Source organism: Cynocephalus volans, chromosome 5, assembly GCF_027409185.1.
Source record: "Cynocephalus volans isolate mCynVol1 chromosome 5, mCynVol1.pri, whole genome shotgun sequence".
NCBI lineage: Eukaryota > Metazoa > Chordata > Mammalia > Dermoptera > Cynocephalidae > Cynocephalus > Cynocephalus volans.
This window is the reverse complement of record NC_084464.1, coordinates 36489434-36550040: the sequence shown is the minus strand read 5'-3', so window position 1 is coordinate 36550040 and position 60607 is coordinate 36489434. Positions and strand designations below refer to the sequence as shown.

Genomic DNA, 60607 nt, shown 5'->3' with positions numbered 1-60607 from the left:
TCTGAGTCCTAATCACCCAGTTAATCTGTTCTTGAATTCCTGAACCATAAGCATTATAAGATAATAAGTGTTTGTTGTTTTAAGCCACTAAATTTTAGGACAGTTTATTCTGCAGAAACAGATAACTAACACAATGTTTAAATGAAAAAGTGTACTGGCACTTATATATGTATGTATTTGCACATTGGATTATATATATATATAAACAAACACGTATTATTACTGGACAAAGAATTTATGGACTTCCATAAGTAAAGTATATTTATGTGAATATAGATAAGTGGAATTATCCTACCTGTGAGAGAAATTATTATACATGTATATATCTTTCCCATTTCCTTTTCAACACTTAATCTTTGTGGCATAGAGGATGGAATGTGTTCTGGAAAGGAAGGAAAAAGTCCTAAAATATTTAAATTTTCATCGACATGTTAACTGCTCAAATTTGCCTTAAGTTCTTTGAATGTCAGAATAGGGTAGAATAAATGGGGCAAAAATTTTATAATATTTTAACATTTTATTTATAATGGTGATGATGTATTTCTAACAAAAGTATCAGAAGCTCAATTTTCCAATTCATCTACTATAACCTTCCTAGAAACATTAAATGGAATAGTAAGAACATTTTGAGTGGTGGGAGTGGCATTTGGACTCAAGAAAGATCTTTGAAATGAAATTAGGAAATAGTCAATGTATTAGTCTGTTTCTGTTGCTTATAACAAAATACCTGGAACTAGGTAATTTGTAAAGAAAATGAATTTTATTGCTTACAATTTCAGAGGCTCAGAAGTCCAAAGTCCAAGGAACACAGCCGTTGAAGTCTTTGGTGGTGGCAACAGTGAACCAGGGGTTTCACATGACAGAAAATGGTGGAGCAGAGAGAGGAACTAACCTCCTCATTCGCTCTCCTTTTAAAGCCCTCCAAATCATGCCCATGACCACCCTTTTTAATCCATTTACTATGGTATGGTCCTACAATCTAATCACCTCTTCACGGCCCCACCTTTCAACTACCATAATAGGATTTCCCGCCCGCTTAACACTGTCACAGTGGGGGTCAAGTTTTGGGGGGAACACTCAATACAAGGCAGTCAGAAGCAAAAAGAAAACCAAATAAAAATGTTTTTGGTAACAAACTGAGACTAATAGGCAAAGATAAAGGGTAAAAATTCCATCTTAAATAGTACCAGCAGATTTGTTTGGACAGCAGTCTGTTTATCGGTATATTAACTCAAAGCTGTCTGTAAACAGAAGGTATCTAAGTAATATTTTTGGATAATGCTGGTGGGCATGATGCATAAGAAGTGGGAAAGAAAAAAGAAAAGGAATGAGAGAGAAAGAAAGGGAGAGGGAAAAGAAAAAGAGGTTAAAAAATAAAGACAATACATTGTGGGTTATAAGTACTCGCCTGCAAATTCCTTCAGTTCCTAACCCTGTTCCAAATTCCAGGACAATGACTATTTACCTGGCCAAATATCGTTTTGCAAGCCTACAACTTTCTTTAGGCACTCAATAAATATTCAACTATTAGCCTGCAAATAAATACTGATCTCTATATCTTGGGCCTGCATGAAATTAGGGGGAGACTAAAGGTTCACTGATACCCCCCAAAAAGGGTAAGCAAAGGCCTCAAAACAGTTTCTCCTTTTTCTATCATTTTAGTTTAGTAACCACGTGGCTTTGTTGTGGACTGGAGGTCTGCATGTGCTAGAGTATGTGCTGTGAATGATTCCTTTCAGACTGTGAAATTTTATTAGCACATATTATCACAGTTATCTTAGATGGCAAATCTGTAAGGTTGAAATCTGGAGACAAGGCCCCCCGGTGCTTCCACTTTTAGGATCAAACTGTAGAGTATCAGAACTAGTTCTCTAGGTCTGTAGTGTGTAGATGTTTATCATGCTTATTAAACTGTTAATCATAAATATGGTCAAAAATCAAGGCCCATGTCTGATAAACTTCATAGCACTAACGAAGGGACAAAATATTTGAGAACTCTTAAAAAATCTACTGTGCTTGCTGGTTATAAATATGGGGAGAGGAGATGTTGAGAAAACTAAATTTTTGTAAGACAAGAGCGTGTGGTTACAGACAATGTATGTTTTAAAGGTAAAAGAGAAGTCTGGTTCTCTTTAGAGTAGTGAAGAACAATTGTAAAATACTTTATTGGCTATCTTATTGTCATATAGTTAGCTATATAAGAACGTGCTTGAGTAATCATTTCTCAACTTGGTACAAATGTAGGAGATTGGGATATCCAGGGTTGGCTTTCATTAAGGTTGTAAATTAACCTAGGATCCCTCCTGAGCTGGTCTGGATTGTGTATCTTTGGGTAGGAGGCTGGCACAGAGTCTTCATAAGGTGTTATTTTATTAAAAACGTAATCTTTTGTGGTGGTATCTGGATTTCAACCAAGAAAATTTCACACAATGTATCTAATGGTGTAATTAAAAACTCCTAAGGGGAATTTAAGCAGATATTTTTAGTCAAGGGGCTGCCATCATCACTCCACAAATCCAACTGTGTTTGAAGCAGTCTAACCCTAAATAAGCCATTTCTAACACAATGAAGTACACTATTTCCACAGTTAGTGAAGCCAAATCTTAGTGAGTTGTCTCTGATCTTTGATTTCATTGAGGAACATTATGGTTGTGACTTTTAAAAATTTTATTTCCTTTGATTACTCTTCCTATTTTACAGCCCTTCCAAGTGGCAGAGAAAATTGAGCTAGAAGTGCTTTCTTCCTCCAGGGCATATTGCTACTATTTTCTTGGCTTGTCTTACTAAGACTTGGCACAGTCCCAAAGCACGCAATGTCATAGGATTTGCTCAGCTTGTGACCAGGTTTCTTCAATTCTGTTTCAAAGTAGCTGGAACTAAAAACTTAATTTTTCCCTCAACATCCACTCTCTCCTGTTTTTTCATGATTCTTATAGTAGTGTAAACATTCTTCAATGGTGTCTTAGATATGACACCAAAAGCACAAAAAACAAAAGAAAAAATAGATAAACTGGAGTTCATTAAAATTAAAAAACTTTGTGCTGCAAAGGACACCACCAAGAAAGTGAAAAGACAACCCACAGAATGCGAGAAAATATTTGCAAATCATACATCTGATAGGGGACTTCTATCTAGAATAAAGAACTCCTATACCTTACTGATAATAATAACCCCAATTTTAGAATAGGCAGAGCTCTGAACAGACAGTTCTCCAAAAAAAGATAGAACAGCCAATAAACACATGAAAAGATGCTCAACATTATTATTCATTGTAGAAAGGCAAATCAAAATCACTGGGAGATACCACTTCACACCCACTTGGATGGCTATAATCAAAAAGACAGTAATAAAGATGTGAAGAAACTGGAACCCTCATATGCTGCTGGTGGGAATGTATAACCGTGCCACTGACTTGGAAACCAATCTGGCAGTTCCTCAAATGGCTAAAGATAGAGTTGACACATGATCTAATAATTCTGCTCCTAGGTATATACACAAGAGAACTGAAATCATATGATTACGCAAAAACTTTTAAACAAATGTTCATAGCAGCATTATTCATAACAGCGAAAACGCAGAAGAAACCTAAATGTCCATCAACGTACGAATGTATAAACAAAATGTGGAATAGCCATACAATAAAATTCTTTTTTAACAATAAAAAAGAATTAAGTATTGATACATGCTGCAACATGGATGAACCTTGTAAACATTAAGCTAAGGAAAGAAGCCAGTCACAAAAGACCACATATTGAATGATTCCATTTATATGAAATTGTAGAAAAGGCAAATCTGTAGAGACAGAACATAAATTAGTGGTTGCCTAGGGCTGGGAGAGAGGAAGACGAATGACTGTTATCGGGGTGATGCTAATATGATGGTTGCACAACTCTGTGAATATATTAAAAACCACTGGGTCATACACTTCAAAAAGATAAATAATATGGTATGTGAAATATATTTCAATAAAGCTGTTATTAAAAAACTTATTCCATAAAGATGATCATGGATACAAATCAGGGCCAGGTCAAAAACACATCAACCTGTGCTAATTTTTTATATATATCTATATCTTTTTTTGGCCTGTTTTATTTTTTTGGTGACTGACCGGTGCAAGGTATATCTTTCTTTTTTAAACCAGGCCATAAACTATGTGAAATCTTAAATTTTACCCATGTGTGCTTTCGACACTAGATATAGTGTGATTGTGAAAAGAAATCCGCCAATGCACTACTAAAATGCAAGCTTTATCCTTCAAGATTAGAAATAATTTGGGAACCCCAAGAATGTCATCCTTTGGTTCTGGACAACAGTTTATATTGAAGTGTGGGCCCCAGTTATTCTTTTCGCTTATGGGTGAGAAAAATGTTATTACAGTTCATCTATTGATTTCACAAAGTGAAAGACAATAATTTGGAGATCCAGTATACTTCTAAGATCTCATCATAGAGAGCAGCCCTAAGTATATATAGGCTATGCTTATGTGGCCTATTGCTCTTTGCTGATTATTTATATAACTGCATTTTTATCAGCATGTTAGAGCTGAAACTAAAATGGACTAAACTCTTTGGTACCAAGGACTGCGATTCAGCGGCAAACGTTCCTCGTCCCATCTTTACATTTTGAGGAAGGCAGAGAACTACATAAGGTTCAGGATGTAGGTCTGAGGTCCTGCGGCATCCTAATAAAAAGTGTGTTCTGACTGCGAGGGAAAAAAAAAATCTACCGGTCAGGTTCGGCTGCCTCCCCTAAATCACAGGAGCAACGCATTAAAGGCGTCTTTGACTTGTTCAAAGCTTTAAGACTATCCTCCGTGCCAGCGCACGTGGCGGGGTGGGGACAGAGAGCCGCGAGGGACCATCGTGAGACATTTTCTGCAGCACACTGTTTAAATCCCAGGAATTGGAAATAAATTCTCGGTTTGTTGCCGCAACATAGCGCGGGGCGGATCCCCTATGGGGGGATTACCAGCGATAACGAAGTGAAATTCTCATTTCACTTCCCTAATCTTCCAACACACACTTTCTTTTTCCTTCTTCACTCCGCCCCAACCTCGACCACACCCCGCCCACTTCCCCGCTCCCGCGCGCCTAGCGGAGTAGAACGATTCTGTCCCGCGCAAAGCCGGAATCTGAACGGCTGAGAGACCCAGCAAAAGCGAGTCCATCCGGGTGCCTCGTTGGGAAGCACATAAGGGCGTGGCCTGTGACGCCATGGGGGCGGGGCGAGGAGCCAACTCCTGAGACCGGGCCATCCTGATGGAGGGGGGCGGAGGGAGTGGCTGGGAGCGTCCCTTTCCATGACCCATGGAAACTCCATATTGGAAGAGAGGGTAGTCTCTTTTTTCGAACTCCCCTTTGAGGCGGAAATATTACATGGAAGTTTAATTTCAAAAACTCACCTTTTAAAGTCTTGTTCATATCTTCTCCTCTTAATCTTTTTTTCTCTTTTCTTGATAACCTTGAAACTTCCTGCTTCCAATCCTGTCTCCCCCTTTGTTCTTACGAAGATGGGAGAGATCCACGCGGCGCGCAGCCGCAGAGGTCTCGGGGCGGTGCCGGTGAGGGGCGGGTGACGCAGCGGCCGTCGCTGCCATTTTAAGTTGTTTGTTCTTGCTGCTTTTCTCAAACGCGACTCTGCCCCGGACCGGGAGGCGCCCGTGGCCGCCGCTTTCCGCAGCCACCGGTGGCGGGGAACGAGGCTGTACCACCGCGGACGCTCATCATCCGCTTCGGCTTTTTCCCTCTCCGGGTCTCCTCGACCTTCTTTCCTGAGAGCTGGAGCCCGACTGTGGGGGGAAGAAAGACTCAAGAGCAGATGCATGAACTGAAATAACTTTATTTTGGGGGGTTTACTTCGCTGACAGACCCCTTAGCGCAGGGCTTCCTTCCCCTTTTTTCCCCTCCCCCACCGCTGCCAGTACCAATCCAACCCCCCCCTTTCTTCTCGTTTTTCCTCCTTTTCTCTTTCTGTCTGTCACCGCTGCCTCCGCGTCCTTCCCCTCCGTCGCTGCCCGGGGCGCCGAGCCAGACTATGGGTTCCAGGTGGGGGCTGAGCGGCGGCAGCAGCGCGGGCGGCCCGGTCACAGTGCGCACTGCAGCGGGGATGGAGGGGCTCAGTTGGCTGGTGGTTTTCTCTTGACATGGCTCCTGCCCGTGCTGCGAGCAGCGCCCCCGCCACCGCCGCCTCTTCCGCCGCCGCCACCGCTCCGCCCGCAGGCTGCGGCTAGAGGGCCTGAACCCCGCCCGAGAATCGGTCCGTGAGTCTCGGTCTCCGCGGGGACAGGGAGGGGATTTTCCCATCCCCCACCCCGCTCCGGCCGCCTCGATTCCACCCCCTGCCCCCTCGGGAAACAAACTAACGACCCCACCCTAAACAATCCAAACTCTGGGAACATGGTCTGTTCAACGTGAGAGATAGCTAATCCGGAATCCGGGAACTTAATTCTTTTTTGGGGGTGGGTGGGCTTACTTTGAAAAGTAATTAATATTAACTCACCTATTTTCTTTTTTTCCTACTGATCCTTCCTATTTACCCTCTCCCGCCTCCTCTACCCGGGCGGGAATTGTTTCCACGATGAAATGAGTGAAAACCTGAGTGATCCTGTGTCTCCCGTGGTGCGAGTGAGTCGCTGCCGCTGAAGGCAGAGGGTGGGGGTGGGACCTGTGGGGGGTGGAAGGCAGGTGGTTCCCCGGGCACTGCCTCGGATTTGGGAGAAGAACCCGCCACCTTTGCTTCAGCAATGCTCACAAGAAGATAAATCGCACTCCCCACCATCTTGAACGGGGCAAATTCATAGAGAAGGTTCCTTTGGGGAATGTAAGTCTCATTGCGGGGCTGGGGGTGTTGGGATCCCGGGCATTAATCAGGCCTAACCACAGAGCCGGAATAATTAATACCGTATTGTATACCCCCTTTCCCTCTGCCATCATGGTTCTCCTTGGCAGCAGCATTAGCAGCCGCCTGAGGGTGAAAATGTGGGTGATGGGGAAGTTGATAATGACTCCGCTGTTTTTTCTCATGGCTCCTTTGGGCAACAGCTGCCCGCCCCCGGTATACACTGTAGTTGATTGCAGGGAAACCCTGTACCTTTCCCCTTCCTGCTCTACCGATTTTGCACTTTTCTCTTTGCTCACCACCAAGTGTAATCAATAACAAGCACTGACAATACATAGCAATAGTGAAATCTGAAATAACTAAGAATTAATTAGGTATTACAGCCATGGATCTGGCTGGGTAAAATCCAATTGGGTATTTCAGTTTCATTCACCTACCCTGTTTTGGTGTTTTTTTTGGTTTGTTTTTGGTTTTGTTTTGTTTTTTTGCCTTTGAAAAGCAAGGGTCATACTTCCCCCTCCCTGTTCCTAACCTTTTCTAAAAAGGGGGAGAAATCCGGATGGATTTTAAGGATTGGACTGGTGTCAGCTGTATTTTATTGCACACCTAAATCCTGATAATAGGCTTTCAGTTCCCCCCAAAGCCTTTATCTTGGCAGTTAAGCCAAATGGGTTTTCCAGAAAATTAGTTCAAGTATTTTCTCCTCTTCTTTTCCATCTTCCCCTTCCTTTTTCCAATCTTACCCTAAACGTTGTAGTCCAAACATGACTGGACAGCAGCTTTTGTTTCTTGACCCTGTAGTATGACAGTCTGCTAATATTGCCAGAAGGTGCAGTTTTTGGGTTACAGTCCTGATTTTAGCTATTCATATTAGCAGGAAAAAAAATGACTTGTTTCTGTTGTACTTGAGTCTTAAGAAAAAGTGCCCATAGGTTAGTGACAATTTCCAAAGGCTTTAGTACCACCTGTATTTCAAAATGGGGGACCCAAACTCCCGGAAGAAACAAGCTCTGAACAGACTACGTGCTCAGCTTAGAAAGAAAAAAGAATCTCTAGCTGACCAGTTTGACTTCAAGATGTATATTGCCTTTGTATTCAAGGAGAAGGTAATTTAAAGTTCTTAATGTGAATTAGCACAAGTAATTTTTGTAAGTGTGTATTATTTGTTATTCTTAAATATGAATATCAGTGTTAACAGTGGTTGAAGAAAGTCCACTTTGTATGCTTTTTCACCCTTATGGGTGAGTCTGAATTGAGTAGTTGCAGTGTAACTGAATGGAAGTTCCTTGAATATTTACTGGTTTGAAAATATTTAATTGTAAAGCTTAGTAGGATCCACTTTTGGTAGACATGGGGCAGCATTGTAAAACTTTAACTTATGTGGCATTATATAGGGAACTTTATAACTGAATTTAAAGATTATCTAATATAAATAGGGTGTTTCAAAGTGTTAAGTTGGAATCAAAATGTTTGTATGCTAAAATCAGCCTGCTATTTCAACTCCATGATACAGGTACCTTTTCTCATGTTACATTTAATGAAATAGAGTACAGTCTAATATTTAGAAGCAATTAAATACCGAAATGGCTAATTTGTATTCAGAAGTGCAATTTTTTAAAATTCAAAGTGACCTAAAGAGGAAGTTTCATTGTTTTCGTTTCAATCAGAATTAGTTCCACAGTTAAGTAGCAGTAATGAATTGTGAATGGTCATGGAGAATATGATAAAAGCAGTATTTTTTTGCCACTTAAAATGGACAGTTTCTTTAATTATCAGCAAGGCTATTTTATATGAGATTAGCTTATGAATATAAGGAAATGCTACTTTGGTTTTTGCACTTAAATTGTGACCTAATTTCAGATCAGAAATGTAATCTTAGTGTTATCTATTTAGTATTTGGAAGTTTCCTAGGGTGTTACGCAACACTTAATTCGAAAGTTGTTTGTATTTAAGAACACTTAGCTGCTAGAATAGATAGCATTGTAAAGTTGTTTAAGAGTTATTTGTTTTGAAGCGATTTTCCCAAGATTGGATAGTATCAAGGATTTCATTCCCCATTTTTTCATGCCTTTTTTTTTTTTTAACAAGTTAACTGCAAAATTAATAGGATCATTTATTACAGTGTAGGCTCTCTAAATAAATCCAAGACATAAATGGCGAGACTGGATTTTTGTATTCGATCTATAACATGCCCCAAATTGTACCATCTGGTTCTTTAAACACCTGTGAAAAATCTTGTTTTATTCTAAAAATGGACAGTGTGCGTGCATTTGCCCTAATAGTTAATGATCTGTACTCTATAGTACAGAATTTTATAAGCTAGGTTGGTGATGAGCACTTGGTCTTAACTAATTTTGAAACACAATTTGGTGTACATTTTTTTCTTATTTCAAATATTGACATCTGTAGTTATATGACATCCAGAAAGAGTAATGAAAATTGACCCATTTAAGGAATAAAATAATTTGAATAGCTTTGTTTTTAAACTGGTGGCCAGTGACTCAGTTCTGAGAGTATGAGGCTGGTAACACCAAGGTCAAGGGTTTGGATCCCCCTACCGGCCAGCTGCCAAAAAATAAACTGGTGAGATTTTAATTTAGCTCTTTGTAGAACCAGTTAAATTAAACATGTCAAGACTATATCACTGAATTTTTTTTTTAAACCTTTGGAATTGCTGGTGTTTGTTCCTCACAAACAAATAAGAGAAATATAACTGTCTTAAATAAGTACTTGTTATGGATACCATAATGCTATAAAATTGAGAAGTTAAGCATTCTGATAACAGCCTATTTGTGTGTCATTGAGGGGTTGGTGGGGGAAGAAAAGAAGGAGCCGCCTATCTGAAAATCTGTGTTTTCAGTATCAAAATTACTTCAGACAGTTAAGAATTTTGCTGAGTTAGAATAAAGGTACTTGACATTGTAATATGAACTGAGTGTTAAAAAATAGCGTTCTCCCAGTGGGTTAATACATCTTTTTTTTTTTTTTTTTTTACTTTTTAGAAGAAAAAATCAGCACTTTTTGAAGTGTCTGAGGTTATACCAGTCATGACAAATAATTATGAAGAAAATATCCTGAAAGGTGTGCGAGATTCCAGCTATTCCTTGGAAAGTTCCATAGAGCTTTTACAGAAGGATGTGGTACAGCTCCATGCTCCTCGATACCAGTCTATGAGAAGAGTAAGTTCTGTTTTTAAGTCTTGACTTGATAGGTAAGTTTTTTTTTAGGTTAAACTTGCATTTTTCTCCCCTAAAAATGAGTAGTTACTATGGTGATAGATCTCTTTTAGGTAAATAATGTCTTCGTGCTGTATTAATAACTGGGTTCATGCTTTATGTGTTTATAGGGTTAGAAAAATGTAGTTTTTGCCCCAGAGTATTCTTATAAAATATGTAGAAGTATTCCTTTAATCCATGCTAGGTGCTCATTACTTTTTAGTAACTTAAGTGCTGTGTATAAAATTGCTTTTAAATTCCTAAAGAAGTTTGTTTTTCAAAAAGTGACTCCAGATGAAACATGTATAACTTTGCTTATGTGGTGTTATGTTAATAAAGGTATACATTATTATTGTGAATAATGTTCTTATGTTCATTTGGTTTCCCTCTTTGGAGAGAGGAATAACATCATGCCCTTTTATAAATCAGAAACTTAAAGTAAGAGAGTATTATTGTTGCCAGCCTTCTAAGGTTCTGCAACACATTGAGAAAGTTAATCTGGACATACTTCAACAAAAGAGAGTGAGTGTGTGTGTAAATATATATATGTGTGTGTATATATACATACACACACTTGAACAATTAGTTGTAGGGGGAAGGCTGGAGATAACCATGTACTAGTCTGGAAGAGGTTTATTGGCTTTTGAAAATTAATATGCTGGCTATAATGAAAAAGGAACAAGAATGGAGAAAAGTAGTTTTCTATTAAAACATAATATTTCAGAAGAAAATAGTTCATATTAGAAGTTTCAAGACACCTTTGTTAAATAGGTTCTGATTTTGGAGGGTGGAATTAAAGGTGTAGGGATTCATAACAACAACAAACAAAACAAAAAATCAGAACTTTAGTTGGAGTTTTTACCATGTACTGATGAATGTAGGTCTTGGTGTGAGGAATATTGGGCTGAGTGACTACATGTCTACAAGATTAAGATTAGGTCACGAGCTACTAAGATTTCATTTAGTCCTATTGCTGTGACTTAAGATATAAAATGATATAGGGTGGGTCTTTTGCGCTTGTAAGATGTTTCTATAGTCTAACCTATAATTTGTGACATTGTTTGTTACAGCTTTGTTTAAGTCTTTTTTTTTTTTTGGTCATTTTATAGGATGTAATTGGCTGTACTCAGGAGATGGATTTCATTCTTTGGCCTCGGAATGATATCGAGAAAATTGTCTGTCTCCTGTTTTCTAGGTGGAAGGAATCTGATGAGCCTTTTAGGCCTGTTCAGGTATTTTGTTCTAAAATAATTGTGATGAGCATTTCAGTAAGTGAAAACTTCTGGAATAGGGTCAGACTTGAGAAATTCTTTGGGAATATGCTAAAAGTTTTATTTCATGAGTCTTTTCTGTTTGTTTGAATATTGCGTTGCAAGGGAATATAGCATTTGGATTATAGAATCTTTGGAGGTGGTTCTATCTGCCCACCATGTCTTCAAAACTATAGCTAGAAAAATCTTTTAAGGCGGACATTTGTTGATTTATAGAGGGGCCCACGGATGAGCTTTCAGATCTGTGACCCTTACTCATTCCCCTCGTCATGCACACTCCTGAGGTAGTATACTTCAGTACCTTGGTTCTCAAAGGAGTCTGAGCTAAAATGGGTTAAAAAAAAAAAAAAACAAACCCATTTTCTAGAAGTTGATTTGTGTATAATCTATGCAGGAGAAAAGTAAATTTAGTGGTGGTTCTCAATTAACATTTCATGACATCTCACTGCCTTTTGACTGTCATTTGATGTACTGGACAATTTCTAGCATTAATTTAAGGACATTTACCCATATGTTGATCCTAATTTTATTTATAGTACAGTTATATGCAAATAAGAAAGGAGAAGGAGATCCACCAAAATGTTAATTATGCTTGCTTAGTTGTAGGTCAGGTATAGCTAACTTTCCTTTTTTATTTTCTGTGTGTGTGTGTATCTCGCCATATTTTTTTACAATAAGCATACTTTGTTTTACAATCAGAAAAAGAAATAATGACATTTAAGGACTCATTTTAAGTATACTAATATAAATATTAGAAGGCTTGTTTTAAGCTAATTGTTTAGGAATATAAAATATTTGACATTTAAAAAAATTTATGTCTATCCATTACTATGAAGTATCCTTGTGGTGCTTGTGTATGTGATAGACTATATAAGTTGGTATACTCCTGCTGCCCCATGGAATGTTGCCATACATCAGCTCAAATAAATTACCCATTTCTTTTTCTTAGGTTTGTTTGACAGTAATAAATTGTAAAGATAATTGATAGGCTAAATACAGGTAAAAGTGTCATCTTTTGTGTCTTTTAATGGATGATATCTGACTGACATAGTGTGCTGGAGAATATAAATTGTATATAAAAGGAATGAAAACAGAAATAGAACAAGCATATTTATAGTTTTGAGAGCAGGTCTTATACCTCAACTCTAAGTGCCTCTCTGGAGGCATTGTTAGGATTTTCTTGTTTTCTAGCAGGGATTTCCTTTTGGAAAAAATGTAGTTCCACTTATCATGGTATGTTTTTGAGTATCTAATACCCTGTCTTTCCTTCTGGGACCTTATTTAGAATAGTTTACTTTTAAGTACTACTTTTCTTTAAAATAATGGCTAATGTTTATTGAGCGTTAACTGTGCTAGGCATTCTCTTGAATACTTTAAATCCTGACAGTAACTAGGTATATATGGTCCTCCTTTTGCAGAGAAACTGAGGCAGTCAGAGATTAGGTAAATAAATGGCACAAGGTCATGCAGATAAGTAGTAGTCAAGGTAAAATCCTGGAATAACTGTAAAGCTTCTGCTTTTAACTCACTTCCCTGTACTGGAAAAGCCCCCTGTATTATAAAACCTTAGATTCTGGACTGAATATATATATATTTTGTTTGTTTGTTTGTTTGGTTTTTTGACCTGAAGCTCTTTAAAATTAGTACTTCTGCAGTGAGATTTAATAGGAACCAGAGTAAAGATTTTTAAATATGGAATTCTTAATATATTCAGAGTTCTATGAAGTGCAGGAAGGTGCTATGAAAATATATCTCTATTAAAATATATCTCTTCTTTCCTCTTCATCACTAATGCTAATGCCCAGGTTAGCTCTTTATTCCACTATTGGAATATTTCATTACTTCTCCTCTAGGAATTGCTTCTTTCATGCTGCCAAGAGTTTTTGCTTTGGTGTGGACCATTCCTTCCCAAATAGTGAATATTCAGTAGAATAGAATTGAAATGCCATAGAATTATATGGCATTCCAGTCTCCTTCAAACCTCTTTTCAGTGTTATTACAAGTAGTTCCATCCACCCTGGTACTTGCCATATTGAAATACTTGCAGTTTTGTTACTTGAGCAGTATTTCAGTTTTTAACACATTTGTGTTTTGTGTTTTTGTTCGTTCTGTTTCCTAGAATGGCATTGTCCAAATTACTTCATCTTTACAGAAAATTATATTCACCTAATGCTCCCACATTGCTTACTGTTAGGTATTTCTTCTTTCCTTCCACAGCACTTTGATAAGAACCCAATTTGGGGTCTGGCCAGTTAGCTCACTTGGGAGAGCATGGTGCTGGTAACACCAGGGTCATGGGTTTGGATCCCCGTACCAGCCAGCTGCCAAAAAACAAAACAAAAAAACCCAGTTTGTGGTTTTACAGATAATCACTCTTATTCCAGGAAAAGATTTGAAGCAAATTATGTTTTATTTTTGTATGTACTTGTCTTTCTCAGTATATAAGCTCTGAAGGTTGAAATAACCTTTTTCATACTTCTCTGTAGCTAATAGCATGTTTTTCATATACTTATGAAAATACTTAGAGTTCAACAAGTATTTAAGTTGTGCAGAAGTACAATTTAATATCATTTTACATACAATAGTATGTAGGACACCCTATCATATTATGTTATGGTTTATAAGAAAAGCTATTGGGTAGTGAAATCCTAGATAACAGGGTGGTTTTTCAATGTTGGTATCACTTACTGTTTTTGACATAGTCAGGGAATAAAAATTGTTTGAGCTAGATGGACTAACAATAATTTTTACAATCCAGTATTATGTAAATGATGATTGTTAAATCTAGATTTCTTGAATTTCCATTAAGCTTGGTCTTTTCACCCAGCATTTGGCCTTTTCCAATGCCTATAGACATTTTCTTGGGAGATGGAGTTGATCTTCCTTCCTTGTGTTAAGAGATTGAAGGAATGTTCTGACTTACTTGATAACAGTCTTTCATAACTTAAAAATTTTTTTTTAAACAATCTGAGGCTAGCTGTGGGAAAAGTACACATAAGAACATATTTTTAAAAATTTCAGGAGGCTCGTATATTTTTAGAAGCCCATCTGTGTGAGAAGTGGAACTACATTTCAGGTGTGGGCTTTACATTTTATTTAATCTCTTAATTGTCCTGTGAAACGGGTTAGAGCCTTATTTTATAGATGAGGAAGCTGAAGTTTAGAAAAGGTGGTTTATGCAAATCCCTTACATAACTAGTGAGATTTGAATCTGAGATTGGAATAAACAGATATCTTCCCAAGAACCATTACAGTGTGCTTCCTAATTGAAAGGAGGGAGATATCATTGGGGTTTAAAGTCCTAAAGTGGAGTCTTGAGCCGAGTAGATTTCAAAATATGGTTTTATAAAATTTGGCTTAAAATTATTAATTGAATATTAGGATTTGGTCACTTTGGTGCAAAGCTTTTCTTGAAAATCAAATTATGTAATGGAATACTATCCAAAATAACTTTCTGCAATGAAGGAAATGATGTTCTGTATCTCAAGATACTGTTCAAAATGATGACCAGCAGTCACATGTGACTTGAGCATTTGAAATGTGGCTAGTGTTACTGAAGAACTGAATTTTAAATTGCATTTAATTTTAATTTAAGTTAAGTAGCCACATGCGGCTGTTGGCTACCATATTACCACAGATATATGTGCGTGGGTGCAGTAGATGTTCAGGTAGTGTAACATGTTTGTAGTTACATATAAATGTTTGTATTTTGTAATTAGGCCAAATTTGAGTTTCATCACGGTGACTATGAAAAACAGTTTCTGCATGTACTGAGCCGCAAGGACAAGACTGGAATTGTTGTCAACAATCCTAACCAGTCAGTGTTTCTCTTCATTGACAGACAGCACTTGCAGGTAAGCATTTTTTGAAAACCACGTAAGGGTTTGCGTGAGGTTTTTGGTTAGTAAACTGTTTTTTATACGAGTTACTTAATTCTGTTTTGCCCCTTCAACACTGCATTATTTTTGAAGTTATTTTTAAAACAGGAAATAGATATCCTAGGCCCTACCCTAGAATAATGGTTCTCAAACTTTGCTGCATATTGGAACTATCTCAGGATCTTTTAAAAGTCATGATTCTGGTGTACAGCAGTGAGAACAACTATCCTAGAGCTTTTCTATCTGATGTGTGGTCAACAGGTGAACATCACCTGGGAACTTGTTAAAAATGTAGAATCTCAAGGGCCAGCCTGTGGCTCACTTAGGAGAGTGTAGTGCTGGTAACACCAAGGCCATGGGTTTGGATCCCTATATAGGGATAGCTGGTTAGCTCACTGACAGCTTGGTGCTGACAACACCAAGTCAAGGGTTATCCCCTTACCCGTCATCTTTAAAAAAAAAAAAAAAAATAGAATCTCAGGCCTTCTTCCAGTCCTACATAATCAGAATCTGCATTTTTTAACAAAATCCTCAGGTGATTTATAGCACATTATATTTTGAGAGGCACTGACCTAGACCTTTTAAATAAAAATCTAAAGGAATGAGGCACATTAGTATTTAAAAGATCCATTGAAGCCACTTCCCATTTAATCAGCAGTCCAGATATTCTAATTTAGTTTTTAGTCTATAAAATATCATACTCATCAACCTAAACCTGAATATCATCACTTAGAATTTATGATGGCTTCTTTTTTATGTTATTAACCTTTAAAAAATATCATCCTAATTTAGTTACCATTTATTTCAACAAATGAGTGCCTGCACAGTGCCAGGCATTGTACAGTAATGAACAAGATATAAAAAAATTCTTGCCCTCATGGATTCACATTCCATTGTGGGAGACCCAAGAGTAAATAAGTAAAATATGCTTATTTGTCATTAAACTAAATAACTACATAGTTAGTGATAAGTCCTAAGAGAAAAAGAAAGCAGGGTAGAGGGATATAAACTGCTGGGGATTTGAATTCTTACACGGTGTCACCAGAGAAGGCCTCACTGAGAAGGTGATTTAAGTAAAGACCTCAAAAGAAAGAGTGTTATGATATTAGTTACATTATAGACCACATGTTTAGTTTTATTTAAGAGAGAATATGTGCAAGATACTAAAAATACAAAGGCGCTTCACAATAGAACTGCTACCCATTTACTTTCTATCTTGTAGAAAACTAATTATGGTATTATAAGTACAAATAAAAGAACTGGGAATTACAGAAGAAAATTAATTTTGGTGAGGCATTTGATAAAACCGAACAGAGAAACATATAACTTACGTGGGTTTTTTTTTTTGGTTTTTGTTTTGTTTTTTCCCAGTTTCTTAGCTCTCTTCAGGTAGATCTTAAGTCGACTCTTACTTTTCCTTTTTAATTGCTTGTGTACTTTCCTTTGAATTATTTGTTGAGAAAGTACTGTATAGCAGGCAATTGTGCTAGTTTTATCCAATTTTAAAGGTTATTGACTTACATTATGGAATCCACAATACAGATTTTTTTAGTCATAGAAGCTTTAACAATGATAGCATACTAGTGTAGAGAAATTAGACTTCATTTTTATGTGAATATACTACAAGATCATTAATTCTTTATAGAAATAACTAGTGACTTTAAGTTGTTATATAAGTAGTAGGTCAACTCTTGTTATGTATCAAGGGCAGATCTTTTCTGTGGGTTAAGAAGCAAAGAGCTTAAGTCCTTTTAATGAAAAGAAAATTTTTGTAAGTTCATAAACTAAATTTGGGTTGTAGGTAGGGTGACCAACAGTCTCAGTTTGCCTGGAATGTCCCAGTTTTAGCAGTGAAAGTTCCAAGTCCTGGAAACCCATCAGTCTCGGGCAAACTGGAATAGTTAGTTGTAGATGTACTTGGTCTTTGGTGCTCTTAGTCCCCTTCCTCCACATAGGTTCTGTTCTTGATCTTCATGAGATGGAAATGTGTTGCCATGCTTGTATTATATAGAAGAATCAACCTCCACTAGTGCTTGATACAATGGTGGTCAACACATATAGTGTATTGTGTGCCAGGCTTTATACTAAGAGCTTTACATGTGTGGACTCATTTAATCCTTACAGTAATCCTCTGAATTGTAGATATTATTACTCTCATTTTATTGCTAAGGAAACAACTAACTTGGTCAAAAATCACTTAGCAGAGATCTTGTGCTATTTATCATAATATAAGATACATGGTAAGGGGGCTGCCTGGCTAGCTCAGTTGGTTAGAGTGTGGTGCTAATAACACCAAGGTCCAGGGTTTGATCCCTGTGCCTGCCAGCCAGAAAAAATATATGTATATATATGGGCTAGACCAAAGGATAAGTTTGATTTTGGCCGGGGCAGGGGGTAATCGTGTGGGGATCCAAACCCTTGACCTTGTTGTTACACTGCCTTGCTCTAACCAACTGAGCTAACCGGCCAGCCCTCCAGAAGATAATTTTGGATGGGCAGGTGGTATAGAGACACACGTCTGGAATTGGTTGATTCTAATATAGATGCAGCCACTTGCTGGCTATCTGATCTTGGGCAAGTAACTTCTGAGGTCATGCTCATTCTGTTAAATCCAGCAAATGATAGAAACTTCTTGTGACATTTAAAATGAACATATGTACATATGTATAGGTTCATTAACATATATAGACTACTTCAGACATCAGCAAAGCCAGTTTTTTTCTTTTGCCTTTTTGTTAGAGGTGCTATAGTGAAAAGATGAACTTTGTAGTCAGGTCTGGATTCAGATTCTATCTCCCATTTACTAGCAGCAGTTGTTTGTGAAAGCACCTAGCACATGTTATTCATAACTGAGATGTTCAAATAGTAACTACTTTTTAAAAATAATTCTTAAAGCTGGTAATGCTTTTTAGCTTTCTACTACTCCCTTACCCGTGATATGTTTAAATCTCTACCTATTTCTAATCTTCTCCCTAGTTTCTACTCTGGTCACATCTTCTTTCTGTCTTCCTATATATAAACTTACTTCAGATAGATGATTTAAAATTTTTTTTAGCAAGTAATCTCCGGTTGACTTTTCATCTTTTAATTCTGCATAAATTCTCTAAGTATTACTAGTTTTCAATCATTTTTACAGTTTTTCTGTGTCTTGTATGGCAAGATTCTGTCTTCCTAACTAGACTGGGTAGGGACCATAATTTATTCCTTAACCGTGTATGCTTTGTTACTGTGCCCATAGGTACTTTATAAATTGTGGGAGATTCATTTCATGTGACGGACAGTTATGTTAAAATCTTAAGAATATTAAAAATTTTCCCTCTCCAGACTCCAAAAAACAAAGCTACGATCTTCAAGTTATGCAGCATCTGCCTCTACCTGCCACAGGAACAGCTCACCCACTGGGCAGTTGGCACCATAGAGGATCACCTCCGTCCATATATGCCAGAATAGAGTACTGACCAGCAAAATGGAGAAGATCAGAGAATGCAGCAGCAGTTTTTTTCTTGTTTTCTTATTACTTTGTTCTTTTAGAGTTTAAAGAAAATGGACTCATGCACAGAACACTACGCATTTTGAAACTTGTTCATCCTGGATTTTTTTTTAATCATTTGTATCTCAGAACTTAAAAGCAAAATTAGATGTCTTCTGCACGGACTGTGTGAAAGAAGATGCTTTGCATATTTGCTGCACTGCATCAGCATCTTACTAAAAATGTGAAATGAAAGGACTATTGTACACTGAAATGCTTAAATGTATCTGAAAGCACAAGGTGATACTCATTTTTGATGGTCTTCCCATTTGTGCTGGTTTTTGCCTCTTTGACATCTGTCATCAGTATTTAGAGGGTGAGAAGTGAATGTAACAGGTATAAATAACATTTTTTTAAACTTAATAGCTTTGCTATAATCACCGTTGTTCCGGAGCACTGTCAGATTCATTCTAATGACCAGAATGGTTGTTTAAAAAAAGAAAATACAACCATGGGAAAGAAATCGTAAATGAAAAAAAGCATCTCATTGTAGGCATTCTTGCCTCATTTTACTGGGCCATGTTTGTTTCCTGGTACTCATAAATATAGATATATATTTTTTTTTCCAGATCTCTTTCCCCAAGTTGCTCTTATTGAGAGTATTCTGCTTAGTGTGGATTTAGTTATACACATTAAAGCAGATCTGGAGTCTGAAGTAGCTAAAGCAGCTATAAATCTGAGAAATACATTTATAGCTGCAGAAACCATGACAGGTAGAGGACTTTCCTTTTTGGTTTTTGGGGTTTTTTTTTGTTTTTAAAGAGGAGAGATTTTTATTACAAAGAAAAAAATTCCAGTGAATTGTGCAGAAATACTGGTTTCTACACGATCCTAAAGAAAAACTTAAGGTTTTTTGGAGTAGAAAAAAGTTGTAAAAGTTGGGATCTTAAAATTGTAAAAATAACCATTGAGTGTCAAAGTTCTAAAAGCAGAACTCATTTTGTGCAATGAACATACGGAAAGACTACTGTATAGTTTTGTTTTCTTTTAAATGAAGAAAAGCTTTGCTTAGGGATTGCATACTTTTGTTGGAGTAAATCTGAATGATCCTACTCCTCTGGAGTAAAACTAATGCTTAAGAGTTTCCAATTGTATTTAGCTTCTGGTTGGAATTTGAAAAAATGAAAACCTAAATAAAATAGGTGAAAGTTCCCTGACTATTCAGGTGAATACACAAAGCTCGAAGTGGTAACTTTTTTTTAAGTCACTGGGTAGATGTTTCTGGTCACTTTTAGGAGGATTCTAGTCCATGGCTAAACAGCAAATTGAGAAGAAAAAACTTGGTAATTTGGTTTGGTACTTGAAGAATAGGAATCAAGGACATTTTGTTAGCTTTCAACAGTTAGTGTCTAGCTTCATGCCTTGCTTCATGGAAAAGGAAGAAATACCGTTCATAATTTCAGAATGCTTTCACATGTTCTCAGTTAAAAGTTAGAATCTATTTTGAAATAACACTTCGAGTGTTTTTATGGCCAGGTACAGTCCTATACTCTTAATTTAATCTAACAACCCTGAGTGGAAGTAGATGCAGAGGTTAAGTAACTCATCCAAGCTCACATCCCAAGTAGTGAAGGATTTAAAACCAGGCTTTCTGATGGCTCTAGAGCCCAAGTCTTAACCATTTTACTGTACTGATTACACTTAATTTCAACAAGTTAGGCATTTCAGCAGCCATTTAAGTTTTTATTTTGAAATAGTTTAGAAAAGTTGCAAGAGAAATATAGAACTCTTGTAAAACCTTTGCCCACATTTAGTTATTACTTTGCTACATTTGTTTTTATTCTCTTTGTACGTATATATGTATGTTTTTGAACTTTTTTTTTTTTCCAAAAGATGACCAGTAAGGGGATCTTAACCCTTGGCTTGGTGTTGTTAGCACCATGCTCAACCAGTGAGCTAACCGGCCATCCCTATATAGGATCCGAACTTCTGGCCTTAGTGTTAGCACCGTACTCTCCTGAGTGAGCCATGGGCCGGCCCTATGTTTTTGAACTTTTTGAGAATTTGTTGCATACATTGATTCTTTACCCCTTAGTATTTTGGCATATGTTCCAAGTACAAGGATATTTTATATAACCACTGTAAAGTTATCAAACTTAGAGAATGTTATACTTTTCTTTTTAGAGAATGTTATACTTTTCAGTCCATATTCCAGTTTTGTTAATTGTCCCAATATCTTTGATCCTTTTTGTTTTTTTAAAAATCTCCTGATGATACAGGATCATTCCATTTAGTTGTCATGTTCCTAGTCTCCTTTAATCAGGAAGTTTCTCAGCCTTTCTGGGTTTCATGACTTTGACGTTTTTGGAATGCAGGCACGTTTTTCATATAAACTGATCTTCGTTTTGCATTTGAATTATGTTTGTTCATGGTTAGGTTGACCTTATGCCTTTCTCAAATTAATCTCCAGACGTGAACACTCTGCTCTTTATTAATGTTAATTTTGATTGCCGGTTCCTCTTGTCTGCGTAAACACTATGGACTCAAAGATGTCCCCCTCCCCTGCCCCATCATAATTTGCATGCTTCATCATTTTCTTGAATACTCCCTTACTTTTAGGCATAAAATATCTTGTAACTTCTGTCCCAGCCTCTAGCTTCAGATTCAGCTATTTCTCCAAGGATCCCAAGGCTTTTTTAGTGGGAAATACTAGCAATCGAGATCTGGGTCTCCTGATGCTCATTGCTACTAGAAAGTCCACTTCTGTCCTTACAGTGGACAATCAGCGTCTATTCTAATATAGGCAGAGGACAATCAAGCTTTAACTCAACTGTTGACTGTGTGTCCAAATTTACTTAAAACTGCTTCGTTTTTTTTTTCAATCTGTAGTCATGAAATGTTCATTAAGACTGCCTGATGTAGAAATCACATATTAAGAGTTCCATAGTCAACAGAACTTTAATACCTTTGAGAAATGGGATAATTTGTGAACTTAGCCTTTTCAGTACTGTAGACTGGGAGATTCAAGATCTGCATGATTTATTCTAAATACTAGAAAAGAGGCTTAGTATGTTCTTTTTCCTCCTTCCTATATGTATATATATTTTTTGGCGGCCTGCCGGTACAGGGATCTGAACCCTTGACCTTGGTGTTATGACACAGCACTCTAAACAAATGAGCTAACCAGCTAGTCCTCCCCCTTTAATATAAAAGATGACAGTCCTATAGTAAATTATCAGGAAAAGTGTTTGGGCCATTTCCTGTATCACTAATGTGCTTTGCCTCAAATTTTCTAGAGGACTATTTTAGGCCATATGGCTCAATCTGTCTTATTTTCCAATATGGGCTATGGTTCATCTCTTTTGAAGTTCCATAATAAAATTGGGATAAAGAGGAAATGGAAATATGTGGCATGTCATTTTAGAGCTGGGAAGGACCTAAAATTCATTAATAATTGGCTATTGCTGTGGTTTGAAAGTTTGTGTCCCCCCAAAATTCAAAATGAGTTGAAATCCTAACCACCGTGCAGTTGGGATCTTTGGGAGGTGATCAGATCATAGGCTTTCATGAGTGGTATTAGTGCCCTTATAAAAGACCCCAGAGCTCCCTTGCCCCTTACATCATGTAAGGACACCTGGAGAAGTCACCATTTGTCAACCTTCACCAGATACAAAATCTACTGGAACCTTTCTTTACCTTGGACTTCCCAACCTCCAGAACTGTGAGAAATTTCTGTTGTTTATACAGTCTATGGGATTTTGTTATAGCATCCTGAGCAGACTAAAATAACCATTAATATCTATTTCTACTTTAGCTTAATATTGGACTTCAGTTTTTAAGTAATTTTAGAATGGCTCTTCTTTGTTTTACCTAAGTTTTCAAAACACTTTGAGTTAGAATTTTTTCATTCACTTATACATATTTTAAAAATAAAACTGAAAACACTTAAAATGAAAAAACATAGACACCCCCATCTTCACTCTATCTTACTTGGTCTATAGATCCTTTTCCCCAAATGATTCTCGGCTACTTCTGGTTGTGCGAATTTATTTTGAAAATTACATTTGTTCAAGTTAGATTTACACTTGATATTCATTGTTGGGTTGCTGTTCTCTCAGTTTCCCAGGTGCTTTGTGTGTCTGCCTTGTGCTATTAATTTTCCCGTGGCCTTATTGGTCAGATCCACAGAGGCAAACGCAAGTGTTTTTCCTTGCTTCAGAATATGTGCTGTAATAACTATATCTTCTCCTAGTTTAGCAGGTGACATGTACCTTGAAAGGAAAAAAGTTTAAATATAGTTAATGGCAAATAATTTTAAGAGGAAAAGTTGTGTGCATCTCATAATAGCCTTCCTATATAACTTATTTTATTCCTAAAAATAGTTTAATACTAATATTGGTAAGCTTTCTGTACTACTGTCAAATGTAAATAGCTGGTCCTGACCAGGTATTCCGTCTTACTCACCCATTCCTTATCCACACATTTCTTTTCCCATAAATATGGTTTTCTTGCCCTTCCCCTTTCCCCTTTTAAGTTTCTCACTTCGTATTTATTTGGGGCTGGTGAAAGATTGCTCTAGCTTTTATTTAATCTTAGCTTCCTAGGTAAAGTATCACTTGGTGTCTATACCTTGTCATATCAATATTTAAAATTTATTCAACTCTAAAATGACTTAGTATAAGAACTATAAGGAATTGATATGAGGTCCTTACAATCCTGGTAATGAGTTGTATACGCATATTTTTTAAGAGATACACTTCCTAGACAGTTGTGACCACAAGTTGTCTTTAATTCAGCTGACTCTAGCTAACTTAAAAATAAAACTTTGGGGAATGAAGACTATTTAAAACAATGTTAGTGTTTTAAAGAGAAATAGTTTCCTTACAGTTTTTTTGTTTGTTTGTTTCTACTTTTTATAAAGCAAGGAGCCTTAAATCAGGATATGTGTTTTTGCCAGATTCAAAATAAGACTTCAGTGTTTGTGGTTGGGAGGGATTAAGAGAGTTGGACTTTATTTCTGGAGAGAACAGAGGCTGGTCTTGAATTTGTGTACCTTAACTTAAAGAAATGGACATGACATGGGTAATAGTAATTGGCCTAATTTTGATTGTTTCCCCAAGTTTTGTCCTATAAATCAAGAATTGTGGCTATTTGCCATTAACTTAAGTGAAACCAGGGGAAGACAAGCATGTGCTATAGATGAGCAAATATTAAATCTGGGGAATTTGGAAGTTGGCATTTTGTCAGCACTATTCTTATACTAAAATTTCCCCTTTTGTTACATTGGAACCCAGATTTTTTTACCTAGTCATGGTCTGACAGACATCTTCAGTCTGTGTAATATGGAACTTAATGTGCAGGAGTAGATCAAATTTGGTACCATGTCAGGTGGTAATACAAAGAGTGAAGTGTTCATTGACTGAAACATTCATTTACTTTTGAAATATCTATAACCTTTGACGATGTCCTAGTTTCTATTCAAGTGCATCAATTTTTGAAGCTCAGGCAGCTCTTGCTGGTGGTGGCCAATACCTTTGGTAACACGTACTTTGAAAGGCCAAAACTATGTGTGACTTATTGAAAATTCTTTAGGGTTGAGAAAGCAGCAGTACCTTAGAAGAACATGATAAGTTTAAAGATCTCTCTCTTCTCTTCATAGAAGCTCTCAAGGAAAAGCAGAGTCATCAAATGGTCTTACTCCTCCTCACATGGAATAAGACAAGGACTGCTGAATATACTCTTCAGCAACATAAGCAGAGCCTTTCTTTTGTTTTCTGTACATCTTACTTTCAGAAGAGTATTTGTCTGCATCTTGTCCTGCGATTTGCTTATTGCACCCTTATTTTAAGTTATTCTCACAGTAAAGAGGAAGTTTCTTAAGTAAACCTAATAAAAGATTTAGATTGCTTAAAAATCCAACAACCTACATTATTTCCATTCCCACAAGTCTGGTAACACTGGCTCTCCCACTCTAACCCCTGCCTGTCCTCTCAACAAATATATTTTTCTGTTGCTTAGATAAAAAAAAGCAATTGTCTTGAAATTCAATCCTGGGCCCTGCTCTTTACTTTATTGAATGGGACTGGCAACAATACTAGTTTATGCTGGAATTGAATTTTTTACATTTTGGAAAAGTTTGGCCCCTGCAGGCATTTTCATGACAGTGAGTGACAGCCTGACATCTGGGGCACTGCTCCCTGAGCATGTAGTTTAAACCCACAGAGCATGTCAGTATAGTTGCAGAGATCCAGGATTGCTGCCTGTTCTTAAAACCTGACACTTGTGTTTGCCTTGTTACAATAAGATTACAATGTGCATATGAAAGGTTCTCCAACTTTTCTTTATGTGTACCAAGTACAACCCTCATAAGACATTTGCACAAGTGGTAGTTTTAAGGACTATGAATGAAATAAGTTATGAGCCATGAGTTTGTGATTTTTTTTCCCCCACCAGTATATATATTAGAAGCTGAATGGTCTGCTTTTTTGAATGGGATCATTCCCTCTTTACTTGATACATACTGTATACTTAGAAATTAACTGCTCTAGTTCTAGATTTTAAGGCCATGGAATATTTTAGGGCAAATCTATAGCTGCACTTATGGATAAGCAGCTAATCAATTTCATAATTTATTATTAAAAATATGTTTAGTCTCAGTTGAAAGGAGTTATTACATTTGAAAAAAGTTATTTGAGGTAGAGTTTGGATACATACGTTATGTTCATATCGACACTGACTCCAGTTACTCCCCTTTCCGAGCATAGCAGAAGCAATGTTGATATGTTATCTATTAACGTGGCAGTGAAACCACCGTGGAGAGTGCCCATTTTATTGGTATGCTGTTCTTCTACTTTCATTTCACAAACCAATTTCTCAGGAGCAGAAGAGACAAAGGTCACCTAAATAAAAATATAAATAAAAAAAAGGATTTTGAACATTCATTCTGTGGTATGAGAAAAGCTCAAATTGTCCATCACGAACAATCATTGGGTTAAACTCAATCTTCCCAAAAAAGTTGATTTAGAAATTCAAGTAAGTTGCCAATCTATGACAGAAATTAACATTTATGCAAATTGTTTTTAAAGAAAAAAGAATGTTTAGGGAAAAGCAGTAGTAATTTTGCTAATCTCCACGCCTCTGCAGAAATGAAACACTTGATCTAAGCTTTCAGCCTTATTATATACAACACCTGGCATCTTGTAAAGTCTCCTTGGAAATTTTGCACCAACAAAGCCAAACGGTCCCTGTGATCTGTTAACCCATTATAGTCTTAATTTGGATGTTTCCTAGTTTTTGTGCAAGCAGAGTAATTTTTTAAATGACTTATTAATGAATGGTTCAAAACAATTTTTAAAAAGACTGGAAGAAGGCCAGTCTACCTTCATGTCTCCCTAATCACTAACTATAAAATTTCTAGATATGTAGTGCCCTTTATATCTCCAACCAGGAAGACATTTGAAAGTTTAACAAACTATAGCTTTAGTGGTTTTGTTGTTGTTTATCCCATAAAAAGCCCTGAAGGAAAACAAACAGAATCACACAGTACAAACCATCCCAAACAGTATTATATCATGGTATGCACATAGATAAATCAATGGAAAGAAATAAGCCTGTTTATAGCAATAAATGATGTAGCCACAAGATGTCCTCATAAGCTAATAAGCAGTAACAAGGTGTAAACTCACCTCATTCAGCATTTACATGTCTTTACATCAGTCATTGGCAATGTAAAAATGAATGAGATTTAATCCCTGTTTTTACAATGTTCAGTCTGAAGAAAGAGACAAGTTCATAAACAACTGCAGTGGAGGAAATTATTGCAGATAGAAATACATACAGGTTTCTCGAAATAAAGAGAAAAGTATATGTTAAGTAAGTAAGAGGCATTATTAGGAAAGGCTCCTTGGAGAATGACATCTGAGTCTTAAAAAACAGGCAGGAGTTAGCTAGGGGAAGATGGAAGAGAAAGGCAGTTCAAGAAACAGAATTAAATATGAGAACTTTGTAGACACCAACGGTAACAGAGTGTAAAGTCACAGTGTGTTTAGTAGAGCTTAGTTCTTATTATAATTCCATTTGATTATCAAACTTTGGCTGGGATGACAAAAGGTAAAACAAATGTCAACATCAGATTTTCTATTGCAGTATACATCTGAGGACAATTTATGAATGCACCTTCATAAAAGCAGGAAAGAAGGTTAAAAAAAAGAAGACAGGATGTGGCAATGTGATGGTGTGACAACAACAAAAATAGATGAAAGTTATGTTAGAGGGGCTCTAAAAGGGCATATGCTATAAAAGTGCTATGATTCAACATGTTGCTGCTATCGCATTTCTGCTTTATGATAAATGTATGTCTTAGTGGTTTAATTACATGGGTGGCTATAGCTTAATGGTTAAGAGCACTGGCTCTGGAAGCAGACTTAGGCAAAACTTTTTTATGGTGGCTAGCTGGTAGAGGGATCCAAACCCTTGATGTTGATGTTGTAACACCACGCTCTATTAGGCAAAACTCTTAACTGAGGTGTAAAGTGGAGATAATAATAGCACTGTCCTCACAGGTTTTTGTAAAGATTGATAAAATTCAAATCCAGTAGTTAGGACAAGGCCTGGTATGTCATAGGTGATCAAAACATTTTAATTCACATACTGAAATTCTGGTGTGTATAATTTGGCATGGATTTTAGTAAAACTGCTTTTTCTATTGCCAAGGTCAACAATGTTCTAATTACAAAATTCAACATGTGGCAACCCCTCCCTCTCATAAGTGACCTCTCAGCATTTGGTGACATTGTGAACCTTTCCTGGGCTTCCCTTAACGCCTATGACCCCACTTACTCCTGGTTTTCCTCCTACTCCACTAGCTACTCCACAGTCACCTTTGCTGACTCTTACTCTGCAACGCCCATTAGGAGTCTTAGGGTTAATTAATCATTCAGACTTGCAAGACTTACCCAAATGCCGTACTCGGTATCAGAATCACTCAGATGGATAGAGGACAAGTTTTCTAAACTTAGACAGTGTAGTGAAGTGTCAACTGCATGAGCTATGCAGTAGATCACTTGGGTTTAGATCCCACTCATGTGTAAAATGGAGATAACAATAGGACCTACCTCACAGGATTGCTGTGAGGGATAAAAGAAATAATGTAGGAAAATAAAGTATTAGTGTAGCGTCTGGCTCAGAGTACTCAATAAATGTTTATTACCGAAAGTACCAGAACTGTGAAAATGACCCCTGCCCACTTGTTTTTCTCCTTGAAATCAGAACTTTCCCTCTGCTTGGTTTGTGTATTTATTTTGGTGGCTGGCCATTACACAGAGAATCTTGGTGTTATCAGCACCTTGCTCTAACCAACTGAGCTAACTGGCCAGCACTCAACTCTGCTTAGTTTAAAAGGCTTAAACAAACTGAATATCCAAGTGCTTTTCTGAAGGTGACTATGATCCTATCAGGTCTCTTGACTTCTACTCTGGTTCACTGCCTTCTGAGTATACCTCCATGTACCTGATTGTAAAGGTCCCAGCTACCAGATAAGCAGCGAAGTCCCCTAATATTAGTACTCAATATGTATGTAGCATAAAGCAACTCTCTGGGGAGTGGAAAAAAGTTATAAATCTAATCAGCAACTCCAGTCATGACCACTTTTAGATAGTTAAAATGTCTTAGGGCAAATAGCCTAACAGGTAAAATTACCAAAAACCCCGAGTCATTGCTCCTTTTTCTCTTCTATGTCACCATCCAAATCCATCAGCAAATCCTGCCAGCTTTATCTTCAAACATATTCATAATCCCAATCACTTCCCTAGCTTCCACACACCTATCCACTGATTCCACTCTGGTCCAAGCTACCATTATTTCTCTCCTGAGTTGCTGCAATCCCAACTTATCTCCCTACTTCTACCCTTACTCCCCTTAACTCTATTCTTAATAACAGCAAAAAGAGTCAATTATGTCACTTATCTGCTTAAAATCCTCTCTAATGGAGTTCCATTTCACTAGAGTAAAAGCCAAAGTCCTTATGGTGACCTACAAAACCATGCGTGATCTTATCTCCTACAACTTGCCCCCTTGCTAGCTTCCTCTGCGCTCCATCATCATACTAGCCTCCTTGGATTCCTCTCAAACACTGCAAGCAGTGTTGTTAAGTCTCAAGGCCTTTATAATTACTGCTACTCTTCCTGGAACACTCCTCCCCTTCAATATCCATAACACAGGGTCTTTATTCAAATGTCACTATGTCACTGACATCTTCCTAGATGACATGATTTAAAATTGAACTCTCTTCTACAAAAAAACTGTTGGAATTGATAAATGATTTCAGCACAGTAGCAGGATACAAAATCAACACACAAAAATCAGTAACATTTCTTTTCTCCAATAGTGAACATGCAGAAGGAGAAATCAAGAAAGCCTGCCCATTTACAATAGCCACCAAAAAAATAAAATACTTAGGAATTGAGTTAACCAAGGAGGTGAACAATCTCTATAATGAGAACTACAAACCACTGCTGACAGAAATTAGAGAGGATACAAGAAGATGGAAAGATATTCCATGCTCTTGGATTGGAAGAATCAACATAGTGAAAATGTCCATACTACCCAAAGTGATATACAAATTCAATGCAATCCCCATCAAAATTCCAAAGACATTTTTCTCAGAAATGGAAAAAACTATTCAGACATTTATATGGAACAATAAAAGACCACGAATAGCCAAAGCAATGCTCAGCAAAAAAAAAATAAAGCTGGAGGCATAACACTACCTGACTTTAAGCTATACTACAAAGCTATAATAACCAAAACAGTATGGTACTGGCATAAAAACAGACACACTGACCAATGGAATAGAATAGAGAATCCAGAAATCAACCCACACACTTACTGCCATCTGATCTTTGACAAAGGCACCAAGCCTATTCACTGGGGAAGGGACTGCCTCTTCAGCAAGTGGTGCTGGGATAACTGGATATCGATATGTAGGAGAATGAAACTAGATCCATACCTCTCACCGTATACTAAAATCAACTCAAAATGGATTAAGGATTTAAATATACACCCTGAGACAATAAAACTTCTTAAAGAAAACATAGGAGAAACACTTCAGGAAATAGGACTGGGCACAGACTTCATGAATATGACCCCAAAAGCACGGGCAACCAAAGGAAAAATAAACAAATGGGATTATATCAAACTAAAAAGCTTCTGCACAGCAAAAGAAACAATTAACAGAGTTAAAAGACAACCAACAGAGTGGGAGAAAATATTTGCAAAATATACATCTGACAAAGGATTAATATCCAGAATATATAAGGAACTCAAACAACTTTACAAAAAGAAAACAAGCAACCCAATTAAAAAATGGGCAAAAGAGCTAAGTAGGCATTTCTCTAAGGAAGATATCCAAATGGCCAACAGACATATGAAAAAATGCTCAACATCACTCAGCATCCGGGAAATGCAAATCAAAACCACATTGAGATACCATCTAACCCCAGTTAGGATGGCTAAAATCCAAAAGACTATGAACGATAAATGCTGGCGAGGCTGCGGAGAAAAAGGAACTCTCATACATTGTTGGTGGGACTGCAAAATGGTGCAGCCTCTATGGAAAATGGTATGGAGGTTCCTTAAACAATTGCAGATAGATCTACCATACGACCCAGCCATCCCACTGTTGGGAATATACCCAGAGGAATGGAAATCATCAAGTCGAAGGTATACCTGTTCCCCAATGTTCATCGCAGCACTCTTTACAATAGCCAAGAGTTGGAACCAGCCCAAATGCCCATCATCAGATGAGTGGATACGGAAAATGTGGTACATCTACACAATGGAATACTACTCAGCTATAAAAACGAATGAAATACTGCCATTTGCAACAACATGGATGGACCTTGAGAGAATTATATTAAGTGAAACAAGTCAGGCACAGAAAGAGAAATACCACATGTTCTCACTTATTGGAGGGAGCTAAAAATTAATATATAAATTCACACACACACATACACACACACACACACAAACCGGGGGGGGGGGAAGAAGATATAACAACCACAATTATTTGAAGTTGATACAACAAGCAAACAGAGAGGACATTGTTGGGGGGGAGGGGAGGAGGGAGAAGGGAGGGAGGTTTTGGTGATGGGGAGCAATAATCAGCTACAATGTATATCGACAAAATAAAATTAAAAAAAAAAAAAAAAAAGCTAAAAAAAAAAAATAATAAAATAAAATTGAACTCTCTAAAAGACAACAACAAAAAGAAAAGTAAAAAAACCTCCACAGGAATACACATTTTTAGAGGGGAAAAAATTTAAATTCTCCCATACCAATACTCTCTATCCTCCATCTCTGCTTTTTTTTTTAATAGCACTTATCACCATCTAACTATACCATAAATTTTATTTACTTATTTCGTTTAGTTTTATTTGTAGTGTATTTTGCTCCACTAAAATGTAAGTTCCATGAGTGCAGGGATTTTTGTCAGTTTTGTAATGGGCACTCACATATTTGTTGAATGAATGAATACTTTCAAATCTGAAGGTCAGCTTAGAGCGCTCTATAACAATATGCCCAACACTTAGTGGCTGCAGCAATTGACTGGGGAAAATCTTCCACGTAAAAGGCATTCTACTAGATACCTTCCACTAGGCACTGCAGTTCCTGTTGACAAATGCTTATTAAGCATCTGCTACGAACTTGCTCCCAAAGAGCTCTCAGTGTGGAGGGGAATGACAGACAGATCAACAGATATTTTCAATAATACATGGTATGTCCTATAACAAAAGTTAGTCAAGGTATAGAAGTGGATCAGAGGAAGACATCTGAGGCTGCGAAGGAAGTCTTCTTAGGACCTCAAAAGGACTTTAAAGGATAAGAGTGAAAGTGGTGGGCAACCGGGTAAGGGCAGAGGATCCAAAGATGAGCCAGATGTTATCCTAGCCCTCAGGGAGGGTACAAACTAGCAGAGGTTATAAGAGAAGGCCCAAAATAACAAAAGAGAGCAAAGAAGTGCCATGGGAGGCAAAACAAAGCCCTAGGGAAGAGCAAAGAGGAATTTAATTAAATATTCTCTGAAGACCTAACCAGCTGAATAACATTCTACTCTTTATTCACTGCGATAGTGGTGGTAGTGAGAGATGTGCTACGAAGGAATAAAAACAATTACTGTATTTTTTTTCAAAGGTTGGTAAATGGCAAATTTTATTGCATCATTCTGGAATGCCTATAAAGGTGAGTGCTCTGAGGCCTCTAGCACATTAATCACATTGGCAAGATTACTCTGTTATGCAGGTTCTCTGCTGCCTTGAACCTGTGAAAGAGGGGCTGACAAGGACGGAGACTTAACCTTGTCCCTTCTTCTATAGACTGAGGACCTTGTCCCTTCTTCTATAGACTGAGGAGCAGGCAACATCTACTCACACCTCCAGTTCTCTCAAGGGGGAAAGCACAAAGTTGTACAGAATTTCTGCAGCTGAGCTACAGTTTGGAATCTAATACCTGAATGTAAAATAGTTCCCAGGAAGGAATGATGTCCTGAAAGAATGCAAATATGGTAAAGCAAGGCCAAGGGAACAGCCTAGTTGTCTTATGATAAAGCCACAGACCAAACTGTGACAAGGAAGTTTAAATAATCTCTGCTCACTGAGGGACAGTATTTTAAAAAGTCCTGGAACTCTTAGAGTGGTTGAGTAAAAATTACATTGTTTTTGTTTAGTGTTCTGTTCTTAATTTTTTAAGTCCCTCAAGGGACATGGCCAGGCAGATGGAAGATTGTTTTTCCTTCAGAAAGGGAGAGGGAATTCCCCACCCTTTGTCTGTTTGCACCTCCGCCGCAGGGAGGGATCCAGGAGAGGTCCCACATGTAGCAGACGGAAAGCCTTTGTCTATGTCTGAGTGCCTCCTAGTGCCCCCGAAAGAGAGGCGAACACTTCTTTTCAGACCTAGGTGACGTTTATTTGACTCCTGAGGAGCGACACGTCCTTTCGTGTTGTCTCCTCTGGGAGATCCACTGCCCATTCTGCCAGAGTTTCCCTCCCCACGCATGAGTTCCATACATCCCCAGGAGTGAAGCCCCCACTCACACATTTAGAAGGGAACCAAGATTGGAGCCATATCTTAGTACACCTTTTCTCTGTCACCATGTGACTTTCCCCCATCACCTTTATTCCCCTGGAGTTTGGTCATTTGCCTGTGGCAAGGAGGCCCTAGTCTAAGGGCTGTTGATCTCTGAGCACACCCTTCAAATCCACCCGGTCTGCCAGGTGATAAAAGACTCAGGCTGCCACTTCCTTTACACCCAGAAACCTTGCCGTCTGGTGTGTTAAATCAGGACTGTCCCCCTCTTGCAGTCCCTAGCTGCCCGCAGACTCCTTACCCCAGTATATGAGCTGTTTGGGAACTCCAAACTTTTGTAGAGTGGCAGCACCAATGTTATTTGGGGTATAAACACCAGAGACAGACACAGGAGACTGAAATTAGATATGGGGACAAGTGTTTCAAAACCTACCATCCTTAACTGTATGTTAAAGAACTTTCATAAGGGCTACTCTGGGGAGTATGGAATTAAAATGACTCCTGAGAAACTCTGGACCTGTGTGAATTGGAATGGCCCACCTTTGGAGTTGGGTGGCCTTCAGAAGGACCCTAGGCCTCCCAAAGGTTTGAGCAGTTTATGAGGTCATTACAGGGGAACCAGGGTACCCAGACCAATTTCCATACATAGACTCCTGGTTGGCAATAGCTCTGACCCTGCTGCCCTGGGTCCGGTTCTGTGTTCATAAGGGAAAATGTAAGGTTCTCGCTGCACAGGTAGTTCGGACATTGGAACACAGCCAGCAAGAAACAAAGAGGCCCGTATATCAAGGAGATCCAGATGAAGAACCCTTTCTACCCCCATTATATGTTGTTTCTTCAGAGACGCCCAGCCCCAGGCACCCTTTGCCAGAGAGCCAACCCCCACCCCCCCGGCGCTGCTTCAGTTCCATCAGCCCCACTGGCATAGTCGCCAGAGAACCCTGAACTGATGGGAAGGCGACTTCACTCCACCCAACAGGTCCCAGTCCTCCAGATGCCCCTACAGGAGACCCAAGACCCACAGCAGATCAATCCAAATGGCAGCAAACAGCCATGGCACCCCCTCTTCTACTACCAACCCTTTACAACTACCTCCTGAATTGGAAACATCATACTCCATCATATTCAGAAAAACCCCAGGCTCTCATCAGTCTTTTGGAGTCGATTTTCCTCACCCATCAGCCCACCTGGGAAGACAATTGTCAGCTATTCCTTACCCTCTTCAACACCGAGGAACGGTGATGCATCCTGGCAGGAGCCAGGCAATGGTTGCAAGAGCAAGCGCATGCATCCGCCCTGGGTCCCCAGAACTGAGCAAGAGATGCCGCACCAGATGCCATGCCGAACTGGGACTTCAATGAAGTCCAGAGAAATTGACTCAGATGATATAGAGAGGCCCTCCTCCATGGGCTGAGAGCGGGGGCCAGAAAACCCATGAACTTGTCTAAACAACCACCATGACCCAGAAACCAGACGAGCCACCTGCAGAGTTCTATGAAAGGCTATGCAAGGCCTTCCAGATCAACACACCATTTAATCCAGAGACAGCCGAGAATCAACGGATGGTCAACGCAGCCTTTGTGGCCCAGTCCTGTGCTGACATCCATCACAAACTTCAAAAGCTGGAAAGTTTTGCTGGGATGAATGCCACGCAGCTCCTGGAGGTGGCCAACAAGGTATTTGTCAATCAGGACTGGGAGGCCCAAAAGGAGCAGATCAATGTCTAAGACAAAAGGTGGCACCCTTCGCAGCAGCACTCAATCCAGACTAAAACTCTGCATCTAAGAAGAAGAACACCCACCGACAAGGACGAACACCCCTACAGTTCAACCAGTGTGCTTACTGTAGGGAGCTTGGCCACTGGAAAAATGAATGTCCAAAAAGGGAGGGAAAATCCCAAGGCAAGACACACTCCAAGGGAAGAAAATATGAGGCTGAACCATCAAGCCACGAGTTCCAGGACCTCATTGGCTTTGCAAGGATGGACTCAGATTAGGGGAGACCAGGCTCCCTGTTCCTGGGCCCCCAGGAGCCCATGGTCAAAATGACAGTAGGGGGCCAATCTATGACTTTCATGGTGGACACAAGGGCAGAACACTCTGTAGTCACCAGCCCAGTGGCCCTATTCTCAGGCTGAAAAGCCACCGTCATTGGTGCTACAGGGACACAAGTAGACTAGCCATTCTGCAGAGCCTGGACTTGTAACCTTGGGGGTCACAGGGTGACTCATGAATTCCTGTACTTGCCTGACTGTCCAGTACTCCTACTAGGAAGAGATTTGCTGAGAAAACTAGGGGCACAAATAACCCATGCCCTTGAAGAGACTGGAGTATCACGAGCTGACTCACTGGGGAAAAACAGCCCTGTAGAACATGGTGAGTCGTTATTATTTCATTCCAAGATTGGCTTTCCTCTCTGCCCAGATCAGCTCCTGATGCCCGACCTGCATCCAAAACAATGACAAGTAAGGGCCCCGGCAGGCCTCCAGAGTCCAGCCAGTTGGGACATCGCCCTTTGAAGACCTGGTAATGGACTTCACCTATGTAAAGTCCTGCACGAGTTACAAATATTTGTTAGTAATGATATGCTCATTCACAGGATGGACAGAGGCACTGCCCATGCATTCCAAACAGGCCCAGGAAGTCACGAAGTCACTTTTAAGAGAAATTGTCCCAAGATACGGATACCCTCTGACTATAGGATCAGACAAATGGGCCAGCATTTGTTGCAGAGGTCGTTCAAGAACTGGCCAAAATACTGGGGATACAATGGAAGCTCCACACAGCATACCGGTCTCAAAGCTCAGGTAAAGTAGAATGCATAAACTGGACCCTAAGGACCACTTTAGCCAACCTTTGCCAGGAGATGAGGCTACCCTGGATAGATATGTTTCCCTTAGCTTTGTTATGGGTACTGTGTATGATGGGGCCAACAGGATATTCCCCTTTTGAAAACATGTATGGGAGACCACCCCCACTTATAGCTAAACTACAGCGGGACCCCTACCAGTTGGGGGAAACAGAGATATCACAATACTTGTAGTCACTGGCCAGGACCTTCTGACAGATAACCAGGACAATTTTGGAATGAACTCATATTCCTTTAGGATACTGGGCACACCAGTTCCAACCCAGAGACACAGTATGGGTAAAAGACTGGAAAAAGGCTCCATTAAAGCCAATTTGGATGGGGCCACAAATAGTTGTACTAACTACCTCTACTGCAGTTAAGGTTGCAGGTTTAATTCCCTGGATCCATCATACGCGGGTGGAACAGGCAGCTTCCCAAGACGACACCACCTTGCGGTCTGTGAAGGCTGACCCCTCTGACCAGCTTAAGGTCCGGTTCCAGAGACACCCTGCTGATCTTCATCACTTTGCTCTGGTCACACCAGAAGCTGACCAGTCCAAGCACGGCTGAAGCCTGAGGATTTGATAATGTTTCAGCTACTCTGTGGGCTGGCTAATCCACACATGGCTGAAGCCTGAGGATTTTGCTGCTGCGGGACATAACAAGCACACTGATTTATTTTTATGAAATGATAAGCATATGTCATCCCTCGCCTTTAGTTTTCACATTGCTTGTTTTGCTTTTACCATAGGACTAACAACAATAACTGGGTAATTGGTTTGTGCCAGATATGCATTGATCCCTGTCCTTGGTTGTTGTGGTGGCTAATTTGCCTGTGATTCCTCAAACACCAACTGCTTACAGTGTAATACATTCATATCCTACACGTACATGAATGTAAACTGCTATGGGGAGACACAAGCACGCGTATACCAAAACCACCCTTTCTGGCATGGAGTAATGATAAAGCCAGACTGTCCTAATCCCAACAAACGAATGGTGGGAAAGAGAGTTTGCTGAACCCGACTCACCCACATAGGAATGAGTGACAGCGGGGGGTAGTACAGGACTGAGGTTTACAACAAAAGATCGAGACCATAAAAAACAGCTAAAATGGGGCCGAGCCCGTGGCGCACTCGGTAGAGTGCTGCGCTGGGAGCACGGCGACACTCCCGCCACGGGTTCGGATCCGATATAGGAATGACCGGTGCACTCACTGGCTGAGTGCCGGTCACGGAAAAACGACAAAAAAAAAAAAAAAAAAAAACCCAGCTAAAATGACCCCCCACCCCAAAACCGCTCCCCAGGCTCAAACGCCTACAGAGGAGATGGAGGCCTTGGTCACAACCACCAAGCCAGGATTCAGACCTTAACCAGATGTTAAACACCATCCACCACCTCCTAACTATCACCAACCCTGCTCTAGCAAGGGATTGTTGGCTCTGCCCAAGAAACTCCAATATATCGCTGTCCCAGTAAAGGGCTTTAATAACTCTAAGGGAAACCAGAGTCAATTTGACCCAGCAAGAGAGCCTAGGTTGACAGGTGTTGACATGCCATTCAAGGCCCAAGGGTGCATTCAAAGCCATGGGAAAACAGTTCTGATGAGTAACCTAACAAAGGAACAATGTGCCATTATCACCAATATTGACCTTTCCTTGGCTACTGAACCTTGGCGTAGACCCCAGGCAGGCTGCTTCTTCATGTGCAGGAGTTATGCTTACCAGTGTCTCCCTGCTGACTGGGCAGGAGTCTGCACATTAGCCTCTATCACCCCCCAGGCAGATATTGTCCCTAGGAATCAATCCCTTATGGTCCCCCTAGGGGCACATGGCAGAACAAAAAGCGCAATCTGAGTCATTCCTTTGTTAATCGGCCTGGGAATAGCCGCTGGAATAGGCACAGGGGTCAGTGGAATAGCCTCCTCCATGACTTTCTATCACAAATTATCTAAAGATTTCTCTAATTACATGGAACAAGTAGCCACCTCCCTGGCAGCATTATAAGATCAGGTAGACTACTTGGCAGAAGCAGTCCTCCAGAATAGGCAAGGATTAGACTTACTCACCTGCAGAGAAATGGGGACACTGCCTCTTCCTTAATGAAGAATGCTGCTTTTATGCCAACAAATCAGGAATGAGAAACATGGTTCATCAGCTAAGAGAGCACTTGGCCAAAAGGAGGGAAGAGTTAGAAAAGTCTTGGTTCTCATGGATAGACACCTGGAGCTGGCTATCCTGGCTTTTGTCTCCAGCTGGTCCACTGTTTATGGTATTCCTAGCTCTTTTGTTTGGCCTATGTATTTTAAATTGCCTTGTCAGGTTTGTTTCAACTCGTTTAGAGTCAATCAAATTACAGATGGCCCTGTCATCACAAGAATGTGCTTATATGTCCCTGAAAAACCCCCAAATTTTGAAGGTGATGCTCACTCCAATGTACAGAGAGAGCATCAAAGGGGGGAAATGTTAGGAGAAATTAAAATTAATTCTTTCAATAGCCTATTTTGCTTTTAAAACAATGCTTGCTTGCTTATTGCGTTAGCTCCATTGCTAAGGCAATTGTTCACATTTTTGCTTCTGTAACCATGCCTGCTTATTACATTAGCTGCCGCCCTGGCCACATGAATTTTGAGAAAACGAAACCTACTACTGCATTAGCCACATGGATGCTGAGAAAACGAAACCGAAAAAACCTGGAAGAGTCTGCCTATATAAACCCCGTAATCTTGGAGCATTAGCTCATCTGGGGCCACCAGCATAATAAAATACCTCACTCTCCAATGCTCTGAGTGCTGACTGCTTCTTTGTTGAGTCTGTTCCATAACATAATGACATGCACCTATGTTAGTAAATCATTTTTAAAAATATGACTTTTATAGTTACACAAGGATCCTTTACAGGGAGCTGTCGTGATTTCTTTTACCAGTTCACCTATGGCTGACATTTAGGTTATTTCCCTTTTTTGATATCACAAATAATGCTGCAATGAATATTTCTGTACACAAATCTTTGAAAAAAATCTTGCTTTATTATTTACGTGTGCCATTTCTTATACCTAGATAATTTTAATGAGCAATAATGAATTTGAGAATATCTGTTGGCATATCATGTTGATAAATTTTAAATATCACTACCCTTTTGTGGACAAAGTTGTTAGGTTTGGCGAGATGGAGAAGAGAGAGCGACCCAAGCTAGGCACCATTTCAGCCAAACAGCTTTATTCCACCAACGTGGAGGATAGACTGAATCAGATCAGCTCTCGCCCCTGTACAGACTAAAAAGGTTTTATAAAGTTTGACTTAGAGGAAGGGCATTGGGTGGTCATTTTTGCATAAGAATTTGTTTTGCACAAATTCCAGTTTTTCTTGAAAGGCAAGAGGTTATGGGGGTGGGGGGGGAAGTTAATTAACATGAAAAAGCGAGGGGCAAGGAGGAAGAGGGTGGAAAGTTGCTTAACCTGATTGTGCTGATGCTGGCCATGAGGCCTAATAAAAGTCTCAAAGTTCTAGAAAGTATAGGCTCTATTCTTACCTTTCTGACCATTTGTCTTCTTCACAAGCTTTCTTTCTCTCAACCCTGTATGTCCTCAAGGTTCAGTTCTAAATTTTTACCACTTCACCACTTCTCTCTAGTCTGTGTTCTTTGTCTTGAGACATATTCACTTATACATCTCCATCACTCATTTACATTAGGAAGACTCCATACAATTTTACCTTGTTTCTGAACTCCACTCCCTATCTCTATGCATGCTGGATTCCAAATGGTATCTCCAGACCCCAGCATAGTACCTGTCACTTAAGATTCCCATTGTATGTTTCTCCACATGTTATCGTGGGGGGAAAGTTCCAATGGCAGACAACTTAAACATGATAAAGTTAAACATGTTTATTTATTGCAGAACTACTCAAAGTTTTAATATGTAAAAAGGGTACAACATTTCCACTTATGTAAGGTACTTAGAGTAGTCAATTCATAGAGACAGAAAGTAGAATGGTGGTTGCCAGAGCTGGGGGGAAGGCAGAATGGGGAGTTATTGTTTAACGGGTAGAGATACAGTTTTGCAAGATAAAAAGAGTTCTGTAGACTGATAGTGGTGATGGTTGTGCAACAATGTGAATGCAGTTAGTATTACAGAACTATACATTTAAAAATGGTTAAGATTTTTAAATGGCGAATTTTGTTATGTGTATTTTACCAAAATCTTTTTTTTAAATGGATACAACACCAATGTTTCCTGAACTTATTTATTCACAGAACTCCTTTTTTCTCATGGTGCATCTGATGGGACTCTTCCTTGGAATATCCTTTTCATCTCTTCCAGGTTAAAAATTTCTAGAGGGCAAGAGACTTATAGTTGGTGTAATGTATTGAATTATATCCACCCAAAACTTCCTGAAGCTTGAATTGTGTCCCCCAAGTTTTATGTATTAGAAACTTAACCCCCACTGTGACTGTTAAGAGGGTGGGAAACACTATTATGGTAATTGAAAGGTGCCACATTGAAGAGGTGATAAGATTTTAGGACCATGCAATAGTGAATGGATTAAAAATGGTGGTCAGGGGCATGGTTCTGAGGGCTTTAAAAGAAGAGAGAAGAGACTCTCTCTCTTTCTCTCTCTCTGCTTCCACCATCTTGCAATATAAGACCACTGGGTCACTATTGCCACCACCAGATGGATGGGAACTGGAACTGTTCCCAACCTCAGAAACTGTAAGCAATAAATTTCATTTTCTTTATAAATCACCCAGTTCCAAATATTTTGTTATAAGCAATGGAAACAGACTAATACAGAAAATTGGTACCAGAGAAATGGGGTGTTGCTTATAACAAATACTTGAAAATGTGGAAGCAGATTTGAAACTAGGTGTTAGGCAAAGGTTGGAGGAGTTTGGAGGACTCAGAAGAAGACAAAGAGATGAGGGAAAGTTTGGAATGTCTTAGAGACTGTTTATGTGGTGGTGAGCAGAATGCTGATAGGAATATGGACTGTAAAGATCCTTCTAAGGAGGTCTCAGATAGAAATAAGGAGTTTATCAGAAACTGGGGCAAAGATCAACCTTGCTGTGAACTGGCAAGGAACTTGGCTGCCTTGTGTTCATGCTCTAGGACTATGTGGAATTTGGAACTTAAACAGTTGTGAACGAGAGCATTTGATGGAAGAAATTTCTAAGCAGCAAAACACTGAGGAAGCTGAATGGCTACTTGCAAGAGCCTATGCTGAGCCAGAATTTAAAAGCAAAGCAGGGGCCGGCCCGTGGCTCACTTGGGAGAGTTTGGTGTTGAGAACACCAAGGCCCCGGGTTCGGATCCCATATAGGGATGGCCGGTTAGCTCACTGGCTGAGCGTGGTGCTGACAACACCAAATCAAGGGTTAAAATCCCCTTACTGGTCATCTTTTAAAAAAAAAATTAAAAAAAATAAAAACAATAAATAAAAGCAAAGCAGAGTGTAAAGATTTTGAAAATTTGCAGCTTGGCCATGTGGTACAGAAGCAGAGAGCATGCAGCGGTGCAGCCCAGCGACCCTTAGTTAAGAAGATTAGCACAAAAGAAAGGGACTATCAAGATAAGGCGGAAAAGGCCCTGAAGGCATTGCAGAAGCCTCTGGGGCCAACCTTTCCATTTCAGGCCCAAAGACCTAGGGAAACAATATGGTCTCGGGGAACAGGCGTGAGGTGCCCTCCGCGGGCTCGCTGCCCAGGGCCACCGTGGGAAGCTGCTCCTTATACCAGCACCCCAGCTGCTTTGGCTGCCCCAGCTGTAAATTCTGTCTTTACTGGAGATGGCTCTAAACTCCTCTCGGCTCAGAACATGGCACCAGCAGAGGTAAAAGAGCCTAAAAGCGGACTTTACTCTTCCCATAAATTTACCTTCCTACAGTTTCCCACCTCTTAGAAGCCTGAAACTACTCTCTTCTTTGTCCCATTACTTCTAAGCTCTATGGCTGTTTGTTAAAATACTATATAAAACAGAGAGCCAAGCCACTGCCTTGAGAGACAGACACTTTTGAACTGAGGCCTCTCCAGTGTGAGGGGTACAGCACCCATTAAAAACAAAAATGTTTTTCTCTCATCAATACATTTTATTGTACAGAAGTGCCCCAGCTAAAAACTTAACAACGGTTGAGAAAAGAACTTATTTTTTTCTCCCCTTGAATAGCAAGAGCAAGACATTACTCTGACTGTTAGATTTTCTGTATCGGTTTTATAAAAGATAGGTTTTTGGGGTGTTTTTAAAACACTGATAAAATAGAGGTTTTAAAAAGAGAAAAGGCTAAAATAAAGAAGTTCTAATGTGAAATCTAATGCATCAACTTGATATCTGTACCAAGACAGATGGCAAAGTACCTTCCTCAATGGATCATTTTTGGAGGAATAGAAAGTTAGCATGATTTATAACCTTCCACCATATGCTGGGTCAAAACATCTGACCAAAAAAAAAAACTCCCTTTGGAATTTTATCAGCCAAATTTTAAAGTGTTATTCTACTTGATTCACTGACTTAAAAAAAATCATTAAATAATCTGTCAGAGGTAAGCATTCAGGATAAAATTGTCTCATACAACCAAGAAAAAAAAGCAGCTTTGTTTTGGTGAGGAAGTGTTGTCTAACACGGTATTTAGGCAACTAGTGAGGCCACTGTGGGAGCATGTAATGGCGGAGACTTGAAGTGATAGTATTATACATGTCACTTGCTTTTTGCACTCGGAAACATTATCCCTTCTCATCTTTGCAAAAGCAATGCAGTAAGAGCACAGATGTTTCTGGGAGATGATATATAACCTTACACCAATTTACAATTTTAACAATTTGCATTTAAAAGTCCTGCATTTAAAAATGAGCATTAATTGCCTTGAAAATCTCTGGTGTCATATATAAATAACCAGACAGATAACTGTCATAAAGTAACAGTCATAAAATAACAGTCAGGGTCCAGTGAGGTGACAAACCCACACTAGTTAGCAAAGAGAGTTTAATATAAAGAATTAACAAGATTTAGAGAAAGACCATATTCTATTTATTTGTTTATTTTTAGTGGCTGGCTAGTACAGGGATCTGAACCCTTGACTTTGGTGTTATAACACCAAGCTCTAACCAACTGAGCTAACCGGACAGCCCCTCACAGAATCTCTTTTAGATCAAAATATCAAACACAGAGCACCTACTGTGGTATTGACCTGAGCAGTTTAATAGCCATTAGCCACATATCAATACTAGCACTTGCAACGTGGCTAGTTTGAATTGAGAAGTGTTGTAAGTGAAAAATTCACACTGGATTTCAAAGATTAAGTACGAAAAAATTTAACACTTTTTAATATTACTTACATATTAAAATAATATCTTGGATATACTGTTACATATATTACTAAAATTAATTGCACCTATTTCTTTTTACTTTTTAAATTTATAATTTATAATTTTTACTTTTAAATTTGTAATTAAATTACACATTTTATAATTACACGTGGCTCGCATTTGTAGCTTGCATTGTATTTCTATTGGACAGCACTCGTCTACATACTGTGTGTACCACTACCTCACTGCAACTTCTGAGAAATTCTATAATACATCTGGTTCAGCAGGCACATAAGTCTTCTTGGAAAGCAAGTCTCCACCACTCCCAGCCAAGGGAATGTTGTAGTATATGGATGTTCCAGTGTGCCTGTCACGAGGATTTAAACCAGATACTCTGGGCAATCCAACCCATGGCAAAATTATCACGAGAAGATATACACCCATAAAGTCGCTGAAAGCTAATGAGAAAAATGGCTACAGATTTTTTAAGAAATTCAAATTTCTCCTTACACCAACACATCCTTTTTTTTTTTTTTTTTTGATAATACATCTTTCAAAAAGTTACTGTCAAATAACATATCCTTGGATTTTTATAGCATTTGCAATTTAAAAACATTAAATATATTTGTCTAAGTATTATTTCATCTATTTTTCACAAAAGCCCTGAGAGATATTTAGGGAGTTATTTTTTAAAGTTACTGTTAAAATATAGCCTGCAAGTTGTGTTCCAGGAGGGAAACCTACAAACGACTGGAATTGATCCACGTCTAAATTCCACTTCCAAACTATTTCCAAATTTCCAGCATTCTACCTTAATAATAATAATAATAAAGACATGTATACATTAAAACATTTAGAAAAACTCCTAAAAATTCTTAGATTATTACGTGTCTTTCAAATCCGACAATACATGGGCTTTTGTTACTCATGCTTATTTATAAATACTTGGCTATGGAACGTGGTGTTCTACAAAGACACTGAAAACTAGGAGTTGGGGCTAGTTCGTTCACGTGATAGGAAGCAGGGACTGTGCCTGCCTAACTCTGTAACACTTTATCTTGCTGCTCCCCTAAAAGAATCTCTTCAAACACCTCTGGGCCTTGTAAATGCTGGTGTCTGAAATGCACTTCTTCTACGTCCAGGGGTAACTTCCTTCCTCAGGAGTCCAATACCCTTGTGAAATCTCCCAAACTACATCAAAGGAACTTCTCCCTTCGTTCACCACTTTACGTAGCGTTTGGGCTTTCACACCTTACTGCAATTACCTTCTAATCCTCTAGATTGTAGCGCGCCTAAAATGTAGAGCCTATTTCTTATTTTTTTTCCTCCGGCGCGCGCTTGTTTTTTGAAAGATCCAAATTTAAAGTCTTTCCCAGCTCTAGAACTGAGGAATTCTGTCTCCACGAGCGATAACTATACTCACTCGGTTTAGATGACAGAACATATGCATTCGGCCTAACACGTACTGGCGCTCCATTAAAATATTACTGAAGTGAATTTACAGGCGCATTGAACAGAATCTAACAAGAACTACTTATTCAGCGCCCACCCCGCCCCAAGCACGGTGCTTTCATTCCCTTCATTAGACGCCGCGGCTTCGCCCCCGATACCTTTTCCAAAACTCTATCAAAGCACTTAGAATTGGCCATGGCCTTTAAGACCTCCGCCGCACTTCGCTTCATGCCGTTCATCGCGGAAGGTTTGCCGACTTCTGGACTCTGCGCAAGAGTGAACCTTGGTAGGGCTGGTAAACCCCGCCCCTCCCGGCCCCCGCGGCTGGAGTACAGACTGAGCCGTGCCCTCTTGTGACCGAGTGCGCACGTGCGTCTTGCGCTCTTCAGCCTCGGCCGGCTCCCCTGCCGCGCAGCCGCATCTGTTGCCCTTCGAGAGCGGAGCACGTTTCCCAGCCGGGCGGTTGACGTAGGAGCGCCGGGACGGCAGGCGCACGCGCAGAGCCGGGCGTCGGCTACTTGTCCCGCGTCACGGGGCGGTGAAGAGAAGGGAAGCGGATGGAGCCCGGGAGCGGTCCAGAGGATGGGTCGGAGGTGGCGCGGGAAGACGGAGAGCCCGAGGTGAAGAAGCGGCGACTTCTGTGTGTGGAGTTTGCTTCGGTCGCGAGTTGCGACGCCGCCGTGGCTCAGTGCTACTTAGCCGAGAACGACTGGGAGATGGAAGTAGGCTTTTGTTGTCTCTCACCTCCCGCTCCTTTACCTAGGTGGGTGGAGCTCCTAAGTCCCAACCTTGGGTCTCTCTTTCCTTTTCAGAGAGCGCTGAACTCCTACTTCGAGCCACCGCTGGTGGAGAGCGCCTCGGAAAGCCACCGTGAGACCCCCTCCGAGCCCGAGACGTGGTAAGCGGTGAGGGGAGCGGGGACCAGTCCTGGCGGAGGCGGTTTAACATGGGCGTGCGTTGGGGGGCCTGGGACCTGCCGTGGGGTTGGGAGGGCGCTGCTAAGAGGCGGAGGGCCGGTGTTGCCGCTGCTGCTTGGAGATGCCCCCAGCTGCGGGGCAAGCACTTCTCTCGGGAGGTCCAGACTATCACTTCGAACGTGATTTTGAGTCCCGGGAGGAAAAATCGGAAATGCAATTTTTGACTTGAATTATAGAAGTTGTGTAAATGAGAGGTTTGAAACAAATGAATGAGGCAAAAATCTTCTATTGAAAAATGGTAACTTGGAAGTCTCTTTGCTCCCCGTATTGTGTGTATTTGCTCTCCCCTGGCCAGCCAGAATAATAGTTTTGTTTTTGTTTTTTTAAAGAAAAATATGCACATCCGCTCCTGTTATTCCAATGCCACTCCCCAGTTCCTGCACTACTGCTCTAAGTCCTGATACCCTATACGTCCTTCTATGGTTTGGCCACTGCCGATCTTTACAGGTTCGTCTCCTGCCTTTCTTGTCCCACTGCAGGCATATCGAACTTTTTCCAGTGGGCCGTTGTATTAGTCGGGGTTCTCCAGAGAGACAGAATCAATAGGATAATTATAAATATATGAGAGGGGATTTATCAGAGTAATTAGCTCACGCCATTGGGAAGAAAAGTCCCACGATAGGCCCTCTGCAAACTGGATGCCGGTAGCATGGCTTAGGACAAGTCCAAAGGCCTCAAATCTAGGGAAGCCTATGGTGTCCTTGGTGTAAATCCTGGAACCCAAAGCTGAAGAGTCTTGAACTCTCCTGTCCATGGACAGGAGAGAAGAGTGTATCCCAGCTCCAGCGAATAGAGCTTTTTTTTTCTCTTTTGTTCTCTCCCGGCCCTAGGCGGATTGGATGGTTTGCACCTGCATTGAGGGCAAGTCTTTTCCACCCAGTCCAGTCCACTTAGGCTCTCATACTGATTTCTGCTGGAAACATCCTCATGGACACACCTAAAAAGATAGCTTTACCAGGTTTCTTGGCATTCCTTAATCTAATCAAGTTGGCACCTAGAATTTACCTTCACAGCCATTTTCTCTCATTTTTTAGTCTTTGTACAGATTTTTATTATCTCTGCCTGGAGCCTTTTCTTTCACCTTCCGTGCTAACTGATATTTATCTTAATGGCCTCAGCTTAGACATGACTATCTCCAGGAAGCTTTCCCTGATTCCCGAGTCTGGGTAGGGTTCCCCTTTCAGATTTTCCTGAAGCATCCCCTGTGACCCTTATCATAATAACTTAGTCTGTATTATAATTACTGCTTATTTCTTTGTATCTCTGTATAAATAGTCTTTACGAGACTGCACGTTTGGTAAAGACAGTATCTGTTTTATATATTGTTGAGTGCCCAAATCTAATACAATATTTGTCACATAATAGGCTCTCAGTAAATTTGTGCTGAATATATAAAGTTCTCTTAGCCATAGGAGTAGACTGTACAGTTTTTCTTAGTGCAGGTGCATTTCTCCCTTTGATCGTTCAGCTGCACTGGTTTACAGATGTGGTAGAACATTTCATTAGGCTCCTTTCTCTATTTACTTACCCTCTTGTTGGAGAATTGGCCACCCACCCACAGTGGTCTATCTCTGGCTCCCATGTTGTAATAACCAGAGCCAATTGAACTAGGAGGTGTTCACCTAACCCAAACTGGCCAGTCAGATCCTGTCTCCTGGGATTTCAAGAGAGTCAAGTCTCAATCTTCCTGGGGAGCTGGAACTGTAACATGTTAATTTAGTATCTGTGGGGATCTATTGCCATCCTTTTTTGTGCATGGGAAAGCTGAGAACAGTGGTCTTCAGAGAAAGAATGAAGCAGAGAAAAGGAGAATGCCCCTGCTTGCCCTTCTTTGGGCATGGCTGCATTCCTGCTTCTGGCTGTGACAAGTTTCTGTTTCCTTATAAATTTCCCTGTTTTGCTCAAACCAACCTGAGTTAGTGTCTGTTAGTAGGCAACAGACTAAACTGTAACCAATAAATTGGTACAAAGTAAGTGGATTCCCTGAAATGGGCCCTCAGAAAAAATGTGGATTGAACTGAGTAATGGTGGCATGGGGGACTGTTAGGAGTCAGGAGTCCTGTACCCCAGAATGGTAAATTGGCAAAAAAAACAAGCAAAGTGGTTGATTAAGCTGTGGTCTGTTGTCTCATAGAACTCAGATCGAGTGCCAATGAGAGTGAGGCTTTAAAGTTTAATCCACAGAGGAGAGAAAAAATGGGAAAGGGATAAGGTTCAGGGTGTTTCTAAGGCTTGCACATCCATGGAGCATGACCTTATTAGATTTTTGGTGATGGCTAAATGGAAGTAAAGGAAAAAAGGAAATTGATAGGAAGATTTTATGACCAGAAAAACTCAAGCCTGCTAAGCAGGGGCTTCGGTGATCTTAAACCAATGAGGCATGAGTCTCAGTTCTAAAGCAAATTCCTAGGATATCAGCAAAAAACTGAAATTGAACACTAAAGAGATTAGCCCCCTACATTGGAATCTATCTTTAGTGTTTCTCAGGAGATGTTGCTTTGCCTCCCACAGATTTGTCACCCCTTCTCCCCTGGGTGACGGAGCCGCCAAAGATTACTCAAAGCCCATCTCTTCTGAGCAGTGAGAAGCCCCAAAAAGGGGTGAATCTCCTGGAACCCTCAAGATAGAGGCACTCCTTCCATTTGGGAAATTAACCCCAAATTGGGGTTCTCTTCCCGCATTTATTCTCCAAACCAGGAAGTTATGGGAAGAGTACATAGGTGGGTTTTTTCTAAGTACTGTTTAACAAGTTTAACAATAGAAGCTGGTAACATTCACTAAGAAAAGCAAGGTGATGTTCCATAATGTAATTTTTCAAGAAGTTAAGTTGATCCATCAACAAAAGCTTGATCTTAGCAAACATTCTCTTCTTACAGCAATTTCCCAGTATCTTTACATATCAATCAGTAACCTGTCTGCCTTTGAGCCAGCAACCTTGCTGTGTTACAATTCTTTATCTTACAACAGAGACTATAGCCTGGGGAAAATTTCCTGTCCTTTGTAAGGTCAATATTTGAAACTGCAAGGCTTTGGAAAACCAGGCCCTGTGAAGTACGTTTGCTTTATGCATACTCCACAAGGAGAAACAAGGGAGATCCTCTTAAAACAGCTGTGCTGAATCATAGCTGCATATTAAAGTTACCTGGGGAATTTAAAAAATACTTTTCCAAGGCCCAACTCTCCAGAGATTATAATTTTATTAATCTGGAGTGGGGCTCATTTGTCTCTCAGAGGCTTTTTCTTTTTTTAAAAAAAAAGCTCCCCAGGTGATTCTAAGGTGGAACCAGCTTTGAGAGACCCTGTCCCAGAGCCTTGTTATTTATTACAAAGGGGAAAATCATAACTTTGCAATTGAGAAATCTGGTTGACATCACCTTAACCACTTGATGAAAGTTAACATCACCAGTATTGGGATGGATTTCTTACAGCTGCCTCCTGATATAATGCACCCTGGAAGATGTAATGTCATTCTGTGCTATGTGTTCTGTCAAAAAAAATGCATAACTTTAATCATGAGAAAATATCAGACAAACCCAGACTGAAGGACATTTTATAAAATAAATGGCTTTTATTCTTAAAAAATGTCAGTGTCATGAGAGGCAAAGACTGAGGAACTGTTCTGGATTAAAGGAAAATAAAAGAGACATGCCATCTAAATGCAACATGTAAATCCTGGATTAGGGCATGTTGTAGTCCATTTTGTTTTGCCATAACAGAAATACCTGAGACTGGGTAATTTATAAAGGAAAGAGGTTTATTTGGCTTACAATTCTGGGACAGCTGCATCTGGCATGGGCCTCAGGCTGCTTCTACTCATGGCGGAAAAGCGGCAGGCAGCTGGCGGGTACAAGCAGATCACATGGCAAGAGAGGAAGCAAGAGAGAGAGAGAAAGAGAGAGGAGGTGCCAGGGTCCTTTAAAACAACAAACTCTTACGGGAACTAATAGAGCGAGAACTCACTCATTAATCTCCCCTCCCCAAGGGAGAGCATTAATCCATTTATGAGGGATCCACCCATGTGACTCAATCAGTTTCCAACACTGCCACATTGGGGATCAGACTTCCACATGAGTCTTGGTGGGGACAACACATCCAACTCCATCAGGGCACTACTAGCACAATTGGCAACATTTGAATAGGTCTTTAAATTAGATAATATTGTATCAAGGATAATTTCTTGACTTTTCATAATCACATTAGGTATATATGTAAGTATGTCCTTGCTTTCAAGAAATACATACAAAAGTATTTAAGCAAATGTTTCAGAATAAAAAGAATAAAGCAAGTGAATATTAAGTAAAATGTTAACATTTGGGGAATCTGGGTGAAAGGTGTACAGGAATTCTTTTCACTGTTTTTGCAGTTCCGAAAGTCTGAAATTATTTCAAAATAAAAAGTTAAAATATTGCTATTAAATTTATTAAAATTATAAATTCAAAAATTTACATAAGTATACTTTATAAATGCTCAGTAGTGGTTGCCTTTTAATGTTTTGTCCTTCTATTCACATGTCTGGGGTCTTGATGGGGATGGCGGATGGTGGGGTAAGGTAGGACTGTGGACTAGAGAATGTATATGTGGCCTTTCCTGCATGGCAGTCTCAGGCTAGTTGGACTTCTCACATGGCAATTCAAGGTTCCTGGCCTGAATGGAAGCTGCAAGCCTTCTTATGACCAAACCTCATAAGTCCCAGAGTATGTTTTCCATTGTATTCTTTTGGTCAAGCAAGTCACTAAGGCCCAGATTCAAGGGGAAGGGTATTAAATTTCACCACTCAAAGAGGGAAGTAGCAAAGAATTTCCGGCCATTATTTATGTGCTGCAAATGGGATCTTATTTCAAATATGATTTAAAATGAATTCAAATAAATTTGGAAATCTTACATTTCTTAGTCTAACTTAGGGTCATAATTTATAAAATTATTTTAGTGGCACGTCATTGAAGGATAGTGAGTTGTCTATAACTATAAGTGAGCAATATTTGGATAACACAGTAAGAATCTTTTTCCTCAGTCATATGAGTTTTGCTCTTCTCTAGGTAGATACTTTTAGGGCTCTTTTTAAATTTATCTGTAAAATGAGGGCTAGAAGTACAAAATAATTCTTAATCAATTTATAGATTATTTGTGAAATTGTGTTTTATTCTGATATCACCAGTGTTGACCTAACCAATGAAGAAACAACTGATTCCAGTACTTCTAAAATCAGCTCTTCTGAAAATACTCAGCAAGAAAATGGCAGCATGTTCTCTTTCATTACCTGGAATATTGATGGATTGGATCTAAACAATCTGCAAGAGAGGGCTCGAGGGGTGTGTTCTTATTTAGCTTTGTAAGTATTATCACTTCTGTTTAATAGTATGGTGATAATATGTCCTAGGTATCTACAAAGTAACAGTTCAAGATTATGGGCTTTAAAAATAGACCTGAGTTCAAAGTTTAGCTCTGAGAAGAAAACATCTGAAAGAATTGAGGTGATTGCCCCTGAGAGCAGGATTGATGGTTGGGGTGGAGAGGGTATGCAAATTTTCGTTAGAAGCCTTCTAGTACTGTTTTACTTATTAAACTTTGTATATAATTACTGCTATAAAATGAAAATTACCAAAAATGTCTGGTTTTGCCCATATTGGCTCTGTGACCTTGGGCAAATGACTTAAGTTCTGGTTTTCTTCACGGTGGATAATAACTGCTTCAAGAGGACTGAAAGCATCTTTTAGAGTATAGGACCATTGTAGGCTCTCAATGTAATGGTTTCTATTGTCAGTCATTCCAGTTCTTTTTAGTGTGATCCTTATAATACAGATCTTAAATAGCACAGATATTTGTCATTTTATAGTTATCAAAGATTGGTGTAAATATTGAACATTAGGTACCCTAGAGGGTAATAGTTTTGTGTTTGTTTCCCTTAATGTTGTGGAATTGCCTTCAATGAGGTAGCTGAAAATGAAATATTATACTTGGTGTTCCTCATAAATTGATGTTTTTAACTAGGTACAGCCCAGATGTGGTATTTCTACAGGAAGTTATACCCCCATATTATAGTTACCTAAAGAAGAGAACAAGTAATTATGAGATTATTACAGGTAACAATTTTCCTGTTATTTAACTTGTCTTTTTCTTTGAAAAATAGATCAATGAAAACGATAATGTTAGCCTATTGGAATATAGAGAAGAAAAAGCACAAGTAAGTTTAAGAAAAACAAGACACCGAATATTGAAGAAATTGTAGGAGAATACTTTATATAGCTTAATGTTAATAAATGTGAACAGATGGTTGAAATGGATGATTTTTCAGGAAAATATAAATTAAAATTTGATGCACTGATTAGCATTTTGGTGAAATTCAATTGTTAAAAATTTTAAGTGTGATAATCACATTGTGGTTATGCCTTTTTAAAAAGGCTTTATCTTGGGCCGAGCCCGTGGCACACTCGGGAGAGTGCTGCGCTGGGAGCATGGCGACGCTCCCGCCACGGGTTTGGATCCTGTATAGGAATGGCCGGTGCACTCACTGGCTGAGTGCCGGTCATGAAGAAGACCAAAAAATAAATAAATAAATAAATAAAAATAAAAATAAAAAGGCTTTATCTTTATTAATTCCTTCTTATTTATTTTTTTGTTCTTTATAAAACTTTTTGTCCTGAGTAATTTAGTTTTTTGTTTTTGCTAAGTACATTTAAAGTACAGCTTTGGCCACATCTCATGATTTTCATATATAATTCTTTCTTTGACTTTTACATAGTATGTGATTTTTTTTTTCTGTGTCTACAAAAAAGAAGGAATAGTATGTGATTTTTAATTTGAATTTGCTCTTTAATTCAAAATTGCTAAGGTGAGTGTTCTTTCAGTTTCTGTGTCTCTCTCTTCTTTGTAGGACTTCTTTTATGCATTCTCTTCAGAATTCTTTTTGCTTCTCCTGTTTTGGATTTCTTGTTTTCTGAGTCCCATGCTTCCCTCCACCTTGGATTACTTCCTCATTTTATTAGAGTACCTTCTCTTAATTAATTTTTAATACGTAGTAAATGTGTAGTGAAGTTTTTGAATCCTAGCTATTTGAAAGTGCCTGTGTTCTAGCATTGTAGCTGATTGATAGTTATGGAACGGACTCAGCAAGGAAGCAGTTGGCACTCAGAGGGTTGGAGAGTCAGGTATTTTATTACTCCGGCAGGCCCAGACGAGCAAATGCTTCAAAATCTGGACCCCAAGCTAGGTTTTACAAGGCTTTTATAGGCAGACGTTTCAAGATTCTTTTAAGTTTTGTTCTCTCAGCATTCATGTAGCCAGTACAGTAGTCCATGTGATAAGCAAGCACATTTACAAAAGCGGGAGTACGAGCAGTTGATAATCAGTAAAGCTGATACAATAAGCAAGTTCTGTTTTAAAGGCAAAACAAGCTACTGAAAGAATTAATTTTGTATTTTTCCAACAATAGTTTAGCTGGACATAGATTCCTAGGTAGGAAGTCATTTTCCCACAGAATTTTGAAGGCATTGGTTTAGTGTATTCAAGTTTCTATTTTTAATGATAAGTCTCATTCCATTCTAATTCTTGTTCTTTTCTTTTTTCCTATCTCTGGAAGCTTTGAGGGTCTTATTTTTAGACCTAGTGTTGTCTGGGTCTTTTTTTCATTTATTGTGCTGACTGCTTGGTGGGAACTTTGGCTCCTCGGAAAACTTCTGTTCTGAAAAATCCTTTTCTTTCCCTCTCCCTCCCTCCCCCTCTTTACCCCTCTCCCCCTCCCTCCCCTTCTTTACCCCTCTCCCCCTCTCTCCCCCCTTTCTCTCCCTCTCCCCCTTCTCTCCCTCTCCCCCCCTCTCCCCTCTTTCTCCCCCTCTCCTTCGTTCCCTCTCCCCCTTCCTCTCCTCTCCTCCCCTCTCCTCCCCTCCCCTCTCCTCTCCTCCCCTCCCCTCTATTTCCCTCTCCTCTCCTCATCTCCTTCCTGCTTTCCTCCCTTCCCACACCTCTTCTTTCACTTTTCTCCTTTTCCCTTCCTTTCACTTCTTGTTCTTTCCTTTTCCTTTCTCTCCCTTTCTTTCCCTCCCTCCATTTTTTACAATTTCTTTACCCCTCCCTTTTTCAGTGGACTTCTTGGGTTGATCCCTTAATGTTCATATAAAGATATTCTCTGACTATCTGTTCTACTGTATACTGTCTTGTTTATGACATATTCTTCTTGGTTTATAGATGCAATATTTTATCTCTGAGGACATCTTTTTTATTAGTTTTCTGTTTGTTTAGGTTTTAATATTCTTCTCTACACTGTTTTCATTTCTTTCTTTTTGTTTGTTTTGGTTATGCTGTGTCATCGTATGTTAGTGTCTATCACGTCATGTTAGACTTGTTCCTTAAAACAGTAGGTCTATAGCTTAATACCCCTGAGCAAGGCTAGGTATAGGTAGTGTGCCTCACCAGAGGTGGGGAAGGGATTGATTTTGGAACAAACTGCTTGTTCATTGGGGGAGATACCCATCTGTCAGTGTGTCTATATATAAAGGCCTTTAATCTGAGGCCATTCAGGTTTTTTTTAAAAAAGTAATCTTTTAGCTTTCTGTTTTCTGGGTGTTAGGTGTGGTGTGCTTGTTTGCCTACCTGCTAGAAGCAGGTAAGAGGAACGGAGCTGAGGCCCCCTCTCTTGTGTAGGTACATTTTCACTTAATTCCTGTTTTCAGTCACACATCTCAACTTATTCCCCTACCATCCCTCCTATAACACACACACCTCTCCCAGCAGCTGGTGACTAGAGCCTCTAAAATTCAATTTCTTTATAAACCTATAGCCTCCTGTTAGTAGAAGGGTGATCACTTGGCTGTAAGGAGAAGCGGGGGACACCTGGGAGGTGTTTAACCCTATATGCAGACTTTGAACTGGCCATCCTGTTCTTAGCTCAGCACCTTACCTTTTACGGTAACTTTGTGTTTGAGGACTAAGTATTTCCAGGCCGTGGTGGGAAAAATATGCTTGCTTCCAGTTCATGGTTCTCTGCTACAGGCACTCAAGTGGTTTCCCCCTGTTTGATAAACCAGTTACCACTTCTCTATCTGTTTTCTGCAAAACTGTTGGAAGCTTTCATTTACTGCTCTTCTATTCTTATTCTCTTCTTCTTGCAGATATATATATTTCTAAATTTTTTATTTATGTACTATGATTTTTCTGATGCTTACAGCATGAGAAGTAGTAAATTCATATCAGTTGTCTCAGTTTAAGTCTCATCTACTCTGTCAGAAATTTCTCAAATTTTCTCATTTGATATTGGCAGCATTAACTTTTTGGCATTTTTATACATTTGTTTTTATGTTTCTTCCATATTTCCAGTTAAATTTTGGGAGGGGGCAGGTAAACATATGGACTTAGTTGGCCACCTTGAACTATTATGAAATAATAGTTTACTTCAAAGGTTTAGATCCATTTAAATATCAGTTACTTGTTTGTTATAAAATCTTCAGTAAAGGAACTTGTGGTAAACTGAAAATGCCCTCTACCTTCTCAATCTAAATTCTTTTCCATAAACCTTTGAAGGTCATGAAGAAGGATATTTCACAGCCATAATGTTGAAGAAATCAAGAATGAAACTAAAAAGCCAAGAGATTATTCCTTTTCCAGATACCAAAATGATGAGAAACCTTTTGTGTGTGCATGTAAGTAATTTTTAAAAGTTGACTTTTTAAAAAAAAGAATAGACTTTTTTTTATGGTTCCATGTTGTTGTCTTTTTAAAAAAAAAAAAATTGCCTTTAGAGAAAAATTTGCTCCTTACATATAGATTCTCTTAAATAGTCTTCAAAGGCTGGTCAGTTGGCTCAGTTGGTAGAGTGTGGTGTGAACATCAAGGTTGAAGATTCGGATCCCCATATTGGACAGCTACCAAAAAAAACAAAAAAAGTCTTAACTTTGCAAATTAACTTTTTACATGAATTCTAAATATAGACAAACATATAAAAATAGAGTTCTTAATCTATTAGATGTTTTCCTAAGAATATTTTAGAGTTTGCTAACATTCTACATTTGCTTCCTAAAGTAAATAAAGTGTTTTACTCTGTGTTCTATACATGGTATTGTGTTGTACTCTGTAAGGCTTACAAAAATGAATCAAATAGATCCTGTTCTCATACAGTTTACAGATTAGTAAGGGAGAGATGTATATATATAGTAACTAAAGTATAGGAAAGGCATAAGTGCAACAGGAGAGGTGTAAATGATGTCTGGAAGTTTAGAGAAAGGAGAGATGACTTTTAGCCAGATTACTAACTGAGGGTTTCATAAAGGAAGTGATATTTGAATTGGGCCCTGAAAAATACAGAAGATGTAGACATTAAGAAGAGTTCAGATGGAGAAACCACCATGAGCCAACTTTTGCAAGTTGCAGGAAGCGTATTTGTATGGGTATGAATGAGCATTGTATTCAGTTGGGTGTAGAGTACACAAAGGGAGTAGTGTTACAAGAGGTTGAAAAGTAAGTATGATGCAGATTATAGAAGAGCTTGAACGCCTAGTATGAAAGAATTGGACTTGATTCTGCCAGCAGTTGGTGTAATGACAGATCTTTTATTTTTGGTAGATCATTGAAAATGGTAGATTATTTTCATTAATTGAATTAACTGACCATTTTTGAGAACCTGTGTGCCAGGCCCTTAATAATATAACAATAAACAAGAACCATCTCTGCTTGCAAATGACTTGTGGCTTTGTAGGAGGGAAATGATTGTTCTAATTCAGTCTAGGGGACTTTAAAAGCAGTCTGTCCAGCAGGCTGTAGAAGTGTAGAAGAGAGAGCCACTGACAGCCCGGGGACATTGGGGAAGGACCCACAGTGGAGGTGACATCTGGGTTAGATCATCCTTGCTAAGCAGTCTTCTTTGGGGGCAGGGTTAGCACCTTATACTACTTTTGACCCAGAGAGATGGGCACAGTGCTGATTATACTGTTTCAGTTTAGTAAATATATACCAGTTGACTGAACAATCTTCTGATTCTGTTATGAAAGTTCAGCATTACTGGTCAGTGGGCAGTTTTAACAGTTGTAATTATTAATCCTGTTGCAGGTGAGTGTGTCGGGTAATGAACTTTGCCTTATGACTTCCCATTTGGAGAGCACCAGAGGGCATGCAAAGGAACGAATGAATCAGTTAAAAATGGTTTTGAAGAAGATGCAAGAGGCACCAGACTCTGCTACAGTTATATTTGCTGGAGATACAAATTTAAGGGATCAAGAAGTGAGTTATGAAGTCAGTTCAGTGTTTGGTGGCAGATTATTGCTATAGAAAGTAATTTAGGTTTCTTTGACCAAAGATGTTAAAACTAGGACCTTTAGTCACTCAAAATGTATAAGTCGCCTTGCAAATGCAATTCAGCAAATATTTTTTTAGCCTGTGCTGTATGCCTAGGGGCAGGAGAGGCTCTTGCATTATTGGGAGAAAACAAATACTGCATGTGAAATAGCACAAAACAGTATGTATGTTGGATTAACAAGAAGGCATATAGAGAAAATAATTAGAAGAGTTTAGAAACAGTTGAGTTTATTTGAAAGGAACAGAAAGATTTGACCATGAGAGCTGTCCTTAACTCTCTTCCTTCTTAGATTTCCTTTTTTTTTTTTTTTTGGCTTTTATCAACCTTTTTTACTCCTTTTTCCTGCCACTACCATGCCCAGGTCTGAAAGGTCTCTTTCCCCTTAGTTCAATTGAGATATATTAGGGTTTTTTAGGACCTCAAAAAATTAAACATAGAATTACTTAGGTATGTACCCAAAAGCAAGGATTTGAACAGATATTTGTATACCCATGTTCATAGCAAAATTATTCACAATAACCAAAAGGTAGAAGCAGCCCGAGTTTCACTGATAGATGAATGGATAAACTAATTGTGGTATGCACATACAATGGAATGTTACTCAGCCTTAAAAAGGAAGGAGATTTTGACACATGCTACAACATGGATAAATCTTAAAGACATTTGGCTAAGCAAATGAAGTCAATCAAAAAAGGAAAAAATATTATGACTCTTACATGAATTTCCTAAACCAGTCAGATTCACAGAGACAGAAAGTAGAATGGTTGGTACTAGGGACTTGCTGATAAAGGAGTAATGAACTAGTGTTTAGTGGATAGAGAGTTTCAGTTGGGAAAGATGAAAAAATTCTGGAGATGGATGGTGGCGATGGTCGCACAACAGCATGAATGTACTTAAAGCCGGAGAACTGTTCACTTAAAAATGGTTAAAATGATAAGTTTTATGTTGTATGTTGTACCACACACAAATTTTTTTAGCCCTTGGAGTGTGCATTCTTCCTGGAGAAAGAAGAATTAATCCTTAGTAAAGTTCACATAAAATTGTGAAGGCAGTTGGCATTATTGCATCATGTAAATGCTACACTTCTAAATTTGTAGACTCAAGTAAGAGTGTCAGTTTTGCCTTCTTTTCATTTGAGTTCATTTTTTAAAAACTACTAAAAGCAGTAACTGAGGCCATGAGTGTTCAGCCCTCTGAGTTTTATCTACACACAAAGTTAGGGACCTATTTATGGCAGAAGAGAAAGGGAAGATCCCAAACCTTTTTGGCTATCTTGATATTTTTGTATTATCTACTTATTCCTTACAGAGGTGTCTTTGCTATTTCCACCTTACAGAGTATTCTTTTTCTTTTCAGGTTACCAAATGTGGTGGTTTACCCAATGACATTTTGGATGTCTGGGAGTTTTTGGGCAAACCTAAGCATTGCCAGTATACATGGGATACACAAATGAACTCTAATCTTGGAATAACTGCTACTTGTAAACTTCGTTTTGATAGAATATTTTTCAGAGCAGCAGCAGAAGAGGGCCACATTATTCCCCGAAGTTTGGACCTCCTTGGGTTGGAAAAACTGGACTGTGGTAGATTTCCTAGTGATCACTGGGGTCTTCTGTGCAACTTAGATGTAATATTGTGAAATGCTTTTCAAATACAAATTTTAAATGTTCTGAGTGGTTTTATTCTGGATTTTTGAAAATATAATTTCTACATGTCTGGAAAGGTAGGTTTAATATGGAGGAATTAATATATTAGATCATGGTAAAGGAAAAAAGAAAACAACTGTGATTTTATCTTGTGGATTGTGTCCTCAAAATTCAGGATTGAAAATGTTTATTTAAACTAAAGCATGCTGGTGTTCACAATGTGAGTCCTTTTAATGAAAGGGCACAAAATCTGTCATAGCTTTTTATTTGGCAGTTGGCTGGTACCAGGATCCAAACCTTTGACCTTAGTGTTACAAGTCCACACTCTAACCAGCCAGCCCCGACATGGTTAACAGTGCTCGTAGATGCCAGTTGGATTCCAAGTAGGGACTCTAGTCTGATCTTTATTACTTATTTTTTCAATCAGGCACCAAAATAGTTAATATTTTAAATAAGTCTTTAAAAGAAAAAATAAGAGGTTACTGAGTCCTTAGGACTGTATCTTTTACTTTCCAAATTGAGTTAATCTTAAATGAAGAAGCCATGATCATCTATAGTTAAGTAGATGACAACTTTCCTACATCAGACTTTATTTTTGTCATTCAGCTAACATACATGATTGGTAAGCTATAAATGAAACTCTCTGATTTAAAATTCCTTAACTACTTTTTTTTTTTTTTTTTTGTCTTTTTCGTGACCGGCACTCAGCCAGTGCACCGGCCATTCTCATATAGGATCCGAACCTGCGGCGGGAGCGTCGCCGCGCTCCCAGTGCCACACTCTCCCGAGTGCTCCACGGGCTCGGCCCTACTTTTTTGATTTATGTTTTAGTTATGTCACCAACAGGGGCAAAGTTAGGGTTGGTAATGATTAAAATCAGTGTTTAGTACCATGAGACTTTATTTCTAAGAGAAAAATAAATGCATAAAGAGAAATAGCCTTTTAGTTTTGCTACTTGTAAAATGGAAATGTTTTACAGGAAGTGAATAAAGAGTACTTTTAAATGTGCTTTAAAGAAAAAAATTTTTCCCCACAAGAGAAACGTACTTTAAATAAATAATTTTACTTGTTTATAGTTTGTTTTAGTGTTTTTGTGTCCATGATGGGTTAAAGTTTTTTACTTGCTTCCTGTTTCTGTTTCCACTGCTGCTATTTCCCCTTTGTGTGGAAGAAAATGGCTTTCCATGTTACTTCTCACCCCACCAAGAATTACCAAGAATATATATGCTTCCTTAGTATAAAAAGAAGAAAGTCAGTGGGAGTAATTAGAATGAGAAGTGACAGAACTTTTATTTTCATCAGGAGTGCCAAAATTAACTAAAACACCTGAAAACAATTTGTATGCACAATATTCCCTTTGTAGTGACAATGGAAAGGAGTTTTATATATTAAACATAATTTTAACTCATTAAAAAGTGAGAATTGATGTTAATATTTCAGTAGCATACTTTATGGAGGTAATACATTTCTGTGGGAAAAGGATGGTTCTGGCATAAATTGCTTATTCATTTGGAAGAATTATGTTAGAAGAACCCCACATTGGGCTGGCCAGTTAGTTGGTTAGAGTATGGCACTGATAATACCGAGGGCCAAGGTTTAATCCCTGTGCTGGTCAGCTGCCAAAAACCAAAAAACCTGAAAAACCTCACATTGCAAAAAAAAAATCTAGATAGGTAAATGTCCAAATATAAAAAGTAAAATATGCGGTGTGGTACATTAGATCAGATAAAGGATTGTCAAATTATTTTAAAACCATGAAAGTATCATTTCCTTTATATAATTTGCAGCATCCACATGAAATACCTTCCAGTTTACTGCTTAGAGTGACAAAATCTAAGAAAGAAGTTTTAAGTGAGATGAGTAGGAACAATCAAACCACTTTTAGTCTGCTTTCGTGGGCAATAGTTCTTAAGCAATGAAAGAATTAAGAACTTACAAATTTGCCTTTTTTTTTTTTTAAGATGACTGGTAAGGGGATCTTAACCCTTGACTTGGTGTAGTCCGCACCATGCTCTCCCAAGTGAGCCAACCGGCCATCCCTATATAGGGATCTGAACCCGTGGCCTTGGTGTTATCAGCACCACACTCTCCCAAGTGAGCCAGGGGCCGGCCCTCTAATTTACATTATCTTAAGTTTTTACTTTGAATCTTCAAAAGTTTTTTCAGTGTAGTAGCTCGAGCTTCTTGGTGAAATTGCAATTCAGAATCTTAACACAGTCATACACTGTGTTAGGGATGTTTCAGTCAATGGTGGACTGCGTGTGCGATGGTGCCTAAACCATATAGCCTAGGTGTGTAGTAGGCTGTACTATGTAGATTTGTGTAAGTATACTATGATGTTCACAGAAACACAAAATC

At 39.0% G+C, this 60607-nt stretch overlaps 3 protein-coding genes across 5 annotated transcripts; 2 read left to right on the top strand and 1 right to left on the bottom strand.

Annotated features, from left to right (window-relative positions):
• The first annotated feature begins 5615 nt into the window (after positions 1-5615).
• On the top strand, positions 5616-19908 carry C5H6orf62 (chromosome 5 C6orf62 homolog). Of its 2 annotated transcripts, none has more exons than XM_063096833.1 (5): positions 5616-6623; positions 9840-10016; positions 11162-11284; positions 15043-15177; positions 18526-19908. In XM_063096833.1, exons 1-5 carry the CDS (start codon positions 6582-6584, stop codon positions 18649-18651), a joined length of 603 nt encoding a protein of 200 aa, XP_062952903.1. In that variant the 5' UTR covers positions 5616-6581; the 3' UTR covers positions 18652-19908. The 2 variants fall into 2 exon arrangements, with proteins under 2 accessions (XP_062952903.1, XP_062952902.1); XM_063096832.1 differs by lacking the exon at positions 5616-6623 and adding an exon at positions 6645-7943.
• Positions 19909-22700: 2792 nt separating this feature from the next.
• ACOT13 (acyl-CoA thioesterase 13) lies at positions 22701-44716 on the bottom strand. Its single transcript, XM_063096899.1, has 3 exons — positions 44505-44716; positions 25385-25569; positions 22701-22941 (listed from the first exon to the last, which is right to left on the bottom strand). The coding sequence occupies exons 1-3, from the start codon at positions 44583-44585 to the stop codon at positions 22785-22787; spliced, it is 423 nt and encodes a 140-aa protein (XP_062952969.1). The 5' UTR covers positions 44586-44716; the 3' UTR covers positions 22701-22784.
• A 68-nt stretch (positions 44717-44784) lies between these two features.
• TDP2 (tyrosyl-DNA phosphodiesterase 2) lies at positions 44785-58276 on the top strand. 2 transcript variants are annotated; one of them, XM_063096897.1, is made up of 7 exons: positions 44789-45068; positions 45159-45244; positions 50479-50652; positions 51312-51403; positions 54837-54955; positions 56358-56528; positions 57961-58276. In XM_063096897.1, the coding sequence occupies exons 1-7, from the start codon at positions 44904-44906 to the stop codon at positions 58240-58242; spliced, it is 1089 nt and encodes a 362-aa protein (XP_062952967.1). In that variant the 5' UTR covers positions 44789-44903; the 3' UTR covers positions 58243-58276. The 2 variants fall into 2 exon arrangements, with proteins under 2 accessions (XP_062952968.1, XP_062952967.1); XM_063096898.1 differs by lacking the exon at positions 56358-56528 and having other exon boundaries at positions 44785-45068.
• The last annotated feature ends 2331 nt before the right edge of the window (positions 58277-60607 follow it).

Excerpts from the sequence above, each read along its gene's own strand:
- C5H6orf62 (XM_063096832.1), top strand. The coding sequence starts at position 7,815 with ATGGGGGACCCAAACTCCCGGAAGAAACAAGCTCTGAACAGACTACGT. Across the intron at positions 10,017-11,161 it reads GATACCAGTCTATGAGAAGA|GATGTAATTGGCTGTACTCA; the intron begins GTAAGTTCTGTT and ends GTCATTTTATAG. Across the intron at positions 15,178-18,525 it reads TTGACAGACAGCACTTGCAG|ACTCCAAAAAACAAAGCTAC; the intron begins GTAAGCATTTTT and ends TTCCCTCTCCAG.
- ACOT13 (XM_063096899.1), bottom strand. The coding sequence starts at position 44,585 with ATGAACGGCATGAAGCGAAGTGCGGCGGAGGTCTTAAAGGCCATGGCC. Across the intron at positions 25,570-44,504 it reads TTGATAGAGTTTTGGAAAAG|GTGACCTTTGTCTCTTCTGC; the intron begins GTATCGGGGGCG and ends ATTTTTATTTAG. Across the intron at positions 22,942-25,384 it reads AGTGTCGATATGAACATAAC|GTACATGTCACCTGCTAAAC; the intron begins GTATGTATCCAA and ends TTTCCTTTCAAG.
- TDP2 (XM_063096897.1), top strand. The coding sequence starts at position 44,904 with ATGGAGCCCGGGAGCGGTCCAGAGGATGGGTCGGAGGTGGCGCGGGAA. Across the intron at positions 45,245-50,478 it reads CCCTCCGAGCCCGAGACGTG|TGTTGACCTAACCAATGAAG; the intron begins GTAAGCGGTGAG and ends TGATATCACCAG. Across the intron at positions 54,956-56,357 it reads GAAACCTTTTGTGTGTGCAT|GTGAGTGTGTCGGGTAATGA; the intron begins GTAAGTAATTTT and ends ATCCTGTTGCAG.